The sequence below is a fragment of the Phyllostomus discolor genome, chromosome 13 (assembly GCF_004126475.2).
Source record: "Phyllostomus discolor isolate MPI-MPIP mPhyDis1 chromosome 13, mPhyDis1.pri.v3, whole genome shotgun sequence".
Lineage (NCBI taxonomy): Eukaryota > Metazoa > Chordata > Mammalia > Chiroptera > Phyllostomidae > Phyllostomus > Phyllostomus discolor.
Window position 1 is genome coordinate 19891330 of NC_040915.2, and position 71746 is coordinate 19963075.

Here is a 71746-nt window from a genome sequence, read left to right on the forward strand (position 1 = left end):
TTAAAAGTTCTGGAAAAAGATAAGCCCCAAGAAGAAAATAAAGCAGGGTCAGAGACTGAATAACAGGTGCAGGATGGTGGCCACGAGTATGCAGGGCCGGGGTGGGGGGATCTTCGAGGAAAGGGAGTGGTGGGAAGGGAGGCGTGAGAAATGAGTGAACACTGGCTACGTGAAGTTGGAACTGAAGGCGTTAATGCCTCAAGAGGGCCTGCAGCTAGGAAGTGACGATTGAAAATTCCTCAAATGTAAATGAGCTGCACATGGGAACTTGTTTAAGCCGCTCCTCCCTTGTGTCAGTAAATCTTTCATCATGAATCCAAGTTTATGAGGTAATTTTGGTATAATTTAGTAGCCTCAAAAGTATATAACATGCTCAGGTTCAATTGGGATTACTAATTGTTCTAAGCTTAACTCAGTGACTCTTGGCCAGACTTGGTTATGGGGAATGGCCAGCAATAGATAAGCATGCATTATTGCTGGTGTGTCAGCTAATTAAGATTTTTAAATGTCTTTATTGAAAGAGCTCAGGTGACCTAGGGTCACTGAGATTGTATTTGGCCCAAGTTTACGTGGTAAACACTTTAAGAAGAAGTGGTTTCTAAGGCCCACGGATTCTACCTCTCCACAGCGCTGGCATCCATCGTGTCTCTCTATGTCCACCGCTGTGCTACGGTCAAGGCCACCACCGTCTTTTATCTCTGTCTCCACTCTTACCCACTTCCAGTTCATTCTGCATACTGAGGAGCCAGGGTGACATTTCTAAAATGAAACATGTGACATGACAGTATCAGGTCCCTCTTCTCCTGAAACTATCCGATGGTGGTGGCTACACAACAATTTGCGTCCATCGAAGTCCGTAGACCTGCACAGGTAAAGACAATAAATTTTGCTGCATGCAAACTATACCTCAATGAAACTGACTTTAAAAATCTCCAGTGACAGCCATGGCTCACCACGTAACATGCTAACCCTTCACGGCGCAGTGATATCATGCAGTGCTTGGGAATCCATCCATCAACCACCTGCATTCAAAGCCCAGTCTCGTAACTTCACTTATTAACTGGGTAACCTTGACCAAGTCACCTAAACTCTCTGTACTCGTTATCCTCTTTTCTCAAATGAGATGATCATTGTACCTACCACTTGGAGTTGTCATGATGCTTAAATGAGTCAATTCCTGCGAAGCACTGAGAACAGAGCCTGTTGTATACGTGCTCATTGACAGGACAGTATTACTAACAAGACTTATAATACCCTTCATGATGAGAAGCTGGATTAGTTTTCCAGGGTTGCCATAACAAAGGACGACAAAATGGTGGTTTAAACAACAGAACTGTATTGTCTCACAGTTCTGGAGGCGAGGAGTCCAAGATCAAGGTGTTGGCAGGGTCGGTTGCTTTTGAGGGCTGTTCCAGGCCTCTCGGCTGGCCTCTGGCAGTTTGCTGGCAATCGAACATCCCTTGGCTTACAGATGCACCGCCTCAGTTTCTGTCTTCATGTTCACGTGGCATTTTCCCTGTGTGTGTGTGTCCGTCTCCACATTTCCCCCTTTTTATAAGGACACCGGTCGTATTGTGGGGGCCCATCTTCCTCCAGCATCGCTTCATCTTCACCAATTACATCTGCAACGACCCTATTTCCAAATAAGGTCACATTGTGAGACATCGGGGGTTAGAACTTGAACATGTAAGTGTTGGAGAGACATAACTCAACCTGTAACAGGCCCTGGCATGTTGTGTTATCACCTCTGCCAATAATCTCTCTTCCAGCAACCTCCCACACACACTAATTTGTTTGGCAAACTCCTACTCATCCCTCAGATTTCACTTAGATGTTGCTTTCTTGGAAAAGTCCTCCCTAACATTTTACCAACCCACAAATAATGTTGGGGACCTTTCACATGTTCCCCCAGTGTCCCTGTATGTACACCTCCCACAACCCTTAGCCCATTGCGCTATACTTGCTGTTTACTGACTGGTCACCCACAAGACCTCAAATACGTGACAGACAAGGACTGGTTAATATTGCGTCTCAGAGTCCAGATGGGTTCTAAGTAAATATTTGTTGAGTCAGTTGATGCTCCTCTCTATATTCTGGATATCACCTATTTTATATTCTTTTGTGTGGTTACAAGAAGAAAGCTATAACATTAGAAAGCAAAAGCTTTTAAGCAACATACCAGTTGGTGTTCAGTATGAAGTTCAGAACTCTGCTAGGCATTTCAGATAAAAGCTATTTAACACAGGGAATGGGTTGCCCTGGCACTGGATGGATGTAAACTCAAAGAAGGGAATGCTGAGAAAATCCAGGTGTGAGTAACTGCAGGAAACTGCCACCACCCCTCAGACTGGGGGAATGGAAAGAAGATGGAAAAGTGACCAGAAACGAAGGCCTAGAGGATGGTGCCACGCACGCTGAGGCTGAGATCTCAAAGAGGGAGAAAGCCCTTGGCTGCCGCGTGGACCTCTGAATTGGAAAATACCCCCGGCTGATACAGAGTGCGCTAAAAAGTTGCTGGAGGTAGAGTCATGACTGTCCTCTGCTAACAGAGGGAAACACGAGGTGCCCGGCAAGGAACCCCAAGCAATGTGGTTTGCAGACTTCTAGTCCCGGCAGCACAGAGCAGAGGCAGGAAGGTGGGATAGGAGCTAAGAGTCGGCTGACCCATAGCCAGCACAAGCAAAGGCCTGATACAAAGGCAGACAGATTTCATGTAATTAGGGAAGATTCTGCCCAGGGCTTTCTAACCCCGGCCACGCCACAAGCTGACTATATCTCGGGACGAGCAGCTTCCCTCCTCTGGGCGTCATGCTCCCCCTCTGTGGCAGGGGAAAGAACTAGATCATCTCTAAGGACTTTTCTAAACATGAGCAGAGACTTGACAGGGAGTTGCTGGGGATTTCTGAACGATGTCACTCTAGAGGATCCTAGCACAGGCTTTAGCCATCAAACAAATGTGGCATTTCCTTTTTTCCTTTCTGTGGCTACTGTTTACATATGCCAAAGAAGGCAGAGGAAGGAAGTCGGGGCTGCACTGCTCCAATATGGTGCCTGCCTTCGACAAACGGATTCCAAAATAGCCACTAAGGAGAATGCTTCACATCCAGTTAAATGGACGAACAACTGAAATGCAGGGAGTGGAGGAGCGGGGAGGAGCCGGTGGAGAGGAAGCCGGTGGAAAGAGCATGTGTGTGCACACACAGGCCCTAACTCTCCTGTGCGTCTGATTCACAGCAACAATGTTTTCCCAGGTCCTATCCACCTGGCCTTGCTCTGCCCTGGTGGGAGTTCGGTTCTGGTGCAGGGACTCTCCGCTCAGGTCCTGGTAAAGCCACATCCCAGCCAGGAGCCCTAAAGCAAGGCCTTGATTTTTTTTTTGCTCCTAGGAGCCTTGCTTTCCTGCCGTGAACTCCTGCCCACCTCTCAAGATCCTAAGGGTCAAATGAGCTCACATGTGTGCAAGTGCTATCTCAACCTGGGTCCTATTTACAGAAGTGTGGTCATTTGATGAAAATGCATGAAGTATGAAATTGCATGTATGAAAATCTGTTGAGTATACTTAAGAGTTTTTGCACATGTATGTATGTGTTTGACCTCAGTAAAATAATTTTAAAAAGCCCCTCTAAGAAGAAGTAAAAGCTGATTTAAATGTAGTTTAATTTATGAACTCATGGCAGTATTGGGTGATAAGAAGTGACCTACTTAGATAGCAGAGCCAACAGTGCGAGTAAATATGCAAAGGACAGCTAAGCACTCCAGACTCCACAGACATAGCTAACATTCTGTAGGCATATCCCTTACTTAGTTCTGGCTTTGCAAGAGGAACACATGTTTAGTGTAGAAAATCTGGAAACTATAGGAAAGCATGGGGAAGGAAATAGAAATAAAGCATAAGTTCACTTTCATACACACACACACACACACACACACACACAATGAAAGCTTCTCTGTGAATTACACATGCTAATGGGTTATGAAGGACTCACTGGTAAGAATGTTCTTTATTCTTTTCCTTCTTTTCTACTTGACAGACTTAGATATCAAGAATTACCAGGCAGGGGTAACATTGCAAGGGTCTGCAGAAACCAGGAAGGTGGTATAACAAGTGAAACAGCTGGGATAAGTAAGTGCCATGATAAATGGCAGCTGACCACTGGCCTGAAACACAGAAACATTAGGGAGTGGTGGAGACTGTGGCAAACTCGAAACCATGTACCCAAGGGTTACTTAGCTCCAACCCATGATTCTGTATTTCCAGTGTGGCTGGATCATTGATATTTTAAAGAGAAGTTGGGCATCTGGAATTTTATGTAAAGTCCCCAATTTTTTAAAATGTTAGTGTCTCATTAATTTTTTAATTCCTTGGGCCAAACCAAAGACATCTGTAGGGCAGACGTGGCCTGTGGCTTCCAATTTGCAATCTCTGCTAAAGGCAAAGAGGGTAGGGGAGCATTCATGGAAGATCTTAGGTAGCAAAGTAGCACTAGGAGCCAATAGGTAGTTCAGAAAATTCCTGAGGCAGTGCACACGAAGGAGGGACTGGAGAGGGGAGAGCCTGGAGGTAGAGAAGAGAGAATATTCCAGGTGAGTGATGACTGGGACAGTGAAGGGGAAAGCGGGAAGGGAGAGAAGGGGGTATGGTGTTGGGAGAATTGATTCAGGGAGAGGCCGGGAGCCCAAGAGGGGCGTCATTGTAGCAGTCATGCCTGGGGCCCTGAGCACCCACTGTCCAAGTAGGAGGGAGGAAGTGACTTCTTTGGTAACAGACAACTACAGAGGAGGAACTGCTTAGTATGAGAGATGCCTCCTCCCGAAATAGCAAAAAGACTAAATAAGCCATTGATTCTGGGGCAGCTTGTGGGCTGAGCAGTCTGGACCAGAAGTAGGGGGAAGGGAAGAGGAACAAAGCTGGAACCAAGTTTTATTTATACCTTGAAGGGACTGGGATGCCTAGTCTGAAGAAGAGAAGGTATGAGGGAAGCACTGGAGCTGGCGGGTCTGCTTGCAAAAACTGAACACGTGCATGTGGCAAGGGTTCCAGCTGGTGCTCGGTTTGGGGACTATAGTGATCAGCAAAAGCAAATAAAGTCCACCTCGTCCCTGCCCTGAGGGAGTCTTCTGGAAGGAGATTGAGTGAATAATTTCATAAATAAATGCAAAGGTGCAGAGCTGAGATAAGTGTGGAGGAGAGGAACATGGCGGCGAATCAAGGGCGTGTCCCAGAAGGTGGGGGCGTTGACTTCCAGAGGAAATGAGGATTCAGCGGAGAGCTAAGAGATAAGTAAACACTCATGAGGTCAACAGGGGAAGGAAGGGCTTGTAGGCATGGGGAACAGCATGTGCAAACATCTGACTCACAGGAAGGACTGAGCAGGCTGGTGTGGCGAGCGCGCCAGGAGGGGCTGTGGGCTGGAGGCGGGCTGAGGTTTGTGCTGTGCAGACTGGATCAGCGAGTGCCTCCCTCCAGGGGCTGCGGACACACTTTTTATAAGAGACTGATACAGGTGTTTGGAACTTGTTTGCTTTTACTTCCTGAAGGTAAAAAGGCACCATGTATTTAATCCCGCACATCCCAGGCCCTGTCCTAAATTTTTGTCTCAGGAATCCACACAAAACCCTCAGATTTGTGTCCCTTTACTGTTGCTGGGTAACAAACACCCCCCAAACTGAGTGGCTTAAACAGCAATCATTTTATTATTCTGTGTGTTGATTGTGGAAGGGGTTCAACTGGGTGGGTTTTTCTTGGAGCTTCTGCTGCCTTTACAGTCAGATGGTGGCTGGGGCTGGAGTCCCCTAAGGCTGGGCCTGTGCTGGAGTGACTAGGGGTGTCACTTTCCTTGGGGGTCCTCTAGGTTTGGGCTTCCTCTCTGCATGCATGTCTCTGGGTAGTGTACATGGGGGGGGGGTCTTCCCCCAGAGCAAGTAATTTGGGAGAGGTAGGCAGAAATGGGCAGTCCTCATAAAGGACCGGCCCCAGAACTGCCACAATGCCACTTCTGTTGCATGCAGTGATCACAGCAGACACAAGTCAGACCTGACTCCAGGGGGTGAAATAATAAACTCCACCTTTTGATGGGACATGGCATGGGCATATAGGAAGAAAGGAATTAGTGATGGTCCCCTGAGAGAGAAGCCATCACAGTAATTACAATTACCAGCCCCATTTTACAGAGGAAGGGATCAAGGTTGAGAGAGAAACTTCCCCAAGATCACAAAGCCAGCAGCAAGTGGCAGAAAGAGGATACAGGCCCATGTCAACCCAACTTCAAAACTTTCTTGCATTGAACTACTGTGATATTCCTTGATCGGGGCAGGACGGAGCAGGGGGAAGGCCCTGGGTTCTGCTCCCAGTGCTGCCTCCCATTCACTGGGTGACATTGGGTAAGCCCCTTCTCACCTGTGAGCCCAGGCTCCCCACCTATGCCTGGAGGGTTGGGCAGCTTTAGGATTCTGGGTTCTGAGGGTCTGGGCTGCACACCGAGTATTCCCCCCTGAGGCCTCAGCATGTCAGCTCCAGAGCAGGACAGGAGCCTCTGCTCTCCTCCTTCCTTTTCCTCTTAGCAACGCTCACCTTGCTCCCCTGGCTGCTCTGTTTACCCAGCCTCCCCTCCCTCTACTCTCCCCTTAACTGTAACCATAACTGGAAAGCTGTACCCTTACTCTGCCCTCTGCAGCTCCTCAGCCTTCTTGAGCAGCTAATTTCATTCTCGACCAGGAGATTTGCAGAAGCTGAGGCCAGTATCTTTTTTCATGTCAGACAAGGCTCATCAGGCTTTGCTGCACTTTGCACATAATGGGTCCTTCACAGTAGTGTGGTGAATGAGAGCTTGTGAATGTGAATCCACACTCTTGTTCTATGCAAATTCCCGGCTGTACACTCGAGGGCAAACCCAGTGAGGACAGGAATTGCACCGGACTCACTCATCACTGCATCAACAGCGTCTGAAGAAATGCCTGCCCACTGTCAGTCATCAGAACATACGAGGTCTGTCTGGAAGGTACCCAGCCTTCACATACTATGAAAAATAGAGGCACTTATTGAAGAAGATGCAAGAAACATTGCACACGGGACAATGATGCCTCACTCACCTTCGAAGTAGGCACCTTGGGACCTCACACAGTTCTCCCAATCGCCATCAGCTGCCCCATCATATTTTCCCAAATCTCATCTATGGTCTGAAATCTCCCCACTTTCAAAAGTGATTTTTAGTTTTGGGAAAAGCCAGAAGTTGCAGGATGTCAAATCTGGGCTGCAGGGGGACTGAGTCACCTAGGCAATTGGATGTTTTGCCAAAAAATTCTACACTAGAGGTGATGCATGAGCAGGTGTGTTGTTGTGATGAAGCTGCCAATCACCAGTTGCCCATAGCTGCGGCTTTCTGAATCATCTGAATAGTTTCCGTGGAAGAATGTTCAAGCTTAATGCAAAGTTTGATGCTCTATTTGCTCAGTCATTTTGAATGCAAAGGCCACACAGTACACATGCTCACTCAATGGCATCTACTGCCCCCACTGACTAGTGTAGTGAAGTTGTCATGAATCACGCATGAGCATTCCAGTCCACTCGCCTTGGCTGCCGGGTTACATCAATGTCGCGCAAACCGTTCTTGTTACATTAACAATGGCTGGACTTTTTCAGGTCAGACCTTGTATTTGCTGGCAGCACCAGCTCATATTTTTAAAAATGACTGGCATTTAATTCTTTAAGTGTCCATTTTACGGCTCAATTCATCCTCAAAAATATTTGAGCTAAAGTTTCCTCTTTTGACTATTCTCATTCATGGCATTTCTTTTCTCCTTATTGGTTTTTGTGAGTCTAACTTCTTTTCCCAGCAACACTCCCTCTCAGCTTAAGCCATTGAAATGTCAACTTGCCTCCAGCCTTTTGTTCTTTCCAGTCTCCACTAAAATGTAAAAATAAAAAACTTCAGAGAAGCTGAGAGTCAGAAGTCCCAGGTTCTAGAGCCATTCCTCCTACAATCTCTGTGATAGTTCTCGCATGTCTTCCTCCCTGGGGATCCCGGTTTCCCCATCTAGACTGTGAAAGTGTTAGAGTATCTCTGGGTGTCTTTTCAGCAAGGGAAGGTTTGCACAAAGCTAATTTTATACAGCGGCAGGATATAGAAAGCAGCTGCACGGGGAGCAGCTCTGGTTGGGGTGAGGAGGGGCTGGATCCAAAGCCACCCACCACTGCCTTTTCTGTTCTGGCTCCGTCTGAGGCCCCTCTGCCGAAGCCAGGGCCCTACCAAGCTAGGCAATCCTTAAGGGCACTCCCCCGTTAATGCACTGGACCGTCAAAAAAAAAAAGGCCCGCATCAGCAGACAGAGGCAGGGACTCAGGGACACGCCAAACAGAAAACGGGCCCCAGAACCCGCTTTGGCAAGTTGAGTCTTTTCTCTCACAGCTTCCTCATTTGTTCAAATTTTTTGTTTTCTCTATTTTCATTTCCTGGTTTGTTCTCACATCCTTCCTCTTCCCCCACCAAAGAAGTTACCAAAAATTCTGATAATTTTTACTTTTACTTCTTAGCTGTGATTTGTTGCACACCCCCTCCTCCCCCTCCCCACCCTGGTTTCCATAGCCACCGATTTATTATTGGGTTCAACAGCTTTTTGACGAAACTGCAGGTCAATGTCCTCACCGAAAAAAAGAGGTAATCAAAGGAAAGGACTTTTATGGCCTTGATAGTATATTCCAGAATTCTGTGGGGGGACTATTTTTTTAATTAAATTTCACTTTTTCTAGCACTTGGAACAAAAATGCAAACAGAACAGATGAGTAAAAAAAATGAAAGTAAAAGTATACTTTCCTGCCCTCCCACCTGACCCACCTCCCAGGCCCCGGTCCCCTGTACTAAACACTGCTGACTCTTTCTCAGTGTCTTTCTGAAATAGACATGTTTGTGGAAATAGAAACATATGTAATTTACACAAAAAAGGTAAAACACATACTGTTTTATTTCATCCCTTTTCACTTACTATCTTTGAGGTCTTTATGAATCAGCACGTATGTCTACCTCATTCCTTTAAACTGCAGCATAAGCCCTGGCTGGTGTGGTGCAGGTGGTTGGAACATCATCTTGTAACCTAAGTGTTGTGGGTTTGATTCCCAGTCAGGGCACATACCTAGGTTGCAGGTTCGATCTCCGGTCCAGGCAACCAACTGATGTCTCTCTCTCACATCGATGTTTCTCTCTCTCTTCCTCTCTCTCTAAAAGCAATGGAAAAATGTCCTTGGGTGAGGAAAAAATAAATAACTAAAAATAAACCGTAGCATAAAATTCCACTGCAGAGTTACACGAACTTGTAGAATCTCTATACATCTCCCTGTTAACGCACGTCCGTTTGGTTAGGTAGGAGCTACATACGGTGGTTTGTTTACATAAAGGGCTGCACTTTACACTATTGGGCAGATAGCCTCTTCAGTTTACAGTGTGAGTACTCTTTCGTACCAGCTGGTACAGAGCTCCTTCTTTTAAAAATATATATACTAGATTTCATTCTTGAGAACAGTTTTAGGTTCATAGAAAAATTGAGAGGAAGGTACAGAGATTTCCCACATGCCCCTGTCCCGCACATGCGCAGCCTCCCCCACCAGAGTGGTGTGTTACCACTGATGAACCTACGTTAATGCATCATTATCACCCAAAGTCCATAGTTTAGGGTTCACTCTTGGTGTTGTTCATTCTCAGGATTTTGGCAAATGTTTAATGAGCTGTAGCCACCATTGCAGTCTCAGCCAGAGGAGTTTCACGGTCCGTGCTCTGCCTGTTCATCCTTCCTTCCCCCAACCTCTGGCCACCACTGGTCTTTTCACTGTTTCTGTGGTTTTGCTTTTCCCACAATGTCATGTAGTTGAAGCCTATAGTAGGTTGCCTTTTCAGACAGGCTTCCTTCACTTAGCAATATGTATGAATGTTTCCTCAGTGTCTTTCATGGCTTAATGGCTCATTCCTTTTTAGGTCCGGATAATATTCCATTGTCTGGGTGGGCCACAGTTTCTTTATCCATTCACCTGCTGAGGGATATCTTGGTTGTTTCCAGGTTTTGGCAATTATCAATAAAGCTGCTACAAACACCTGTGTTTGCATAAAAATCCATAGCATAGCAATATATTAATTAATTTAGCCATCTTCCTTTTACAAACATTTAGGTTATTTACTATGGTAAATAATACTGCAGTGTCTATCTTTTCCATATGTGTGTGCGTATATCTCTAAAAGAAATTCCCAGCATTTAAAATTTTCACGGGACAGTAAATGTCCACCCCACCTCTGTTCCAACCCTGAGTTTTTATAAGACATTTCGTTGTCTAGTTTTGTTCATGGATTTTGCATGGGAAGCCACTCACCCCCTTGCATCCCTCACTGCCCAGGTGACCACCCCATCTGTGCCACAGCTTGCCACATCCTCCTCCCTGTGTCCGCCTGAACTCTCCACTGGCTGAGGACTGTCCTGTGCTCTGTCGCAGTAATAACCACAACCTCCCGTAGGAATGAAACTTCGCTGTCAGCCAGCCCCACAGGCCATGCACATGCGTGCATCTGCAGCAGGCAGGTGAGGAGTAAGAGCTCTGCTTTACCAAGGAGGAAGCGAAGACCTGGCAGCCAGCAGAGAGCCACAGGAGCAGCCCTGCAACACCCTCACCCCTTGCCAGATTGCTTCCTCATCTGCTCTGTTGGCACAGGGCCGCTGGGCACATTTCTGTGAAATTGCCTCATTTACCCCACCGATGACTTTTCTGGATTGTAGTTCTTCATGATCTATCCCGCCACCTTCCATGATTTTTCTTAAGCCTCAGCTCTGTATGCCAGCACTCGGAGGCATTCAAATATATACCCCAGCTCACACCGGACTGTTCCCTCCCTCCCCATATCCCAGGCATTGGAGCTCTCCTGGAACAGTTCAAAGTGTCTCACCTCCACGTCTGTTCACACTGTTTCTTTCGGGTGGTGGTCCCTCCTTCCATCCCTGACTGCCACCATCACATCCATCCTTCAAGGCCACCAACTGAATGAAACTTTCTGTGTTTCCTTTTCATCTCCCTTCGCATAACTAACAAGGCCAGCCCACAGTGGAATGCCAATAACTTTTGTTATACCTCATTCATAGCCTTTATTGCACACCCTGTCATATCATAATTATCCTTCTTATCTTCACTATGTTACGTGGTGAACTGCTAATGATATCCCCTTAGGGCTTTAAGCTGATCTAGAAGTAGTAACGAGATGCCTAAAAATTCTCACGTGTACGTTTCTTTAACATAACAAACATGGAGTCATTTCACACAATCTGGCATACAATATGCTTTTACGCCTTCATGACAAAGTCTGAACAACTTCCTGAGTCTGCCCATTTGGATGTACTTCATCCTCTCAATGACTAAACATCCCACTATATGGGTTTCCTCTAACTTATTTAACCATTTCCCCTTTCTGAGCAATCAGTGCTTTTAAAAATTGTTATCCTTACCGGAGAATATGCTTATTGATTCTAGATAGAGGGAAGGGAGGGCCAAACCCACAACCCAGGTATATGCCCCAACTGGAAATTGAACCTGCCACCTTTTGGTTAACGTGAGGATGATCCGGCCCACTGAGCCACATGGGCCAGAGCTGAGCAATTAATTTCTCGAAACTGTATCTTTGTGCACACAGCTGACATTTAATCAACAAATTTCTGGCAATGGAATTGCTAGGTGCGTGGCTGTCGATTTTATCTTTTAATAAATTCTGCCAAATAACTCTCCAAACAGTTGTTCCAGCTTATTTGGAAAAAAATCCCATTATTCCGTTGGCTAAAGCCTCCTTGTTATCCGATGCTCACCTGCTCTTTTGGAAGTCTTCTCTCTGCTTTCTTCCCAATGTGGGGAGATGGGGTTCTGGATTAGTCCTTTTTTGCCCGCAGTATCCAGTTCCTAGTTCTAATAAGGCATTACTCCATTACCTGGAAGTCAAGTTTATGTACCACTACGGGCCTGTGAGTCTCTTCAAGGCAAGGACCCTGCCTTGTTCAAGTCTTTATACCCCTCAGCCCCATATTTTCAGAATATCTAGGGGCCTGTGCATGCACACACATGCATGTGCAGTACTTGCCTTCTGTATTCCGGACCCTGTGTTGGGGTCTTGGGAATACAAAGATGAATAAAGTAGCATTAGCAAGTGAAATGGGGAAGGAAAATAGGTCAGTGCTACTCGAGGGGGTGACAGCATAGAGAAGGGGCACCTATTCCTCTCCATGGTCAGTGAGACACAGTGTGGACGTGTGTGGGTTGGGGCGGGGCAGGGCCAGCGCAGGAAGCAAAGTGGGTCGAGTGGGGGAGTGCTGTGATTGGAGGAAGAGGCATGGGCAAAGCCTAGAAGCTCATGACCAATGACTTACAACCTCTAACATCTCCCCTCTCCTTTTGGAAATCATGACCGGGGAAGCCTGGTCCAAAATCTCGGTCATTTAGCCTTTTTCCCATAAGTGATAGGAAACTGCTACCTTTTGGCCTAAGCAGTCTGGTAAAACTCAGCTGCGAGACCCCAACCGCCAGGGCGCCTCCACGTTGGCAGCCTGAGCTCGCAGCCCTCCCTTTGCGTCTGCTCTTCGGCACCCGACTCCTCAGTGAGCGGCTCAGAGGCAGCCTTCTGATCAGGCGGAGCTGGGCTGGAGGCCCTCGTGCTCCTTTTACTTGCTACGTAACCTAGGACAGTCTGCTCAATTTCTTTAGGCCTTTAGTTTTCTCATCTGTAAAACGGGAATATCTGTGCCTGCCTGGAAATGTACAGAAAGGAGAATAAGGGAGCATGTATGCAGTTGCTAAGCCCAGCTCCTGGTGTCTAATACACATAATAAATAAAAACAGTGCCTATTGTCTTTCAGACCCCTTAGCAGCCACAGAGTGGCTACAATGCAATCACTTCATTCAAACTTCTCGCTTGACAGAGGAGGAAATCAAGGACCGGGGCGTGGGGGGCAGTCACACAGGAATTGTCAGGGCTGGGACAGCACTCTCCTTCGTCAGAGCCCGGGGAGTGTTTCACTGCCCACTTAGCTGGGTCCTCTGCATGTCCTGTGAGACCCAGCGAGACCTGTCCCTTGGTGCCACCCAGGAGAAGGCGCTGCTTGGAAGAGAGGCCAGCCCTATTTCCTTTTCTGAGAAGACCAAAGGCACTTCTCTTCCTTTGCCCTTCTTCGCAGCCACAGTCGCTTGAACTCCTCCCCTGTTTCCCCTTTTAGTCCTCCTCCTGGCCCTCCTCGCCAGCAGATGCTGCCGGTCCTCTCACTTCTCCTTTCAGGCAAGTCCTTTCTTGCACTTCAGCACTGGGAAGCTTGCAGTTAGGAGACCTTCAGCCCTCTTCCCTGGGGGAGGTTTCCTGAGGGCCGTAGCTACCAGACCTGTTCTTGCCTTCTCTTGGTTTAATATCAATAATTAATTTAGCATTTACTATGTGCCAGGCCAGGTCAAGCCACTTTGCAGGTATTAACTCATGTGGTCCTCATACCAACGCCATGAGGTTGTGATACACTATCGTCAGTGACCCCAATTGACAGGGGAAGGAATCAAGATGCAGGGAGAATAAGTAACTTGCTTAGGTTTTACAGCTGAGAATTGGAGGAAGCAGGGTGTCACACCAAGCGATTGGCTCCAGAGTTGCACCCAAGCTCCTCACAGGGCCAGGCGGGCCTGGGTCTTCGTCTGAAACCACACGCTGGCTTCTCCCGCTGCCCGACTGGTTCCTCTTGGGAGCCCTTCCCTCCATCAATCGCTTGCACTCAAACCCTCGTCTCAGCAGCGGCTATCAGGAAACCCCACCCAGACACCTCCCAAACCCCACCCCCACGGTTACTACCACCAGTTGTTTGATGCTCACAAAAGACTCCTCTGCATTGGACCCATTTATTTAGTCATTTAAGCACTGCCCTTTGAGAAACAAATGTAATGTCCTGAAACTGAAGCCGTGCTAGGAATCCAGAATGATGGTAATGATGACAATAGGGGTGATGCTGGTGACGACAATATTAAACACTTTTCTTTTTGAAACACTGCTGCGTTCCTGAAATGCATGACTTCACTGAGCCATCAGAAGCACCCTCTGAGAGCACACTGTTCAGGGAACACTTCCTCTGTAATGATCCGTCACTTTAAACCTGCGGCCTAATCACTAAGATATTTTAACTTCCACTTTGATGTCCAACCAAAACCTCAAATTCGATATGGCCATACCGGAACTCACCACCCCTTCCTGTCCTCCCGCAGACTCTCAGACCATTGCTCACTCACCCCTGCGTGGCAATGACCTCCACTCCTCGCCTCCTCCCCCCACTCCCAGCCATTTCCAGTAATGCTAATCTGTTCTCTGTCACATCTCTTGGTTCCCTCTTCTCTGCAAACCCCGTTTTGCACATGTTCTTTCCACTCCCCCAGCAACCATCCAAGGAGGTCTGGCTTCATTTTACACAGGAGCACTTGGGGGCCCGCAGGGTTAAAGCCTATTGTCTGAGGCACTGGGCTGGTTTAGGGCAGACCAAGGACTGGAACCCGGAGCCATCTGGCTCCAGAGCCCTCTCTCCGTCACAGCAGCGCGTCTCATCAGCCCAAGTCTAGGGCTGCGGTACCTTTAGCTATAATGCAATTCGTTTACATCCTTCAGCGACACTGCATTAAATCACAGCGCACTAGTTAGGAGTTGTTTCCTTTTTAATTTTTTTTTCAATCTCGTAAAGCAGGTGGAGGAAGTCCCATTTAGTGCTAGAATACCATTAGCGTCTCCCCAGGACTTGCTAATCTTCCTTTCCAGTAGAAGGAGAGCAGGCCTCGGGTTCGGAACTTTGGCAGGCAAGGAAATCTGGCTAGAAATAATTGACATTGTTTCGTGCTCATGGCTACCTCTATTTATGGCAGATGACACCAGTTTTTCCACGTGCAGTAATGGAAGTACAACTCAACATTCTCTTTAAAAATAAATGTATTTGAGTTTTAGAAGAAATACATCTGCAGGGATCACAGTGGTGGACTGTGGGGAAAGGGGCACCGCAGCCGAGTTGTCGGGCAGGGCACGGACGGTTTCTGCTGGCCGAGTCCCCAGTGGCTCTTGGGAATCGGGAACTTACCTACTCAGTGGCCCCCAGGTGCTTCCGGCCCACCGCAGGCTTGTTCGGGTTGGAACAGGGAGGCCCGTGGATGCTGCCTAGCCCACGCTCAGGCTCCTGTGGCATGGATGAAGAGCGAGGCTCAAAAACAGAAGGCGGCTTCTTTAAGGTTTTATAAAACATTATAGTTGTTCTGGGACCAGCATCTAGTTCTACAGACTGCCACCCCTGCTCTCTCCTCTGCCCCAAACTGCTTCGGCTACAAAAAAGCATTCAAGACGCACTGGTGATTCTCCTGTCTGAAGGAGATCCCATCCAATCGACGTGCTCAGATTCAGTAAGAGAGTTCAGCCCTGTGCCCTAAGGCATCCATTACATTGTATGGAATGACATCACCTCTCTATAGGTCCCTAGAAGGGTGATAGCTATGTACCAGCTTAGGGAAGAACAGTCACTGAAATAATTTTCCGTAGGGTTTAATTCTCTTGCAAAAACCCAACTGAGAAAAGCCACTAGGGTTTAGCCCCCTTGAATGATTGCACCTCCACAGGCCCATGAGCCTTTCCTGTGACCACCTGAAGTCTCTCCCGCTTTAATTTAATACCATCCCCCTTTGTTCAGTCTCCCTGAGATGTGGAGAACTTATTAGCACGTCTCTCATAAAACGCTAGCATAGCAGGAAATTAAATCCATCTGGTATAATCAGCTGTTCTGAAAGATTTCCTGGTTGCTCTGCTGACTTTGTGGTTGCCAAGGTGATTGTAAATTGATCATGGCATGACTTGTTCTCGGATCATTCCAGGTATTGACGGTAAGATTAGACATTGACAAACCCAAGAATGAATGTTAGAGACCTGCCATGATGGTAAAGGAGACTCTAGACCCAAGGGAACAATCTGGAGAAGAGAGAGCTCAGGAGAACTCGAGAGAATTACCCCAAAAGTTTAAAGGACAGTCTTGGCCAAGAGGGTAGAGATTTATTTTGCGTGGCCTCAAGGGGGCAGACTTAAGATTGTGGGTAGATGCTCTAAGATGGCTTTCAGTTCTGCATCTGAAAGGGTGGAGAAACACACTCTGCCAAGACCTGGTGAGCTTGCCGGCCCTGGAGACGGCTGTCTAAGAGCTCAGTGGCTGCACTGTGTAAGGGCGGACTAGGCTGTGAGATACTTCATTCAAACACCGCTAACATTCCACCCAGCTCTGTAACTTCGTGATAATGGTGATTTTCATTATAATTCTCCTTTCTAAGGAACCAAATTCTGTTTCCCTTTCATTCTTTTTCACAGCAATTCAGATTTAAAATAAATTACTCATTATCCACATTCAAAGCGTCCTTTCACAATATGATATAAAAAGACAAATAGGCATTCTATGTATGCATTTTGATTCAAAAAGAAGATAATAACAGTAATAGCGATCTCTTTTCCAAGGCAGTATGCTAAGCGTTTTACATGCATTTAATCTTATGTCATGCAAATTTCATGAGATGAAACTGTCCAGAGATAATAGTAAAGATAGACATTAAAGACTGTCATTTAGAGAGAAATCTAAGGATGCTTCTCTGCTCAGAGGGTCATAAAGATGGAAGGAATCTTGTCTGAACCAAGACCGGGATAAGGTTTGGCTATCCAGCCACTGGTGTGAGGACATTCTCTGGCACCACACAGCCTTACGCCTATTCAAACATTCACTCGGTAAATCAAAATGCGGTTTGTTTGTGGTTTTTTTTCCTGTTTGGCAGTCAGGAAATGACAAATCAATGTCTTAAGGGATTGACAAAATATGTAATTAGGCACTATCAATCACCATAAAAAGAGCCTGATTTTTCTTACATCAGATAAAAGTGTATTTAGTTTGCTAAGAACTTTCCAGTTCAACAGAGCAGTAACTCTCTAAGGCTGCAAGCCCGGTGCGCAGTTCCAGCCAAACTCCTCTGCTGAGAAATGACGGGACAGCGCCGGGCAGTCAGAACCCGTGACGCTAGGAGCAGACCTGAACCGCTAACCCGCCCTTCCACCTTCAACGGGACACTTCTTATTTCTGCACTTTGGTTTCCTCATTTGCAAACTGGACTGCGGGGAATAAGCTACATGATCTATTAAAACTGTTTCCCACTCCTCTTCTCTCTAATCCTGTAATTCAAAAACAAGTCAGGAGAAGACTCTTGGCCTTGGTGTGAAGACACCTTGAAATTTCTACCAACATGGTGATGGTGGGGAGGGAGGGAGAGGGGGAGGGAAGGAGGGAGAGGGAGAGAGGACAGAGAGATTGCACGTTTGGCAAGGCTGGTAGGCAGAGGCCTGGAGCTTCCTCGTTGACATAGCAGCCTTCCCCGAGTGTTTCAGTGTCTGTGGGTTTTTTAAAAGGTGTTTCCCAAAATATCCAAAGTCAAATTTTTAAGTGACTTATGTATATATCTAGATGATCAATTAAGGCTTGTCCTAAAAGGACTTTCTTTGTTCGTTTTTGTTGTGGGAAGGTGGAACACCACGCTTATTTATTCCATAGCTTCACAAACAGGAAGGATGTTTTAAATGACTCAGTTCCACAATTTGGGGTAGATGTATATTTAAAGAAACATTGTTGCATAACTGACACCGCCCCTTCCTAAAATGTATCATACCAGAACCAATTTTGGAAAACACAAATATGAGGTGGGTATATTTTCAAAACTATGTGAACATAATAAATCCTTAATTAATATTTGTGGCTTTTATGGGAACTATTTGTTTTTTAAGGCATGGGTCTTGCAAAACTCATTTCTGTTGGTGGGGGCAACTAGAGGGGACATGGAGGGTAAATCATGTGTCTGGGCTTTGCTTCCAGAGTGAAGTATTTTATTGTTCTACTGGAGAACACTAACAACATCTTCTGAACTGCTAAGTAATTTATGTCTTATTTATAGCCCATATTTGTGCAGCATTTATAACTCACATGTGTGCAGCATTTATACGTGCGAAGCGTTTTCACCTTTATTGTATCATTAGAGTCTCACTCAGCCCAGCGGAAGTGACTATTCCGCATTCAGAGATGCAGGAGACCAGGCGGCATCTCTTCGATTTGCCTCAAGGAAGTGAGCTAGGAAGTTCTAAGACACGGGGATCTCAAACCTGGGCATTCCAATTCCAGTTGTAGTGCTTCTTCCCAGCTCCATCCCTTTCTGCATACGATGACACAGAACACTGCCAAAATTAACAGATGGGTTTTAGACTCAGGCAAGGCAGATCTGGGTTCAGCTTCTGCCTCTGGCACTTGCTGGCCCTGTGCCCCTGGGCAAGCCATATTTCTCTTGGAGCCCCATTTGTGAATCAAGCTAAAAATAGTCTCAGCCCCCTCACACACACACACACACACACACATACACACACACACACCGTGGGACTGTAGGAAGAATTGAGTGGAATAATGCATGAAAAGCACATACCAGAATGTTCCATACGTGTTAGCCATTGTTATATTATTATGTAATCAACAAAGTATGTTGGTTACACTGCATGAAATACTTTCAGTTTTTCAAAGACACTGAAATGCATGTGAAATCAAACCTTGACAATGAATTTCTTTTTAACAGTAAAGTCATGTGCCAGATGCAAAGGACAGTATTTTATAGACAAAGACCCTAGCTGGAAGGCTTGGTCTGATTTTTTTTTTTTAAGGGGAAATTATCTTTTGCTTTCTGTGGCTTCAAAGTGTTCTTAATGCTAACATTCGTAATAATCTGAACCATATAAAATTTTCCATTTTTTAAAAGTCAGAAGCTACAGAATAGTGGCGATTTCAAATGCCTCAACCCAACAGGTCAGCCAATTTACAGCAGATGAAAGAGAGCATTTTTCTAATTGCAATGGGATTACCGAAGAAAATGAGGTTGAAAAGAAAATGATTCCATTTTCAACGCATTTTCATTCCAACAGAAAAATGAGGGAGGGATGCCACACTCCCCAAAATTAAAAATTAAAGCATACAACTTTCTCTTTCCGTTCCAAAACACACCCATGCATCTACTATACCTTGGCTCCAAATGAAACCCAAAGGGTGAAATTGTATGTCTCAATGCCTGCAGATTTCCAAGGAGGGCACCCAAAGTACTTGGTAGCCACCGTGCTGAGGGAATCGGCAGCCGTTGAAGTCACCTCCTGTGGTCTTGCCAAATGTTCGAAAGGGAATATGTCTGCGTCCCTGTGCGTGTGTGAGGGTGGAGGTCGGGGGGCATGGGTGAGGGTTTTGGAGAACCTGAATGGGGCGCTCCGCTTGCCTCCAAGGGAGGACTGTATGTTTACTTCTTTCCGTGTGCGCCCATGCCTTTCCGCTTCTGGGTGCCGCTGTGTTTATCTCTCTGTTGGGCAGGGGTGACTTTGCGCCTGTCAGCCTGGGTGCGCGAGAGCCAGGGTGTTTGTCGGAGTGCTGGACGGGTGTGTCTCGGTGTCGATGGCTGTGGTTCCGTATAAGCCTGAGCTTGTCCGTCGGGGAGCATGTGTGCCTGTCCGTGCGTGTCTCCGTGAGCACTCGTCTCCGTTTCCGAATGCAAGGGAGTGCCTGCGTGCCGCCCTCTGCCCTGAGACCTCAGGCCGCACAGGCGCCCAGGGCAGACAGGTAGCAGCTACAGAGGAGCCCAAAGCTCCCGGGTTGGCTGGTAAGCTCGCCAGTCCCAGCTCCAGCCCTCGGGAGCCAGCTAGGGCCCCGCCCGGGCCAGCCCCAGGACTAGGCGGGAGAGGGAGGGGTGGGGCGGGAAGGGGAGGGTGCCTCGTTTCTTTGGGGCTGCCTGTGCCCCATTGGCTGAAAGTTCCCACACGTCACCAAGGAGGCAGTTCCTCTAAAGTCCCTTGCACATAACGGGCAGCGCGCACTCCGAGGCGGCTGCTCCAGGTCGCAGGCTGGGACTGACGGATACGGTGAGCCCAGAGAACCCCACAAGCTGAGTGCAGGACGCGCCCCCACCACACCCACCCAACGGCCGCTGAATGAGGCTTCCAGGAATCCCCTCGCTGTCCGCAGCGCCCCACCGGAGGTCAGTCCTCTGAGGCTCGGCCAGTGCGCCGGCAGCCCGCGCGTTCACCTGCCAGCCTGCGCGTCATGGGGCAACCCGGGAACCGCACCGACTTTTTGCTGGCGCCCAACGGAAGCCATGCGCCGGACCAAGACATCGCACAGGAACGGAATGAAGCGTGGGTGGTGAGCATGGGCATTGTCATGTCACTCATCGTCCTGGCCATCGTGTTTGGAAACGTGCTGGTTATCACAGCCATTGCCAAGTTCGAGCGTCTGCAGACGGTCACCAACTACTTCATCACCTCCTTGGCCTGCGCTGACCTGGTCATGGGCCTGGCGGTGGTGCCCTTTGGGGCCAGCCACATTCTCATGAAAATGTGGACTTTTGGCAATTTCTGGTGCGAGTTTTGGACTTCCATTGACGTGCTGTGCGTCACGGCCAGCATTGAGACCCTGTGCGTGATCGCAGTGGATCGCTACTTTGCCATCACGTCACCCTTCAAGTACCAGAGTCTGCTGACCAAGAATAAGGCCCGGGTGGTCATTTTGATGGTGTGGATCGTGTCAGGTCTTACCTCTTTCTTGCCCATCCAGATGCACTGGTATCGGGCCACCCACCAAGAAGCCATCAAGTGCTATGCGCAGGAGACCTGCTGTGACTTCTTCACGAACCAAGCTTATGCCATTGCCTCCTCCATCGTTTCCTTCTACCTGCCCCTGGTGGTCATGATCTTCGTCTACTCCAGGGTCTTCCGGGTGGCCAAAAGACAACTCCAGAAGATCGACAAATCCGAGGGCCGATTCCACGCCCAAAACCTCAGCCAAGTGGAGCAGGATGGGAGGAGCTGGCATGGACATCGCAGGTCCTCCAAGTTCTACCTGAAGGAACACAAAGCCCTCAAGACTTTAGGCATCATCATGGGCACTTTCACCCTGTGCTGGCTGCCCTTTTTCATCGTCAACATTGTGCACGTGATCCAGGATAACCTCATCCCCAAGGAAGTTTACATCCTCCTGAACTGGGTGGGCTACGTCAACTCTGCCTTCAATCCCCTCATCTACTGCCGGAGCCCGGATTTCAGGATTGCCTTCCAGGAGCTCCTGTGCCTGCGCAGGTCTTCTCTGAAGGCCTATGGGAATGGCTACTCCAGCAACAGCCACGACAAATCTGACTACACAGGGGAGCAGAGTGGCTGTCACCTGGGCCAGGAGAAAGACCACAAACTGCTGTGCGATGATGCCTCAGGCAGAGAAGACTTTGTGAGCCGTCAAGGTACTGTGCCTAACGATAGTGTTGATTCACAAGGGAGGAATTCTAGTACGAATGACTCACTGCTCTGATGTGGTTTTTCTACTTTTTAAGGCCCCCCCCCCAGCCCTCAAAAGACACTAAACAGACTATTTAACTTGAGTGTAATAAATTTAGAATAAAACTGTATAGAGATGTGCAGGAGGAAGAACATCCTCCTGCCCCCTTTTTTTATTTTTTTAAGCTGTAAAAAAAAAGAGAAAATGTATTTGAGTGATTGTTGAGCGATTGTACAGTTCAGTTCCTCTTTGCATGGAACTTGTAAGTTTATGTCTGAAGGGCTTCAGTCCCAGAGGACCTGGGGTTGCTATGTTTTGATGACTTTCTGTGTATCTACCTCATTGGTCAAGTATTAAGAGTAATATATTGCTGCTGGTAACTTGTATCTGAAGGAGACCTTCCTTCTCACACCCTGGGAATGGAGGTTCGGGAGTATCTTGGACCATACAGCTGTGAACATGGTCTGTCCCGGTTCCTCTTATTTGCTGAAACAGGGTGTTGCAGGCAGGGATTTCAGGGGGAGCTTCCGTTGTTTTCCTGAGCAAAGTCTAAAGTTTACAGTAAATAAATTGTTTGACCATGACTTCATTGCACCTGTTTCTCCAAAACCCCTTGACTGGAGTGTGCTCGCCTCCCCCACTGGAAACCACAGGTAACTATTTGTAATAACTGCCCGGTGACTTAATGTGGAGGACTGGCGCAGAAAGGACATGCCCCGGTTGTTTAACCCTTCCGCCTGCCTCTGAGTCTGTCGCAGCAGGCAGCCCGGCGCGCACCTCTCCTGACTCGAGGGCCCCCGGTCAGTTCTGCCGGCTCCCAGCCTAGCTCGTCTCGCCGGTCCTACGGTGATTATTCTCTGTTGTTACATCAGAAACACTGACTCACAGAAATGGACTCACGAGCATCTCTTGTGTCCCTTCATGCGCCCCCGCCACCCACCTTCTAGCTCTGCTTGCTTAATAGCTGCTTACATTTGTGTCTCTGCTGTGTCTTATAGTGGGGATCTTTGTGCTGCACTGGGGCTTGGCATTTGAAGAATAAGACAGAAGTTCTTGTTAAAAAAAACTAGTAAACTTCACCCTGTAATTTCAAGGGAAACTGAAAGGACTTTGGAAGACACTTAACTGAGGCAGGCCCCATGACCCAGAAACAGGGTTTTAACCCCTCCTCTCTCCTTACTCCTGTCCCTCTGTCCCCCTCCCTTCGACTCTCCTTCCTTTAATCTCAACCAAGATTTCTCAGCCTCATATAGTCCTCTGCGGTGGGGTCTGTCCTGTACATTGTCAGATGTTCAGCACCATCCCTGGTCTCTAGTCATGAGATGGCAATAGCACCCCCTGAGTTGTGACAACCAAAAATGTCCCCAGACATTGCCAATACCCCTCGAAGGGTGCCCTCACCCCTGGCTGACGCTGCAGATGTAATTCAAACACCTGAACAGATTTTGAGATTCTGTCTGATGTCAGCCCTTTCTTTTGCACAGCCACAGAGAAGGATTTTTCATGGTTCTCCGATGAGCGACAGGCCCTGGGCCAGTGCTCTTTTCAGTCCCTTCTGCTGCCTTCCAAACTCACCTTCCAGCTGCCCAGGCGCTGTGTATGGCCATGAATTGTTTGGGAGGCTTTATCAATGGAAGCCAGGCCTGGGAGCAGTTGCTGCCAGTTTGTGGAGAGATAATGCTGTTAGAAGGCACAGGAGAGAAAATCACGAAAGTAAACACATTTCTTCTCTCACCCCTTTTCTATTTTTGCCTGTGTGTCTGAGCCAGGGCTTGGCCCAGGTCTGACTGAGTGGATCGTCCTCCTTGGCAACGCCAGCCTGGAGATCGGCCTGCAGGGTTCATTGCCATTTCACCCGCTCATGAAGCTGACTCCACTCTCCCCTTCTGTCCCAGCCACGGTCCCCAAACAGAAAAGCATTGGCCCCTTCTGCTTCCCGTCAGCTCAGTGGTGGGTGTCTGGGTGAGCACCGGAGAAAGAAAGTTAGGTGCCCATGATTTTGGAACATGGGGAGTTGGAGAGTGTCTGCCATTCAGCACTTTTAGTTTTTCTCTGAGGGCTTTTCCTACCTGTCACCACATTCTCCCTCAGCCCTGGGCCCCACACCCAGAGGTGCATGCAGCTTCTCCAGCTAATCCCCCCACTCCTCATAACCACACAAGATCTCGGACTGGGAAGAGCCCAAAGAGAGCATTTGGCGTCAGAAGAGACCAAAAGCATGCAAAGGGGAATGACCTGTCCAAGGTAAGAAGCCAAGGCTGTCAGGTGGTGTGGGAACTGGTGCATTCTCTCTGCCACGTGCTTGTCCAATTCTGCCCTTGCCCTCAGTTGTGGGGGCTTTGACCTGGGGGTGTCACATAAAGAAATTCATTTCAGTGGATGTGTGTATTGCTTTTTGGTTTTTAACTCGAAATTCAGGCAATAAACAAATAATCTGTAAGGACAAGGAAAAGAAGGTTCTTTTACTCAGCAAGAGTCCGCAGAAGATATCTTCAAGGATATCTTCAAGGATATCTTCAGCAATTCGGGCAGCTGGGAGATCCTTAACTTTTTGTGACCTGCCAGGGGTTTCAAGCCACTCTCGGTAGAAATTTCCCATAGTTTTATTTTAAAAAATAGTTGGAAACTTTTCTGTCCTCCTAAATATTGTTAGTAAACTATACATGTCTATGTGTATATACATGCATATACTCTTCTGGTTGCAGGAGCATCTGATGTAATTTCAGTGACAAGTTGGGCTGTGGATGCTCATTCAGATCCCCAGGTGAGGGGGAGTGCAGCCAGATTCACGCCCCTTCAGGAATTCTTTCAGAACTCTGATCAGCTGTAAAGCCCTTGACAAGCAGGAGCATTTTATGCATGTCTCAGTCCCTTGCTTTCTACCTCCTTTTATTTTGCTTCGTTTATTTTTGGGGACAGGAATCTGTCAGTGTCCCCTGTTCCTCTGTTTGCTGACAGCTTGGTTACATAAGGTTTGTGTTGGCTTCACCGTCATACAGGTTTCTTTGCCTGGACAGCAAGTTCTCAGAGTCTGTCAAATGGGAGCCTTATCCTGAGATGCAAGTTGACAGGTGTGCAAAGTGGCAGGACAGGGTGGGCACCCCCCACCCCAAGATCACTGTTGGGGGAAGGAATCTGAGAAAAAGGAGTTGGAAAGAGGAACTGTCATTGCAAGATGCTTAGAAGATTTCTTTTTTTTTTAAGATTTTATTTATTTATTTTTAGAGAGGGAAGGGAGGGAGGAGGGAAGGAGAGGGGGAGAGAGAGAGAGAGAGAGAAACATCAATGTGCGGTTGCTGGGGGTTATGGCCTGCAACCCAGGAATGTATCCTGGCTGGGAATCGAACCTGGGACACTTTGGTTCCCAGCCCGTGCTCAATCCACTGAGCTATGCCAGCCAGGGCGCAAGATGCTTAGAAGGTTTCTGATGAACCTACTGGCAAAAGAAGACTAGACCAGACTCAGTTGGGAGGTAGTTATGGAGCACGTGCTGTGTGCAGTATGAGAGAAATATAGGCTTCAGTCTCTGCCTTCTGTAGCATCTTATTACTAACATTAAACAGATCTCTTGTATGGAATCTTACTAAATGTTAGGGGCTGTCCTAGGCACCTGTTAGGTGTTATGTCTTCTTGAAAGCCTTTTGATGTAGGTAGCATAATTGCCTTCATCTAACAACTGAGAAAACTGAGGCTCAGAAAGCTTAGGTAACTTTCCAAAGCCACACAGCTGTCCAGCTGCAGAGTCAGGACGGGAACCCAGGTCCATGCGAGCCCAGCACCCATGGGGCCTACCTAGCACACATGCAAACCAGGAAGCAGCTGGAGGCAGCTTCCGATCGGTGCCAGAGCAAGTGTAAGAGCTGGACATGCAATGCCTTGTTGAGAGAAGAGGGAGAGTGCTGTGGTTTGGGCACGGAGGAATGTTCCCTCTGAAGCATGTGACTGCACGGCTGCCGAGGACTGGGGACAGGAAACCGGCCACTGAAATGCCTGGTTTGCTCTTCTGAGTCTTTGCTTTGTCTTTTCAGAAAATCAGTCCACACTGAAAAGAGGATGCGAAAGCTTTACACAAGCACAGGAGCAAGCAGAAACAAATGCTGGGCTGCAGAGTTAGGAAGGTCTCCTAAACTGAGCAGTGAGCTGAACCTTAAGGAGAACGTGGCAGGCCTACAAGACCCCCCTATAGGTGAGCTGTCCATTCGAACTATCACTGGAGACAAGGGAGACAGATGATCTCCGGACAGTCAGCAAAGAGCAAGGAGGGCGGAAGCACTTTGAATGAGACTTTTCACTGACAATATAACATTTACTAAATTCAGCTCTGTACCAGTCCCTACTTCACTGGCAGTGCAAATATAATGTGAAGGAGGGATTTTTGACATACCTAAGAGAACAAACTTCCCAAGCACTTTCAAGAACAGGAGAAGTATGGGTGCCTTATGAATAATAAGAGGCAGGATAAAGTAGAAGGAGGCCTGGATCTGTAAAATAATGGCAACAGTGCAAGTAGATGGTCTCTAAGCTCTCTGAAGATAGATAGATAGATACATAGATAGATAGAGGCTAAGTGGAAACAGCAGTTTATATTTCTAATTAGAGTTGATGGCATTTGTCATACAAATAAGGGTGGAATATCCTGGTGGTGGTTAGCTTGCAAAAAGGACTATTTGGTGCACGATAACTGCCTTTAGCTATTTTAAAACCATTGGAGGAAGAAGGCTTATCATTTCTATACAAAAACTAGAAGGCAAGCAGAACCTTGCAGGAAGGTACAGCTCAGCTCAGGTCAAGGAAAGACTTTTCTAAGAGTGGAAGAGGTTACCCAACAGAATAGTGAGCCTCCTGTCATCAGGAGCATTCAAGGGAGCCCAAATGAAGTTCTGTGCAGAATGAAGCACACGGAGTTCCTGCACAGAGCGGGAGTCGGACTAAGCTCCTTCCAAATCTGTGATTCTGTGTTTTTGAAAACAATAGACCTGAGTGTTTTTACAAAGTATTCAGACCATCCCCTGATCCCAGCTAGCCTTCTCCCCAATTCAGTTGCATTTCAGAGGTTTCACTGCATTCCTAAACAGGAAAACCTCTGAGGGAAATCAGGATCTCAACAGTCCTTGGCCCTGATGGAAATCCAGAAATAGAGCAGTAAGGTTAAGCAGTTTTCCAAACTATTAGACCTTTTCATCAGCTGCTCTTCCCATGCCTTTTGCAAATGACCTACTAACTCCCAGAGAGAGAATAATGAAGGCCGCCGAGTCCGCTCTGCAAAGGCTATTACATCCTACCCCACCCTCAAAATCATTGCACTTCCTGTGGTGTTTCCGTCACCCTCACAGGCCTGGAAGGAAGGGAGGCAGGTCCCTGGCCAGCACCGAGCACTGCAGAGCCCTCTGGTCTAACAGCCTGGAGATGCAGGGTCTGGCTTAGCCCAGCCACTAACCAGCAACCTGCCTGCCCTGATCTGCATCGTCTCTTATGAGAAATAATGTGGTTGACACGTGTCCTGTGTTTCCTTCTTTCTCCAACATTCGGTAAGATTTCAGGAAGTCTTCAGGGCTGTGCATCTGGCTGCATGGCTTTTATTTTAAAAGCACACTTTTTTTCTTGTTAAAAAAGTAATAGAACTCATTATAGGCCATTTTTTTAAAAAAATTATGATAGCACAAAATGAGCTAAATCACACATAATATTACCAGCCAGATACAACCACTGTCGCTGGGATGCACATGGGCCCAGTCATTGTCCTGAGTATGGCTACCCAGTGTGTGAAAAAATATTTTTAAATAAAAATGGAATTACTAGATTATTCATAGAATTTTAAACTCACTGCTAACACTTTTACATGCCTCCTTGTATATATTTTATGCATAATATGATCTGGATATCACACTTCCTTCTGATCTATTGGCCGAGCAGTATACAATGGTCAGCAGTTTTCAAGTTTTAGGGGCACAAAAGAGTCTGGACCCCCAGAGCCTGCAGCTTGGGAGATCTGAGCTGGGGCCCAAGAATCTGCATTTTAGCAATTTCACCAGGTTTTTCCAACAGAGGTGGCGCCTGGACCACATTTTGAGGAAGGAGGTTACAGAGATACGTTTTACAAATTAACCAGAGTGCTTCCTCCCCGCCCCTTGCTAATGGATGAAAAGAAGTTTCTATACTTGGCTCTTTGAAAGCATGCTCTCTGCACCTGGGCTCTGACTTTGAAAGCAGTTCATGGGGAACCCCCAGGGCAGGGCTCTGTCTGCCTGGTTACGTGCCTCTGCCCCAGCCTATGGACTGGTATTAAAATAAGCCTATTCAAATTACTTGGTGGCCAATACCTACCACTGGAAAAATGCAAGAGCAGGTTTCTATTTCATAGGGCACCTCTTGCGATAACAATGGCCAATGATTGTGTTTGCTCCTATCGTATAGAAAAGGAAACTGAAACTCGAAGGGGTTAAGTTGCTGAAGATTCCAGAGCCCAGTGGAGTAAACCCAGGTGTACTGGACCAGGGGCCCTATGCTTAGGGGTCAGACCAAGAGAAGGAGAGAGACCACGCCGAGAGGACTTTTCTAATGGGTACATTTTGTGGATTCACCAGGGATTTTTTTTTTCCTCCCAGAGAGGCCTGATTAATTTCTGAGCTTGGAAATAAGGTGAAAGCCTGTGCCAGTTAGGTAGGCTGTGGCTAAGCAGAAACTAGGAACCCACATGGCCCTGCGAGCTGGCGGCACGCCGACCCTCGTCACGATTGAGCTCGGTGGGGCTGAGCTGCCCCGGAGAGGTAGGAAGCAGAGGAAGGCTCCTGGTAACAGAACACTAGTTTGCGCTGAGTCAAATCACTACTTTTGAGTCAGAAAACCCTTGACATCTAGATGTGGGGCGCTTTTCCCATTTCCCTGCCCAGGCCTGTGCCAGCACCTGAGGTTTCACGTTAGATATTATCAGGACGAGAGGGGCATCGATCGAGCCCATCACCCCTCGGAGCGGCCCTGACCTAGAAACCCAGCCGCAGGAGGCAGGGTCAACCACAAGGTAGTTCAGGGACTAGCAGAGGGCTGTCTCTTCTGCTTGTTTCATTATTATTTTTCCAGTGCTGTGAGGGGAAGACTGGAGTTTCTAATGTGTTCATTTATCTAAGAAGCGAAAACAATTTTTTTTAAATCTCAGCAGTGACGCCCATGACAAAGCCCGAGCGGAGTCCCAGGGAGCCCTGTTTTCCTTTCAACCACACCGCACTGATGTTGCAGCCCGTGGCCTTGCGTCCAAAAGCCACAGCTGCCTTTTCTGGGGAGATTCCCTCATTATCCCAGTTCTGTCTCTATTCTACGGCCCCGTTGTTCTCTCCATAAAAGGCCTATTAGACGTTTCTAAATATTGCAGACAATCCTGTTTTTTTGTTTTGTTTTGTTTTGTTTCGTTTCATTTTGTTTTGTTTGAGAGGTACTCGCTGTTCTGGTGAGATGTATTGCACCAGTAAGCCTGTTCTTTCCACAAACATTCTGACTCCCGTTCTTGTGCAAGTTCCCACAGCGTCTCCTCTCAACCCGCATGCTCACCTGGCTTCCTCAGCATGAGAGAACCAAGGTTCAGCCTCCAGGGCCTGGGGGGCCAGCCTTCGAAACCTCTTTCTATGGGATTGTGGAAGGGTTAGTGGAATCAGTTTTGGTGTTAGTTTCCTGATATTATTTTATTTTATGACAGTGGGTCCCAACCCGCTGATTTGAGGGAACTTCTGAGAAAATGCATCCACCTGGGGCCCCTTCCCCCACCCCCCAGATTCTGATCTAGCAGGCTGTGGTTGAGGGCCGGTGACTGCGTTTTGCCACAACTTCCTCTAGGGGACCGTGAGGCAGGTGCTCTGAGGATGATCACATTCGGGGACCTAGAAGTCACACCATCTTCCTCCCCACCCTTCCCTGCTCAGGAGCACAAGTTATAGGATGTAGGCACGTGAAAAGAGGTCCCGCAGAGCCGTATGCATTCACGAAAATAACGATGCTGTCAAGTAAACAGAACCTTAATTTTCCTGTCTTATCAAACAGAACAGTGTAGATGAAAACAATTTATAAATGCAGCATTACTATAAAAAAGCAAGGTGAGAATTGTCTTGAGCAATTAGACTCTTGATTGAAAATCCACAGTTTTGCCCCGTACTCGCATTGAGGTCACCGGGCCCCGGAGCCTCTGCATGGAGACCAGGAGGCAGCAGCATAGGCAGGAAGGGGGATTTTGCCCCGGTGATGGGCTCCTTGTCCAGTGCCCTTTGCTCCTGGTCACTCGCCTTGGTTAAGGCACATCAGACTAAGGTCTACATGAACCAATTTGCCTAATGTACATAACCCTCCTACTTAGAAATCTGAAGGGGGACCCGCCCAGTTGCAGAGAAGAGCATTACTCATACATATTCACACACCTCCACAGATGCACACACCCAAATAAACACACACAGAGACCTTGACATTGATACCAACACCCATATTGACACAGATACACGCATGCATTTTCACGGAGATATATGCCCACTTAAAGGGTCTTCTGTGTCTACTCCCACGCGAATACGTACACACCTGTAGGACACTGACGCACGCAGATCTAGCCATTCTCTCTCAGATAAATCCATACGTGAGGATTCCTAAGCACACCATTGTGCTCCAAACCAGCAAACATGCCGTGTCAAATAGTCACGGTCCCACTGCTACCTCAGGTCAGGTTCGTATACTGACCCCTCTTCCTCGGCAAGCATATACACCCTTGCCTCAATACGTGTAGCTGTGCTTTTTGTGCCAGGACCTACTGGATGCTGAAGAGCGGTGGGCGAACAAAAATAGTTTACCTTTGCTTTTACTGAGTCGGTGTGTGAAATGCATGCAAAATTACAACTGTGGCCGGTGCTGTGGAGGAGATAGGGGGTATTTTGAGGACATCTGACTAATAGGGAGAGCTCAGTGAAGGTTCTCCTGAAGAAGGAAGGTTTCAGCTGAGAGCTAAAGGAAAGCTAGGGAGGAGAGAAGAACAGGCCGCTCGGGGAGAAAAGCAGGTGCAAACATCCTGTGCTGAAAGGGAGCCTGGTGCACAGGAAGGTCTGAGCGACGGACGGCCGGTGCAGCTGGCGGGTAGAGGGAGAGCACAGCAGGGCGGCACCGAAGGAAGCAGGGGCCACACTGAAGGGCCGTGTGGGCCCCGTTAAGGTCTTCATCCTGAGAGCGTGTAGAAGCCATTGACATGTTTACGGCAGAGGTCAGATTTGTATTTGAAGACTGTCTCCGAAGGTGTGCCTGCTCATGCAGAGCATCCTCGCGCAGATCAGTGCACACATGTGGCACACTTGTGTGTTTCTTAGAAATGCATATTTACATATCGTACTCACCTGCAAACGCTGCCTCTGTGAACACACCCACGTGTATTTATATGCGTGGTATATATAAACCCAGTGGGCGTGGGGAGGCCGGCAGACACCCTCCTCACAGGGCACCAGCAGGACTAGGCCTGTCTTCGGGGCGGGACTGGGGAAGTGGTGCTCAGGGCCAAGCCCTGTGACTTCGCAGCTCCGGGCTTTGCAGCTGGCCTCATGCATGTGCCTTCAGCCCTGCTCCTCTCCTCTTGGCTCAGGGCACCCAGTGACAAGGTGGGGTTTCTTCCAGAACACGATCATTGACTATTCCTGGCCCAGGCGCTGAGGGGCGGAGGGGCAGGTCGGGTTGCATAAAGATCGCCTTGTGCCCTCCCGGAGTGGTCAGCAGAACCTCTGCCCAGCTCCAGGCCTGCAGTGCTCTTTGCAGTGAGTTGGCAATGCTGAGAAGTAAACATAAGGACAGGGAATCCGAGGTCTGCAGGTCCTGGTGGGGACTGCGGTGGGACCTGAAGCAGCGTGCTCCCTAAGTGACTGCTGCAGGGAATGCGACACTGGAGGAAGAAACGGACAAAGCCCGGCAGGAAAGCCTTCTTCGGGCACAATGCCCGGCTCTGACCCTTGCTGTCTTGGCACCGTAAGCTCATGTACACACATATTGACACATGAACAAATTTTCCTCCGGTGGGTGTAGCATCTCACAGCAGGGGAAGTCACAAGGAATTTATCAGCCACAACACCGCGCATTATTTTTCTTCCAATGAATTAGAACTATACTTGTGTACATTTGGCTCCTGTTTCCCAGCCAAGCCAGCAAAGGCCTTGGCCAGGGCCAGCAACAGACTCCAAGGAAATCAATAGAAACATTCATGCCAAACTGAAGGCTCACCGACGGCCTCCCGTGTCAGGGCCATAATGACGTTCCCGAGGGATTTTTTCCGAGTCCAAAGGCTTCCACCCACTGAGAGCGTATGTTTTCAAATGTGTGCTTGGCGAATGTTTTCTTCCATAATTAAAAGAAATTATATAATGTAATTGGAAGCTCTTTTTATTTTGCTTCAGGCTGTGTAAGGAACATCCTTCTTTTCTCCCAGTTGGGTGCTATTTTGTGCTGTCTCGGCAGCGACCTGCCAGATCCTCCTAGCCGGAGCTCTGCGCTCAAGGGGACGCTGTGTCGTAACTACCTCTCCCATCAGTCCTGCACTCGGCAGGTCCCAGAGGGCTTTTAAATCTGCCGCCTCATCTCATCCTCCCAGCCCTGAGGTCGGCCCAGTTGCTCCCATTTTGCTGATAAAAAGACTTAGGTTGAAAGACTTGCTTAAGGGCATGGAGCTAACACATGACTGGGGTAGGACTTGAACGTGGCCTTCATACTTATCCTTGGGAAACAACACAAGTTTGGCTACACTCTGCTACCCTCCTAGGACCCGGTGCTGTTCTCACTGTACTTCTCTGCTCCCTGCTGCATTTTATCTTATAGATAAATTCATAGTTAACACCGCCCCCCATCACTGAAACCACAGTTGTCAAGCTGCAGATAAGTAATTGCCTGCTCAAGGAGAGTCCCCAGGATGCGAACGAGCTGCAAACACTGGTGAGCTCACATGAGGAGTGGGCAGTGTCCAGCTCTACCAACCATGACTTAGAGCAAAGGCCCAAGCCTTTCTGGCTCCATGCACGTGCCAGACACCAAATGCACATTCACCAAGTCAGAGCTGTGGAGCCCTGTGCCCTGCTTCCGGTACCTGCCCCGCCACTGAGGTTGTCTTTGTTCACCTTGCCCAGCTCCTCCCAGACCAGGATGTTTCTGTGGGAAAACCCAGTGTGATCTGCCCCAATCCCACCCCCACTGGGCACAGGCCAGCCTGCTTTGGAGGGCCAAGTTCCACACCTCGATAAAAATTGCAGGCTCCAAGAAGTATTTTAACTTCTGGAAAATGGCTCGTGTTTGGTTGAAATGTTTTATTTTAGTCATAGCAATTAGATGTTCTTGTTTTGCACACATATCTTCCAACAGAATTGGCTTCGGCGCAAGCGAACAGGATTCCGTGGGTCTGGGAAAGCTTGGGGAAGATGACAGACAGATCCTGACAGTGAGGAAGGCTCCCATTGACAATCTCGTCTTCTCGGAGGGTCAGCTTCCCTGGTTTCCTTAGCTTTCCCAAGTGTGAGTAGTTCATGTATTCATTTGTTCAAAAGATCTTTGAACATGTATACATGCCGGTGCTAACTGCCTGGGGTACAACGATGACCAAAGTAGACATGGTTGGCCCCTATTTTTTAAATCCTCATCCAAGGATATATTTATTGATTTTTAGAGAGAGAGAGAGAAACGTCTGTTGGTTGCCTCCCACTTGGGTACCAACCAGGGACCAAACCAGCAACCAAGGTATACGTTCTGACTAGGAATCGAACCCACAACCTTTAGGTGTATGGGACAATGCTCCAACCAACTGAGCCACCCAGCCAGGGCACGGTTGGCCCCTTTGTTTAGTTTCTTACAGTTTCATGGAGAGGACAGTTTCTTACAGTTTCATGGAGAAGACAGGCAATGAAAGGGAATTACAAATGGTATTCGGGTGCAGCTTGCTAATACTAACACATACTTATGAACAGCGGTTAAGGGCTGAAAGAATATTAAAAGGTATGTCTGGATTTTGCCAGTGGATCCAGAAAGCTATCTGCTATCTGTCAACCTCAGACTGGCCACTAACCATTCATAAAAATGTTACGAGTTTCCTTTTAAAAACATGGCTGGAAACTGTGTCCAGTTCTGAGGTCCACATTTTTTAAGGGAAGAAGGTTGGCCCTTCTAGGTTTGCCAGATTTAGCAAATAAAAATGTAGGCCATCCATTTACATTTGAATTTCGGATAAGCAACAACTTTTTTTTTCACATAAGTATCCTCCAAATATTACATGGAAGATACTTATACCAAAAGAAAGATCGTTTATCTGAAATTCAAACGTAACTGAGCATCCTGTATTTTATTACGACAGTCCTCCAAGAGCGAAGATTGAAAGAGAGCCTGACAGTTTATCTTGAAATAAAGAGTTGGGGGAGCCTGACTTTGAAGCTTAGAGACAATGATAATGAGAACCTCGATTTGTGTCAGGAAGCCCTTTCCAGTGTTTCCGACGGTGTATACGGAAAATGTGAAAAGGTACATCGGGAGAAAAGAAGGTGAGAGCACAAAAGCGTGAGAGGCCAAAGATTGGGAACCTCGCACGGCCGGTGTTTTCCAGGCCCAAGCTCACGCTCTGCAACAGCAGCACAGCAGCCCCTGAACAGCCCTGCAGGAAACGTACCTGGCTGACCTGCGTTAACCTAGCATGCCCACAGAGCGCTATTTATGGGCTTTTGTCTGTTTGTTTCCACGTGTTTGTTTTAGAGAGGACACCGATTAACTTCGTGCAAGGTTCCCTGCCCTGCTAAGCACACATGGAGGGACACGGGAATAAAAAGTGAAAGTTGTCTTCAAACTATCCAGAGTGCTGCTGGGAGGAAGCGGATTTAGTTTTTGCAAACATAAGGGCAGCTCTGGGCCCGATGCATGGATACGTCTGGGTGACAGATGAAGACTAGAACTTTCTAAAAATGACAATAGCCTGAAAGGTAATCTGCTTTCTGTTTCTGTAGACATTAAAGCAGAAACGAAACGCCAGCAGGGATTCTGGCTCTGTGTAGGAAATTCTCGGGGTCTGTTCTGACAGGTGTGTACCCACAAAACACAGAGGGGCTTCCACCAGCAAACTTTCTTTAAAACTGTGTCCCATGTTCTGTTTTATTTTCTGCAGTCTGAGTCCATCCCTCCTGGATTCACTGTTGCTGTGTTCCCTTCACATCTATAGGCCAAACCCCTCAAGGAGATCAGTCCTTACAAGTGAATGATCTTTGCTCCGCTCTGGGCCTCTGCACAGCCTCCCCCAGCAACCACGGGGCTTGGCTGCCAGGAACCCCACCCCAAGCCCCTGGGAGGGTAACAGGGAGCTCACAGTTGTGCTCAGCAGCCCAGAAGAGGCTGGGATCCTCTGGGACCGTGAGACTACGCCACGCAGTGTCTGCGGGGTGGTCCAGATCATCACACGTGTGGCATAACATAAGTCAACAGAAGGTCCGATCCCTGCTCTGCCCCATCCTAAGTCTATGACCTGGACAAATGTCTGTGCTTCCCTCTGTGGAAAACACAGAGGAGTGTTGACACTACATCATGGTATTAGGGAAATTAGAAGAGATTATAAGAATGTCCACCCATCAGAGTGGACATTCAGTAAAGGTTTATTTAATGCATAACTATGAGTGTGACGGTGAGGGTAGCAAAAACCATCAAAGAAGTTAAAGCTCCCCTTTAGAAATTTACTAATCAGGGTGCTGAGATGTCAGGTCCCAGCCAAAGTGACGAGGTGGAGATTGTCTAGCTCCCTTCTTCCTTCCTTTTGAGACTCTGTGCTTGAGAACAGAGAGTACGGCATATGCATTAAAGCACACCGCTTTCCTTCCTGCAGTCTACAAAGAGCACTGGGCCTGGGTCACCCGGTTTGGTTTCGGTGACAGCAGCCTCGTCATTCCTGGATTCCATCCTCATCTGTAAGATAAGGGGGGCAGGGAGGTGCGGCAGATGCTGCTAGGTTCCGGGAGCTGCGCCTCTGAATGGGGGTGGTGAATGCAGATATTTAAGTCATACTAATGGCCCCCACTACTGAATGAGAAAAGACCTCACCAAACTAAAGCCGTGTGTGTACATGGCAACACACGGTACACACCAGCTGCTCTGAGCTCACTGTAATGGCCCCCTGCCCTCGTGCCTGTCCGTAGGTTTGGCAAACAGAGTTAGACGCAGAACTGGTTGTGAAGGAGTCAGATGAGCCCTGACCTCGGCACGGGGAGAGCTGGGTCCGCGTCCCCGCCCGGGCTCTGCAGGCAAACCCACTGTCCATCTCCAGGGTGGGGCACTGCTCCTCCCTGTCGTTCACGTGAAGGGTTTGGTCCCAGGATCTCCAGGCTCTGTGTCTCTTGGGAAAGTATCTCAGATCTATTTTTGCTTGGATTTGCATGTACTCCACAAGGATTATTATCTGGCTGACTCAAATTGTGCTTATTTCTTTTGTTTGATCTGCTCTGGTTTCATAACACAAGCTCTGCAGCCAATTTTAGCTTGTCTTGGATTATGGGAGTGTCAAAATGAAGGTATTGGAGCATTTGTCACGGTTTCTGCTGGGGATACTTGTCTCCCCCTTTCCCACCCCACCCCACCCCAACGCTCCTTTCCATCTGGCACAGGCCAAGCCCCACCCCCTCCGTGGATGACACGCTAAGTGCAGTCTGCTTTTCACATTAGCCGAGAGGAGGCCCTGAAGTCAGAAATCCTTGGCACATGAGTCATTTTGTCTCTTTGTGCCTCATTTCCCCCAACTATAAATAGGTGGAGTCTCGCACTTTCTCCCCTCCCCGAGTTTGCAGCCCCCAGTAAAGGTGGTTTTGTGCTGACGTAGCCCATTCCCACAGGCAGGTCGCTCCTGTCCTTGGTGGGCTCCCTTGAAAAGTCACAGCCCGGGGGGATTCTCTAGGAAAACAGTGTCTCTGTCTCTCTGCTCCCACACCTGGCCCCCTGCAGACCTCTTCCTCACTGCCTGAGTGAACTTCCTACATGCACAAGTCCGCTTTGCTGGAAAGCCTTCAGTGGCTTCCTGTTGCCTTCAGGACAAAGGCCACAGCAGGTGAGTTCCCAAGGAAGCACAGAGGAAACTGTCCCTGAGGACCGATGACACTCCCCGCAGGTTCCAGCATGCGCTGTGTTCCTTCGCTGGGCCTTCGAGGTACCGGGCGGTGTGCTGGGAATACAGAGAGCAACGAGGCTTGAGCCCTGTGTTTAAGAAGCTTAGACACCTTTTTAAAAACGGTCACCAGCTACACAAAATCATGCCTTTTATTTTTAAGTGCTGGAAGTGCTCTTAGAAATCACTGACCTTGCCTGACGGTCTCTCGTTTCACAGTAGTGGAAACTGATGTCACAGATTTGGCAAATTGTAAAGAAAAACATGTCTTGTAAGAGGTCTCCCTGCTTCTCCTCGGCCTCCACTCTGCAGCCAGAGTCATCTTTCTGAGCAGCGTATGACCTTGTCATTCCCCGAGCAAACAGCTTTCTGTGGCTCCCCACTGCCCCTAAGTGGAAGCCAAACTTCTTCCAAGACCCAGGGCGCCCAGTGTGGTTAGGTCCAAGCAGCCTGGAATGCTCTTCTGCCAGATCTCCCGGCTTCTCTGTGTCACTCAGTCTCAGGGCTAAGGGCCCCTCCTCGGGGTTGCCCTCCCTGACCACCCATGTGAAGCAGGTGTACAGCCCGCCTCACTCCCTTCCCATCACCCTGATTGGATGTGTTCACAGCACATGACACCATCCACATCATCTTATTTGTGGACTGATTATTCTTCTTCATTACTTGGCTTAATTCATCAGAGGCTAAGCTGCAGGAGGGCTGAGATTAACCTCTGTCACTAGCATCTGCAACATAATTGGCTCATAGTTGACACAAGAAATATTTGCTGAATGACTAAACAAAGGAATGAACACATATTGATAGAAATTTGAAAATGCAGAATAGTATAAAGAAGCAAAATCACTCATACTTCCTCCTGGATGTTACTTCTGTTAACATTTCAGAGTATTTCTTTCTTTTTCAGGGTTTTTTTTAATGTATATGTATGATACATATTTTGTGTATTTAATAAAAATTGTGTTAAATTATGGTTTGTATCCTGCTTTTTTGTACTTACTATATTGTATCTCCAAATGTTGTGAAATAATCTTTTAAAATGCTATTTTAAGTGCTGCATAAAATTTCATACGAATGTAATAAAATTAACATAAGCATTTCTCTATTGTTGGATGTTGATAACTTAATCTTTTTTCTAATTAATCTTCTCTCTGTCCAAACTATGCTAACAAAATTTGTTTTTTTAAGATACTTCTGGTGCCTATTCCTCGCTGTGAGTAGTTGAATAAAAGTTGTTCCTTTCTTTGCAGGAAATGTCAACAGACCAGTTGTTAGTTTTGTATGTTTTCGGTGGATTTTTCCAGTGGGGATTGACTAGTTGATGGTCTAGTTATTAAGTCAAAGACATGTGGGAAGGAAAGGGTTGTGTCTCTCAGCCATCCTGTTTGAGAGACAAATCGGCGTGCTCCTACCTGAACGAAGTGAGTGAGGAACAGAGGCCGGTCCTCATGAATCCACCGCATCCTCTCCACTGAGGGATGTTTTCCTGTTGAAATTAATTCACACTTAGGTACCGAAGATTCAAGAGTTCCCAAACATTTGTAGACATAAAATCTTTGCAAACAGAAAGAACGTGAAAGATAAATTAACTCCCTCACTTTTTAAGGAAGAAGAAACTGACTTCCAGAGAGAGGCAACCTCTTGGCTAGGGTCTTGTAACAAAACCAGTGGAGGCTCACCACCCCTCTCCCCTCTCCCTGCCTCCGTCTGTCCCTTTCTGTCTCCTTGCGATATTCATCTTTCATGAACGAGACTTCAGAAAAGATGTCTCCGAGCTGGGAGAGATCTTCGAGATGAACTCCACCAACCTCTGCATTTTTGAAGAGGAGGAAATGGAGTCCAGACAAGGGAAGGGCGTTGTCAGGTCACCGCACCAGCGGCATGTGGCAAGGCCAAGATGAGAACCCACTTCCTCTCCTTCTCGTCCATCGGTCTTTCCACTGCCCCAGCTTTGTGAGCTCCATGAAGCCTGCACTTCATAGCATCTACCCTTGGGCTATTCTGCCTTGAGTGCTAAGAAATCTGTTATTCCACAGGGAGAACTGAGAGATCAGAGCTGCCACTAAAAGCCAGCCCACATTTACAGAGGACGGGTTGTGGGTACAGCACGGCAGTTGTGCCGAGGATAAAACAACACCTCCAAAGAAACATCCCTCTGTTATCGTCCCCACCCCCTCCCACGCAGCACGGGGCTCCCACAGAGCACACTGAGCTCTGCTTTCTCACTCTTTCCACACTACTCACGTGATCTTTTGAATGTCGATCTCTCCCACCAGACTAGAAGCTTCTGAGAAGCCCTTCTTCTGTCTTTGTTTTCTCAGCCCTCTGTGCCCTGTTTCACCAGTCAGTGCCTGGTGCATAACACATGTTCCGTGAATATTTGTTGAATGACTGAATGAATAAAACACAAGTCTTTGTATTAGATTGGTAGGGCTTCCATGAAAAAATAACACAGACTGGGTGCCTTAAACAATGGATATTTATTTTCTCCCCACTCTGGATGCTGGAAATCCAAGATCAAGGTGCCAGGTTGGTTCTCTCTGGGGCCCCCTCCTTCCACCACTTCACATGGTCCCTCCTCTGTGCACCCATGTCCCTGGTGTCTCTCTGTGTGTCCTACTTTCTTCTTCTCAGAGGGACACCAGTCAGACTGGATTAGGGTCCATCCTAAAGGCCTCATTTTAACTTACTGACCTCTTCAAGGGCCCTGGCTCCAAATACAGCCCCATTCTGAGGTTCTGGGGTTCCAGGCTTCAAAAAATTAATTTTGAAGGAATGCATTTCAGTTGACAACAGTCCCTACACTTCACTAGCTCACAGTTTAATAAAAGGATGGGCACATGACAATGGAATGATAAGGCAATATAATAGCTGCTGCAATACAGGAAAGTAATAGCCAGTGGAACCCAGATAATCGTTAACCACTGCGACAGCTGCATCACCAAGCATCTCAATGTGCCATGTGCTCTTCTAGGCACAGAATGCATTATTTGATTTAATCTTTGCCAGAATTAAATGCCAGCAAACATTTACTAGTGCCGGCCGTGTCAATCACCGTGTGAGGCTAGATATCCAAAAATAGGCAAGGTTAGATGACAGTGGAAAGACTCTGGCTGTTTCCTAAGAAAAGAGACACATCTGCGTATGGCTGCCATACAGCCTCAATCCATTTCTGGCCCGTTTACGGTTCTCACGCATCTATTATTCCCTCGCCAGGTAGTTTAGACTATGTCCAACCAGGAAAATGGGAATCACTGTAAGTCTTTTGAGATAAGAAACTTCATATAGATACTATCACAGTCAACATTTTGCAGATGAAGAAACTGAGGCACTGCCAGTGTATACTGTATTTTGCTATGCGTAATATGCACTGACATTTTTGGCCTCAACTTTCAAAAAAAAATCTTTTGTTTCAATTTTTTTAATTCAACCTTTAATTTATTTATATTTAGAAAGAAAACTGAGTATCATATTTCAGGGTATTATTTTGCATCCAGGTATTGTTATTGCTTTCTAGAGTTATGCTTTTAATGCATAAGCCTAAATAAATGATTTAAAAACACTTATATAGATACCAAATTAGTACTGCCCATGTATAATGTGCATCCTTACTTTCCCCTCAAAAATTTGGGCAGAAAAGTACGCATTATACATGGCAAAATACGGTAACTTTCCCCAAGTCACTCAACAGTAAATTGCAGGCCCAGAGTTTAAAAGCACTCATTCAGGATGTTCCAAAGTTCACTGTCTTAACCAGCGCCCCATTCTGCCTCTCCAAGACAAGGAATTTTTTTTTTATCCCAACAGGAAGGGGAACATGAGACCACTGCAGAAAAAGGAGGGAAATTTAAGCTGAGCCATGAAGCAGGGTAAAGAGAGCAGAGAAGAGAATTATAAATAGAGAAGACAGGGCTGCAAAGGTGAAGGCGTGGCTGAGCAGGTGGCACTGCCGGCTGGGGACGGAGGGCTGGAAAGGTAACCTGGGGTAAGATTAGGTGAGATCTTCTTTTATCTAATAAAATTGGGCTTGATCCTCTAAACATGAAGTGGCTATTGGATATTTTAGCAAAAGAGCATTTCACCTTACCTCTTCACGTTACCAACAGGGAAACCAAGCTCCAGTAAGAAATGACTTGCCCAAGGGCACATGGTGGGTGGCAGAGCTGGCCCCAGCACCTAGCTTTCCCACCCCAGTCCATTGGCACTCTCCGTGAAACACTGCCTGCATCTGCATGTAAAGATGGACAATTTAAATGAATGGCTTTCCCTGTCTGCCAACCAGTTTTTGCTTACTTCCTGATTTTGGTTAGTGTTCATTTTCCCAAGTTTCAACTAGTATCTTCTCATCTAAAATGACTATTGTGGTTCAGTCAGAAAGATCCTCCAGAAATCGCTGAGAACGCTGTTCCCTGTGTGGCTTTGTAGAGTGCAGTCAGATGGCTCATTTCTACATTTTAAATCCTAGAAGGACCTGTAGTTCTCATATCTAATAAACACTTGGCAATAAACTCAGAGAGTAAACAGCCACTCTGGCCTGGTTTGTTTTAAGAAACAAATATATTAGGTCAGCAAACATTTACTGGAGCTTCCTGCAAGCCAGGCACCATGCTGGAGTCTCCGGATCCAAAGACAGAGCTGCTGCATTCCCAGGTGCAAAGGCTCTCGCCGTGGGAGAGTGAGGTGCGCATGTGCACATGCATGCATGCATCCACAGGTCTGTCTCAGCCCCTGATCGTAGCTCCTCGTGGGGAGAATTCCCCAGCCAGGGGATGCAGTCCGGCCCAACCAGGAAAACAGAAACCGCCCCCAGTCTTTTAGCATGTTAGTGTGGTGTAAGGCATTGGATGCGCAGCTGATAGAAGGACTGAGAAGCTCAACAGGATGGTGAGGAACCGGAGATTAGCAACAGCAGGAAGAAACCACTGGAGGGACACAGGAGAAGGTGGTGTTACGAGATCCCAGAGACCAAGGCATTTATTTGGCAGGAGTCGGAGGCACAGAGCACAGGAAGCCACTGATGGAGGTGACACTGGAAACAGAAGACTGAGCCGGCTTCCCTCCTCCTCTCCCTCAGTTTTCTATTGTTACCCGAGGGACAGGGGCGTGGCCCTGAGTGGGCCTGCCTGGGGCCAGCAGATGGTGTGTGGGTCCTTGACTTCGTGTAGGAAAGATTTCCTGACACGAGTCCAGGTAACTATGAGAGTCTGTTTATTAAAGCTGGGGGACCTTCGTGAAACACGGAAGGGCTTAGCACAGAAGAAGCTACAGGAGAGCCTAGGCTGGGCTGCCTTAGCTCACTGGGAAGTCAGAGAAAAGGGGGCTTTGGGGACAGGGTCAGGGGATTAGCCTGGGATGAGCTGCTGCTGCTGCCCATTGCTCCCCTGACTGCAAGTCTCGGGGTCCCTTAGGGTACCTGCAGGGGAAGAAGTGAGGGGATAAAGGAGGAAAGGGAATGACACTGGCTACTCCCAAGAGGGAGAGCCAGCACTTTTTGTCTTGAGGCCTTTACCTCTCGCTGGCAGGTGGGAATCTTAGGAGCGGTCTCAGGGGAGGATTTCTATAGGTATTCATTAGCTTTCCAGGTGTGTCCTGGGAGGCGGGGAGTGTATCATGGTCTCTGATGATTGGTTGGCTCCAGGGCACAGGGTCCTTTAGTCATTATAGCTGGTCCTGGAGTCACCTGGTTCTGCTGCTTTTCCAGGCCTACAGCTGAAATACAAGTGGGGCCTAGATGTTATCTCAAGGGAGGGGACCTTCTATATCTGGTGGTAAATGCCTTGGCCATTCTGTTCAGCTGTCTGCCTCAGTTTCCCTGTTCCCTTCATCCTGTCTTACTGGCCTATGTCACTATCACAGACTCCTACCAGCCAAACTTGTCTTGGAGCAGCAGGGCGGGGAGCCCTGCGCATGCCAGTCCCTGTGATGCTGAGAACAGGTGGAAAATGAGGAAAGGCTCCGAGGACAAACAGGGGCTGACTGGCACCCTGGGTGACCTTGGGCAAATCACTTGTCCCCAGTGTCTTCGTTTCCTTGTTGGTAATTTGAGAAGAATAATACCTCTCACATTTATTGTGAGACTTACATGAAATAAAATATGTGAAAGCACTTTATAAGTTTCAAAAGGCACGAATACAAAGGTAAGGGGTTTTATTATTGGGGTGGTGTTCAGGTGTCATCAGGAATTTGGCAATGCCTCGCCGACGGCCTAGGGGAAGGAGCGCTGCATTTCTGCCCCTCGTCTCATTCCGTCCCTCGGCCCATCAGCCTTCAAAAACCACTGGCTGGTTTTGAATACATTGTCACCTACCTGAAAGGATTGTATTTGAGGATCTGTCTGTGGTTTTGAATCAAAAGGTGACAAATTAAAACAACTCTAGAAATTACTTCTAGACCATTTACTCCACCCACTGTTTTTGTTTTACAAGGGACCAGAGACAGGACGGGCCTCACCTGTTGTCCCGGGTGAGACTCTGGGCGGAGGGAGACGCAAAGCTGGGGGAACCCCCTCCTTCCTGGACCAGACCTCTCCTCCTTGGGCCTTGGGATTTCAAATTAGTCTCATATAACAATTTTTACTTTCAACTTTTCCTTCCTCCTTTTCCAATTATTCTTATGCCTCCATTCTTGCCTTTTAGCCTCTTATTTCTTCTCCCTCATAATCTTTGACAACTCAGGTTCACATGCTTTTCCCTCTACACACCGTTGACGGAGAACAAAGGCTTAGCACTGATCCACGTCTATTCTCCGTTAAGAGGGTGAAGACTTTTCTAGGTAACTCAATTTTTTTTTTGATCTTAGGGGTAAGGAAGTACCATCACAAACTCTTTGAGACCAGTTTTTCTGCCAGCCTCAGGGCTTGCTGTGAAAACCGCTTCCTTTCTATCGGCAGAAAGTACAGGCTGCGACCGCAACTTCTGACTAAGCACCGGGCCGTGCCCATCAGGCCCTGGCAACCAGGCCATGCCAACCAGGCCCATGAGACTGGCGGCATTCTTAACATAGGCACAAGGTGGTTTGATGCTCTCTGCAAGATCGATCCCGTAACTTTTCTAAACTTTTATTTTATTACTATTACTTTTAATATTCTATTGTATTCCATTTCTATTGCATTTATTGGGGTGACATTGGTTAATAAAATTATATGGGTTTCAGGGGTACAATTCTATAGTACAGCATCTGTATATTATATTGTGTGTTTACCATACTGTAATTTTTAATGTATCTCAGCAGCAAGTGACATTGGTCAGTGGATGACAAAGGGTGTCAAGTGAAGAGATTGTGCTTTGATTGTCTGTAAACTCCTTCCTAGTACTGACATCTAAGAAATCAGTATCCTCCGGAAAAGAAGGTCTATTATGGTAACAGAGGCACAAGGACAGTAACAGACCCCCGCGTGACTCAGAATTCCCAGTGGCCCACTCTGCATAGATGTTTTGCTGTTACAGAGCCTGGGCATCTGAAAATGCCAGTGCTGGGAGATTGTCCCTCATTTTCCATGAGTGCATTTAGCAGTCTGGGGCCTGAAGCTTATGGGTGTTCATTCACTGATTCCTTTGGTAGAAATTCATTGTGTCTGCACCATGTGCCGACATGTACCGGGTCCTGGGGCACAGCAATGAATAGCACAGAGGAGGTATCTGCCCTCAAATATGCTAGTGGGGCAAGGTGAGTGATGACGAGGGAAATTAAAACTAAGTGAGATAATGAGTTTGTCATAAGTGCTTGAAAGGTAATAAAGTGTAATGACCTGGTTTATTTTATTTTATAGATTTTGAATAACTTGGGGTGAAGGGGTGTGACTTGCAAAAGCATCACTTGAGAGCCTAAGCTTAACAAGAAACCAGCTGTGGAAACCAGGGTGTAAAAAGGTTATAAGCTGCAGGGACAGCATGTGCAACGACCCGGAGGCAGGAAGGCACTTGTTATATTTAAGGAGTGGAAAGTCTGGCTGGAAAGGAGTAAGAGAAAAGTCCTATGAGAAGTGGCTGAAGAAGTTCGCTGGGACCACACTGATCTCATGGGCCTTAGTAAGGAGTTTGAGTTTTATTTTAAGAATGGGAGGCCATTGAAGGTTCTTAAGCAGGTAAAGGACATGATCTGATTTGGCTCTTGAAATAGTTCAGACAAAAAAATAATAGACAAAATTGGTAACGATGGAGATGGGAAGATGGAGGGATTTGGGATATGTTTAAATATAGAGGCTGTAAGACTTGCTGATCGCTTGGATACAGAAAATAAGAGTCAGATTCATTCAAAAGAAAGAAGCTGAGGGTCCTCAGGGAAGAAAGGTCCGGAGCAGGAACACCCCGTCCCCCATGAATCTGGGCTTTTGGGGACTGGTTTCCCAAACTCAAGACGCTCTGGAGTTCCCTGGTTCTCGACATGGCCTGCACAGTGAAATCACCTGGGGACATTGTGGAAGTACTCCTACCTCAGTCCCACCCCGGAGACAGTTGTTAAATTATTCTGGCTTAGGGCCCTAGTTTGGGAATTTTAAAAGTTCCCCCATGTATTCTGGATTTAGAACCACTGATGTGACCCAGACATTGAACAACACAAGCCTCTGGGGCCCGACGAGTGAAGACAGGAGAGGCAAGGCAGGCCCCTCAGCAGGCAGCCTGCTCTCAGCTACATGACCCGCCATTGGCTCGTCAGACTCTGGCCTCTGTGTGGCCAAAGCTTCCTGCTTTCCTGTTTTTTGTTTTTATTTTTATTTTGAGACGCCTAAAATCCAGATCTAAAAGCAAAATCTTAAAATTCCATGCCAAACAAAACATGTATACAGAGCGCATTAGACCCTTGGGCTGTCGTGCAGCAACCTCTGGTCCAGTCCAGTAGCTTTCACACTTTTTTTTTTTTTGGCCAGAGGAGGTTTTCTCCAAATAAGTTATTCTGTGGAACCGAAGCAGAATCTGGTGGGAACAGGGTAGAGACATATTCCGCCCCTCCTCCCAGCCCAGGTAATTCTCATGGCTGCCCCTAAAATGAAGCCCCCTGGGTTTTGGGGAACCTGTCCGGTCCATTTACCAGCAAAGGAAACTGAGGTCCTTCAGAACATGGTCCCGGAGCAGAACAGCCCCACAGAGACATTTGGAAATGTGTGGGGACGTTTGGAATGCTTATGGTGACAAAGCAAACTCTACTGGCATTTGGTGGCCGGTGGCCAGGAATGTTAAACTTCCTGCAATGCCCAGGACAATAAAGAACCATCCCACACAAAATGCCAACAGCTCCCCAAAGGGAAACACCAGATGAGGAAGCAGAGCCCCAGAGAGGGCACGTCAGCCGGCAAGTTCACTGCAGTTGCACACTAGAACTTTGACCCCTGCCCCCCAGGCTCGGGGACTTCATCTGTTATTCAGAAGGAGAGGTCACTGGCCAGGGCTGGTTGGCCTTACTCTAAAACAGAGAGGAGAAAGGGGTATTTAAAAATTAAACCCAAGTAGCCTCCTGAGGTGGGGCAGTTACTATATAAAAGACTAAGTGACACATTTTCAGATGTGACTCTGGAAAAGGAGATGGGGGCTGCTGGGTGTCTGCAGCCTGGGCTGGAGGCTAGTGGTCAACACTGGGAGTGGGCAGATTGGCTGAAATGCTAGGGGCAGGGCTGTCACACAGGTTTTTTGGCCCCTTTGGTCATTTAATCGCTCGGCCAAAATACGCCAGGTTCAAAAATAGGACTCGGGAGCAGAAGGGGAAAGGAGGGTGTTCCCCAGCCCTCCCAGGAAAGCAGAGCCAAAGGCAAGTTCATCCTCCTATTTTTGTCATCACCACGCCACACATTGTACAGTTCCCCCGCTGATAACATCGTTACTTCAGCATCATCAGCTCAGTAGCCATGGGGTGAGGGCAGAATCATCCATGGTTTATAACCATGGAGATGGGGCCTCAGCAGGGTGCTTAGACGGCACCAATTTTTTTAAGATCAGGTTTTGTTGGTTCAGGCCTGCATTACTCATCACTGTGAGGAAGATTGGGGGAGATTCCTATTCCCAATCTGATGTTCAGACCAGCAGCTCTCAAACTGTGGTGGGTATCAGAATCACAGGGGACTGTGCTGTCCTGCTTTCAGAGGCCTGGCTCTTCATCTTCTTTGCTAGCATTTGGGGTGGTTCTGATGCTTACCAACACCCAAGCACTCTAACCCAGCTCAACGAGACAAGTCCATCTTTCATGCCCTTGGATGTCATGACAAGGTCAAATGACTCAGTGAGTTTCTAAATGCTTGTTCTCCCAGCTGGCAATGGAGAAACGGCAACACCCAGTGGTGAACTAGGAGGCTGGCCCCCAGTGAGAGGGAGCCCCTGGTTTGTAGTGTGCCTATTTCCACTTACTCCGACCATGGCCAATGTCAAGGTCCCAACATGACATCACTGAGCGTGGAGGTGAAAAAGATTCACATGACTGACTCCTTCGAGACAGTGCACACCAGCTCCACCACACAGCTGTGTCCCATCCAGAGCTGGGACGTGGGACAGCTCCTGAGGGAAACAAGGCAGACACGGTCTATGACAACACCATTTTCAGGGGGCAAGAAAGGCAATTACCACAATTTTATATGGTCTTTGAAGAGCGACAGACATGCCTCTGAATCCCAACTTTGTGACTATTGGCTGTGTGACCTTGGCTGAGTCTAAAACTTTCCAGGCCTGAGATTCCTTGTATTAAAAGTGGAAATAAGCCCTGGCTGGCGTAGCTCAGTGGATTGAGCGCGGGCTGGGAACCAAAGTGTCCCAGGTTCGATTCCCAGCCAGGGTACATTCCTGGGTTGCAGGCCATAACCCCCAGCAACCGCACATTGGCGCTTCTCTCCCTCTCTCTCTCTCTCCCTCTCTCTCCCTTCCCTCCCTAGAAATAAATAAATATAATCTTTAAAAAAAAATTTAAAAAAAAAGTGGAAATAACACAGCTCTCAAAAGGAAAGCTCAGAGGCTGAAAGGCATATATGTAAAATATGAAAGCGATCACTGAGCAGCGAGTGATAGTACGTGTTCCCACCTAGACGGCTTGCTGGGGAATCAGAGACTTCTAGGGGAGCCGTTACTTTGTCCAGCAAACCATAGTCTGTTTGCATGGAAGCTGCCCTGCATCTTTGCCTCTTGACTCAACAGGTCAAGGAATTTGTCTCATTCCCAAAGTGCAAGCAAGCTGATTTCCACAAACCATCCTGGAAACTGAGCTGTGGAAATTCCGCACCCCTCAGCAGTGCAGCGACATTGTCACGGTCACTATCTAAGCAAACATAGTGACAGAGAAGTCCGCAGGCATTTTGCTTAAGCCGCCCGGACTCGGACTCAGGCTGGCCCTGCAGAAGGTCGCTTTCACCTCTCTGCCACAGATGACGGAAACATCGAAGCTACGGATTGTGCCTCCGCATCCTCTTCCCTTCACACCCGCTGAAGTGTTTTTCATTTCTCTTGGCGGGCTCGATTTCCCCCATGTTCTCCCAAGCTCTTCCTCCCGGCTCCCCAGGGCTTCCCACAACAAATCTGCGTGCTTGGGCGGCAGGGCAGGCTGGGCCGCTGAAATGCGTCCCGGATGTGTCTTCGGCAGTGTTTTTCAGCCCAGCCCAGGCGCCGGCGGCTGGAGCGGCGTCCCGGCTGGGCCCTTCAGGTGGCTCTGGTGTGCCTGCAGCCTGCCCACTCCTTCACTGCACTGGGCCGAGGCAAAAACCTTTCCCTCCATGCCTCGGTCTCTTTATCTTTAGAAATAACAACAATAATAGTATCTTTGTTTCGCATGGAGCACTGTGCATTTTGCAATAGTCCCTTCACCTGAGGCTTCCTGTTTAATCCCATCACGACCTGTGAAGTAGGTAGTACCACAGCAGATCAGCCAGGACGGCAGTCCGGGGCTGCCCACCCCAAGCCTAGAACATTTTGTCCTTCGCCCGAACTGGCCCTCTCATTACACGGAGGAGCCTGGGCTGCAACATCACGTCTGTGGTTCTGTTCCTCGGTGTAGGGCCTGCTTCATTGCCTGGGCTTCTGCACCCCACTGTTTGCTGCCCCTCTCTTCCTCTGAAAATTGCTCTGCTCCCTGAGAGCCCGGGCAGTGGTGGGAAGTGTGCAGAGGTGCGAGCCTCCCAGAGTAACCAAAGGGTTAAGCAGAAGACACTCACCCTTTAAATTCTCTCTGCATTCCTGCCTAGAAGAGGCACCACCAAAGAAAACAAAAACGTCACTAATCATCAGAGAAATGAATATCCTACCTCACACCTGTCTGATGGCTATCAATAAATCAACAAACAACAAGTGTCAGCAAGGATTTTTGGAGAAAGGGGAACCCTCCTGCACTGCTGGTGGGAAGGCAGGCTGGTGCAGCTACTAGGAAAAACAGTGTGAAGTTTCCTCAAAAAAGTTAAACATGAATTTGCCTTATGATCCAGCAATTCCACACTTCTGGGAATATATCCAAAAAAACCCCCAAAACACTAATTCAAAAGAATATATGCATTGTTATATTCATTGCAGTGTTATCTACAATAACCAAAATATGGAAGCAACCCAAGTGCCCATTGGTAGATGAGTGGGTATAAAAGCTGTGTGTTACATTTACACAACAAAAACTACTCAACTGTAAAAGAGAATGAAATCCTGCCTTTGCAACAGCATGGATGGACCTAGAAGGTATTATGCTAAGTGAAATAAGTGCAACACAGAGAGACAAATACCATATAATTTCAATTATATGTGGAATCCAATAAACAAAATAGAAACAGAATCATAGACACAAAGAACAGACAGGGGTGTTGGGGTACTGAGCATAGAAAGTGAGGGAATTAAGCAGTACAAATTTGCAGTTACAGCCCTGGCTAGTGTGGCTCAGTGAACTGAGTGCCAGCCTGTGAACCACAGGTCGCCAGTTTGATTGCCAGTGAGGGTTGTGAGCTGTGTTCCCAGAAGGGGGTGCACAAGAGGCAACCACACATTGATGTTTCTCTCCCTCTTCCTCCTTCCCTTCCCCTCTATCTAAAAATAAATAAATAAAATCTTTTTAAAAATGTGTAGTTACAGAACAGCCACAGAGATGCAGATTCCAGCGTGGGAAAGGTTGTGATAAATGTGCATGGTGCCAGGTGGATACCCAAAGCATCGGGGGGCCCGCTCTGTAAAGCACATGATTTTCTAACTACTTTGCTGTACACCTGAAACTAATAAAGAATAATATTGAATATTCTGTAATGGAAAAAATTAAAATTTTTTAAGATTTTTTTTAAAAAGCCCTGGCTGACATAGCTCAGTGGATTGAGCATGGACTGGGAACCAAAGTGTCCCAGGTTCAATTCCCAGCCAGGGTACATTTCTGGGTTGCAGGCCATAACCCCCAGCAACCGCACATTGATGTCTGTATCTGTCTGTCTGTCTGTCTGTCTCTCTCCCTCCCTTCCCTCTCTAAAAATAAATAAATAAAATCTTTAAAAAAAAGATTTTTTAAAAAAGACATGTATACCACTGTGTTCATTGCAGCACCATTCACAATAGCCACAATACCAAAGCAACCTAGGCTTTCATTACAGACAAATGGATGAAGAAGATGTGGCACATATACGATGGACTGTTAGTCATAAAAAGGAACAAAATCTTGCCATTTGCGGTAACACTGATAGACCTAGAGAATATTACGTTAAATGAAGTAAGTCAGACAAAGAAAGACAAAAACTATATGATTCTATTTATATGTGGAATATTTTTTAAAAACAGAACAAACAAATAAACAAAACAAAACAGAAACAGATTGATACATACGGAGAACAAGCTGATGGCTGCCGGAGAGGACGGGGTAGGAGGGCATGTGGAAAAGGTGAGGGGTAATAGGAGACACAAACTCCCAGTTATAAAACAAGGATGTCACAGGGGTTTAATGTGCACCAAGGAAATACAGGATGGGAAACAGTAGATTCGCAGTTGTTTGTATGGGAAATAATCCAATAATTAGTAAATAATAATACTAGAATAAACTGTGTTTTGTGTACTCACGACTGTAAACCTATTTTTGCCCCACCCTGTATAGTTAATAATATCATAGTAACTTTGTGTATTGGCAGGTCAGTACTAGACATATCGTGGTGACCACACCATAAGGTATGTAAACGTGGGATCACTGTGTTGTACACCCGAACCTAAAATAACATTGCGTGTCAGTTCTACTGTAATAAAAGACAGAAGGAAAAGGCAGCCTGAATCTTTCTGCTCTTTCCTGTTCTTCTTTTCTTATGTGCACTCCTGTCCTGCCACCAAATCCACTTTTCAGACACAGAATATTTTTTTCCTTTTTTTCCAGTTCCTTCTCCTGAGAAAGGTCAGGCCTGACAAAGTACTGGTGGAATCCACCACTACCTCAGGCTGACTGTGGACGGCAGAGGGAACTTGCTCGTCCCATTGAATCGCTACTTAGGAAGGTGAAGGTTTAGAACAGAGAAAACATTTTAGGTGAGGGCATTTCCCAGCAGTTCTGGGAATGCTTCCACCCCTCACGCTGCCCCATCCACCAAGCACAGCCTTCTCTGATCTCCAGTGGGGATTCATTTCCCCTTCCTAAATGCAAAGTGGCCATACCTCCGTTTTACATTTCACCTTCCTCTGTGTCACTTATCTGCTTCTCTGGGTAGATTTTAAATTCTTCCAGTAAAGAAAGACATTTCTTAATCATATCCCTAGTACCAACACCCAATACCTGCAATAACGGTAATGATAATAACGGTAATAGAAGTTTTTATTTATCAAGTGCTTACTTTGTTTCAGACTATTCACACAAAATCTTATTCAATCGTGCCCATTTCCAGTCAGGTAACTTTCTAAGGGTTATGTAGAAGTAAGAGAAGCTAGGATTTCCAATCCAGTTTTGCCTGATCTTTCTAATTCCCAAGCTGTTGTCCCCAATTTCTCTAGTTTCCTGCCTCGTACAGTGGCTGGGAAAATAGGCCCCCCACAAGGGATTTCTGACCTTGCGTTAACTGAGCGTCATCACTGTACCAACAGGAAAAAAGTAAAAACACTTGCAAGGCCATTCCACCCCACACTTATTTCACTGATGAGGGAATTCATGCCAAAGAGGGGAAGGTGAGCCAATGCAAAGAGTTTCCGAGGGACAGGAATCGCTTGGTACTGGAAAGCTTGGGCAGGAAGAAGGTGTGGGCACACATTTATGTCACGCTTCAGGATCACGCTATACAGGACACCAGGGACACCCCAGCTTCCCTGAAGCTTTACTTTCCTGAAAAGTTGTGCGTAGATCAAACGCTCACTTTCCCATTCCAGTAAGTCTGCCTCCGGTGGGTGAGTCAGTCTGGCTCGTGGCTGGGCGTCTGTGCCATAGCTTTGTCTCTGTGCCGGCTGTCAGCTGACTGTACGCACATGGACTTCAGGACACGCACGATTATACACATACAGTGTACAGTATACGGAGTGCAGTCTGTGTAGGCACCACACACACACACACACACGCACACACACACACACATAGTGTAAAACTATTTTCTTTCATTGTAGTCTGTGTCCCCGGGTCACAGTGTAGCCCACTAGTAACACTTTATACCAGATAATTCTTTGCTGTGGGGGCTGCCCCACACATTGCAGGTTGTTTACAGCATCCTGGCCTCTACCCACTGGATGCCAGCACCACCTCTCTGCCCCTCACTGTGACACGCAGACGTGTTTCCAGACGTTGCAAAACATCCCCTGGAGGAAAAATGCCCCCCGGTTGAGGACACTGACTTTGGCTCCCATCTCCCTTAGTCCTTCGGTGGAGAGAGAGTGCCGACCAGTGAAGAGAGCAAACACCCTAACCTCCAGCTGGGATTCGTAGCATAAGGACGTTCTGACCCGTGATTCAGTTTCCATGTATTGCATGACTGTTTTGTAGTGATTTGGCTGTTGTTTCCAGGTTACAGTCGAGAAAACGGAGGTTTGGTGGGGCTTATCTAAAAAGCCACGCAACCAACAGGCTGCAGGGGAAAAAGTCAAGATCAGGTTTGTGCCCTCCTCTGTGTGATTTGGAATCCAGTAGGCCCAGTTTGTGCTGGGCATGTGTTGTAATCTCTTGGGTGCTTTGGGGCAGAAATAAAACTGGAGAACCACTGCTCTCTGTGCTGTGACATTATTGGCTGGTTACCCCAGAATCACTGAATATCAGCAGGGTTGGAAGGCACCATCAGGACAATGTGACCCAGTGAGATACTCATCTGATAATCACCCAGATAAATGAGAAGCACAAGTATAGTACTCTGAGAAAAGCCAACAGGACCAGGGAACAGACCTGGCATGGGGTCAGGAGAAGCCTGCCCAGGGAGTGGATGAGGAGGAGTCGGTGGGGAAAGAAAACTGGAAGACATGACAAGCGAGAGATGCCTAAGGTGACAGGAACGGGGCAACCTGACCCAGGCAAGGTCTGCAGAAGGATTTCTTAGGGGTGGTGGGAACCCACTGCAGAAAGAGACACGGGCTTAGGGACTGAAAGTCCTGTAGGGGGTGAGGTTGAAGGCAGGGAGGAGTGATTGTCATAAGATCACAGAACCCCATCCAAGCCCATCTCTCATTGTAGAGAGGAAGAAACAGACCCAGAGAAGCTACCTGTTCGAGCACATGCAAGTAGGAAACTGCAGGAGGTGATGTGACCACTCGGATGTTCTGCCTCTGCATCAATGGTGGTTCCAGAAATAGTGTCACCTCTGCCAGGTTCCCTGGCATTGCCTGGCCCTCCTTTTCCCCCTAGAAGGAGTCCTCCAACTCTTGGAACATGTCCCTTTGCCCTAAAGAGGGGTGAAGATGCTGTTCTAATGCACCCTGAACGTGGGACCTTGCCACAGAAACCAGAAAAAGGGGAGCCCTGGCTTGGACTCCAGACTAGTTCGGCAACCAGGAACCCCAAAATAACTCATGACTGTAGAGACAGAAGTTACAAAATGTAGTCAACAGATCAGATCTGACTCACAGGTGTGTTTTGTTTGGCCACATGATGTCTTCAAATATTTTAAAAATGTATTGCCATCATTCAGAAATCAGATGCCATATAAAAATTCAGATGCCGGCCTGCATTCCTGCGTGCCAACAGTTACCTGGAGCTGCTGCCTCCCTGTCCTCGCTTTCCCCAGGTGCCCGCCCACCCACTCCGCTCCACACGCCACGCACTCTGCTGCCAGGAGCATAGCAGGCCTGCAGCATGGCGTGCCTGCCCTGCCCTGCCCTGCCCTGTTCCCCAACAGTCCTCAGTGATCTGCAGATGGTGACCTTGGAGTGCCCCTGGAGTCATCTGCAAGCCACTGGCCAGTGCCAGTTCCTTCAGCTGTCGCTGCCCCTCTGATCCCAGCTGTGATTTCCTCTGTCCTGTCACCCTCTTTCTGGCCCAGCTCCCCAAGGTCCGTTTCCCTCTTAAAGCTAAGTGGATTCACGACCAGAACAATACTCCTGGTAGGGCTAACCCAGGCAGAGAACTTCAGGTCTTCAGATTATACACCATTAGTTTTCAACCCGCCAGCCAGACCAGCAAGCTCCATGTCAACTGAATTAAAAGCAGCTTCATAACATGCAAAGCTGACTCCGTCTTTCAGGCGGGCCAAGTAGAATGTCCTCAGGGGAGAACATCAAATCATTTCCTGAGACTCTGTACAGGCAAACTGGGAACAATGTGGGAGGAATGACAAGCATCTTGAAACTTTTTTTATTTATAAATATAAGCAGGGAGAAGAGAGTAAGGAAAAAACTAGTAAAAACCTTTATAAAATGACAACGTTCTACCTGGCTTCTCTTTCCTTCCAGAATGAACCCAGGTGAACCACTTCTCTGAGATCTGAGATCTGAGTTCTCTGAGATTAAAACTGCACAGGTACAAAGCAAGCAAACAAATGATACTTTAAAAAAAAAAAAGAAAGAAAGAAAGAAAGAAAAAGCCCTGGCTAAGGAATCTGCTCTGCTGGGACTACCGGGAATGCTTAGGTAGGTCACTTAACTCTCTGGGCCTCAGTTTCCTCATTTGTGCAATGAGATTTTTTTAAGACTTTATTTATTTATTTACTTTTAGAGAGAGGGAAAGGGAGAGAGAAAGAGAAACATCAATGTGTGGTTGCCTCTCACATGCCCCTTACTGGGGACTTGACCCACAACCCAGGCAGGTGCCCTGACTGGGAATCAAACAGGCGACCCTTTGGTTCACAGGCCAGCACTCAGTCCACTGAGTCACACCAGCCAGGGCTGTGCAATGAGGTTTTTGAATCAATTTGGAGATGCCACAAGTGAGGACAGGGCAGCTAAGCCACTAGCTAGCCCTTCCCTGCCTTTCTCTAGCCACAGTCCCCCGAACCATTCACTGATGGCTCACTTAATGCTCCCTTTAAAACTGACTTCAATTGTAGCCATTGTTTTTTAGTTTAGCCGCATCCCCAAACATCGACATGATAACAAATCTGATGTGTTACGATTTTAGTGCATATTAAAATAAATACTCAGGAATTAAAATGTACACCAACACTTGTCCATGTGCCACCTGAAATCATCGTGTTTGCATACAACACTTTGGGGACATCAGACTTTGGGTCCGTGCATGAACTTCAGAAAGCCCTTAAGTACCCTTATATTGTAGCCCAAGCGGTGGGTGGAGGAGCGGGGGTTTTTGTGGGGAGAGAGTTTGTAAATTTGCAGTGATTCTCAAAGGTCTGTTTGCTCCATAAAAAAACCCTGAGAACCATTGCCTCCAGCTGGATTCCCAAGAACCAATCATATCTTTTTGGGGAAGGGACCGGGCGAAGGGAATGAAGTTTCTAAGTAGCCTGCCTGGGACTCTTTTCAGCAAATTTCCTCCCATTCTCTTTTTTTTTAATTTTTATTTTTCAATTGTAATTCACATTCAGTATTATTTTGTATTAGCTTCAGGTGTACCACATAGTGGTTGGACAATCATATACTTTACAGATGTCCCTCTGGCATTTCCAGTGCCCACCTGGCACCGTACATAGTTACTACAATATTATTGACTAGATTTTCTATACCGTGACTTCGTATCCCTGTGACTCCATTCTACTTTTTGAAATGTCTTCTGATTGTCTATGGAAATACCATGCAGTTACTGCCAAGTGGGGTGGGAAAGGGGAGGGCTTGTCTTGGACCTGGGCTGGGAATTCCATCCACAGGGCACAGCCCAATCCTGGCTTCCTCTAAAATCTCCTGAGCAGGTTGGTCTTGGGGGTGCTGGAATGGCACCACCCCAGAGGAAGGAGCAGGGCTTTGCCTACAGTGACTCCATGAACACTTGGCGGAAGCCCCCGGCAGCAGTCACAGGGAGCGCAGGGTCAGCTGATCGCTCCTCTCTCCTCAGAGGGCTTGGAAGGCATTTAGCCCTGCAGGATCGCCTCGGGAGAGGGGCAGGAATCGTAAACACTGCCCCTCCAGCTCTGCCTTGCCTGACGGAACTCCCTGCTATTTCTTCATCTGCTTGCTTTGCAGCTTGCCGAATTTCCATATGTCTGGCTTCAATGGTTAAGCAGCTTTGATGGTCTGACTATAGGAAAGACTGACTCTCTCTCTCTCCTTGGAAGCAATGGAGGCTACTGTTTCAAGCAGACAGAAATATGAACATATCAGACAGCTCACATAGCAGTTTTGATCCTACCGTATAGTAACTGGACAGGGAGCTTCCCAAGAGGAGGTGCAGAGTTCTTCATCAAAGAGCAGCTTGCATACAATAAGTGTTGAATGAATGAGCGAGTGAGTGAATGGAAGAATGAAAATTACTGCTCAGGGCAGTAACGTGTGCCATACACAGGGATGGAAAGTGCAGTCAAGGAACGCTTCATGTTAGAGGCAATATTTAAATGAGGCCTTGGGGTCAGGTGTAATTTTAACAGCACAGTAGGCTATGCCATGATTTGGTTAAACACTCAGTCTCTGGAGTCTGGTGTCTGATTGGGTTTGAATTCTGACACCCCCGTGTGCCATGTACCCTCCTGCAAATTTATTAAACCCTCTAAGCCAGAATGCCCTCACTTACAAAGTAGAGGTCAAAATCGTGTGTTGGCATTCAATGAGAAAAACCACAAGCCACTCAGCAGAGAGCCTCAGCGAGTCTTCCTGGTGGCCTGCATCAGTACCGACATGATCTTCAGAGAGGAGAATGGGGAGGGCACTCTACAGGGAGGAGGCAGCCAGGTTGCCTAGAGTTCCGCAGCATGATCTTCTCACCTGAGCTAATCTGGGCCAACGCTGGCAATCCTGCCAACAGACTTCTGAGAGGGCATTATAGGCGGAGAGCCGGTGCCCTGGCCCTTCTTCTCAGCAGGCTCTGTTCTGGGTGGCTGCACTGCTCCATGTTGCCCAGTGGTCCAGCTCTGCATTTCCTCTGCTGACTGTGGGACACTTGGCACCAGGTCAGAGCCTCCGGGGCCCATCCATGAGGAGCTCCTGCACCTGCAGGCGTGGAAGCAGAGCCACCTCCCCTGGAGAGGGCTAAGCAAGGAGGCCCAGCAGCTACCGTGTCAGTCAGCACCCAAGAAGTCAGGGTGCAGGAGGAGCCACAAAATGACCAGAGGCTGCCCATGAACTTTTGCTTCTGAGTGGGTCCAGCTGGGCCTGAGCATCTCTGGAGCAGGCGTCCCGCAGGCTGTGCATCCGAGGGGGCCCTGTTCATTCCTCATGCACCTGTTATCTCTCCCTGTGACTTGGACTCAGCTGCTTTATATTTGCTTCCTTGCACTGATATTATATCATGGCAGTGAGTGTTGTATCTCTTGTATGGGGACAGTGCCAGCCACACAGTAAGCACTTCGGGAGCAGTTGCCAAATGGTGGAAGGATGCATGAATGAGTATCCACAGTGCCTGTGCATAACAGATGTTCCATAAATAGTGGTCAGATGGTGAGGGTTTGCCTACCTGGCTGGGGAGCAGGACTGAGGGTGATGTGAGAGGGGGAGGATTTTGTTCAGGGAAGCCTTCCTAGAGGTGGCTTTTGAGCTGGGTCTTAAAAGATAGGGGGAGATTCCACAAGGAGGGCTGAACAGTGGAGCATTCTGAACAGAAGGGCCAAGTACTTAGACATGGAAGGCACTGGGAACATTTGGGATATTGGGAACAGCTCTGCTTACCTGGAGAAGTGTCCTGCGATGGTGGAGCATCTCCAAGGCCAGGTCCGAGAGGGTAGCCTGGCTCTAGCAGGCAGTGGAGAGGGAGTGATGGCCTTGAAGGAGCAGAGGAAGGGGGTCTGACCAACGCTTTAATAAAATTGACACCAGGATGTCTTGCAGAGTGGATTTGAGGTGGGAGGGAGACAGAAAACAACAATCTGAAACATAAACAGGGTTGAGTGGACCATCAGATGCTGATTTAAAACCATGAGCCAGGAAAGGGAGTCAGAGATGAAGTTTAAGTGCCTACCTGGTTGATTGCCAGGCAGGTACTGGGAATATAATATATGATTGCTTAATCACAGTGCTGTATACCTGAAACTAATACAGAATACTATTGAATGTAAACTGTAATTTATTTATTTTATTTATTTTTAAGACTTTATTTATTTATTTTCAGAGAGGGAAGGGAGGAAGAAAGAGAGAGAGAGAGAGAAACATCAATGTGTGGTTGCTGGGGATCATGGCCTGCAACCCAGGCATGTACCCTGACTGGGAATCGAACCTGCGACACTTTGGTTCGCAGCCGCGCTCAATCCACTGAGCTACACCAGCCAGGAATTGTAATTTATTTTTTAAAAGATTTTATTTATTTACTTTTAGAGAGAGGGAAAGGGAGGGAGAAAGGGAAATATCCATGTGTGCTTGCCTCTTGCACGCCCCCTACTGGGGACCTGGCCTGCAACCCAGGCACGTGCCTTAACTGGGAATTCAACTGACAACCTTTTGGTTTGCAGGCTGGCACTCCATCCCCTGACCCACACCAGCCAGGGGGTAAACTGTAATTTAAAAAATAAAAATAAAAAGAGCAAGTGTGCCATTGCAGCATGAACAGAGAAGTCAGGAGGAGGAGCTTCTAGAAGGGGTGGGGCCCAGAAAAGAAAATAAGGCAAAGTCTGAATATTTGCGGCACACAAGTGGCAGAGTCTCACTGGCCTGAAAGTCCAGTGTAAATGAGGACTGGAGCAAGTCTGAGAGTGACCTCCTTGCAAACAATCTCCACTCCGAGTCTCCTGGGCCTTGGAATCAGCATACTTCGTAGAGCTGGGCAGATGTAATCCCAGCTCTGCTTCTCTTACGTGTGTGACCTTGGGCAACTCTCCTACCCCATCCAAGCCTCTACTTTTTCAGCTGAGAATTAAATAACATGCACATGTGAAGTCCTCAACACGGTGCCTACTGGCGGTAGAATCCGCTGTGTACACGAACAATTATCAATAGTATTTATTGTTTATATGTAAGTCAGAGGCTGCAGATACAAATGCCTACAGGGGCCCAACTGAGAAGAGGAGCGCACGGAGCCGGTTCTCGGCTCAAAGAAGCAGCAGGGGCTCCTCTTCACCTCCAGCGGAATGCTGCCGCGTGGGGCGGGGTCCGGGTGATCAGACTTGGCAGCTTTTCAACAAAAGTCGGAAGTACAGATTTTGGAGGCTAAAATTTTCCATTTTAAAGTGTTGACTGAATTTAAATTACAAAAAAAAGTGCTCATCAATAGGTGAGTAGATTTTTTAAAAAAGCTGTCCATATGTACAATGGAATATTACTCAGCCATAAAAAGAATGAAGTCTCACCATGTGTGACAGCATGGGTGGACCTTGAGAGTGTTATGCTACTGAAATAAATCGGCCTGAGGAAGACAAGTACGATGTGATTTTACTTTTATGTGGAATCCAGTGAACAAGCTGAACTAACAAACATCATCGAGACAGACTCATAAGTACAGAGAACAGAGTGATGGTTGCCAGATGGGAGAGGCATTGAGGAATCCAGTGAAAAAGGTGAAGGGATTAAGAAGCACAAATTGGTAGTCACAAAAAGTCGTGGAGATGTGAAGTAGCATCGGAAATATAGTCAACAATGTTGTAATAACTATGTACAGTGCCAGTTGGGTACTGGAAATATGGGGGGCGGTATTTTGTAAAGTATGTGATTGTCTAATCACTATGCTGCTGTACACTTGAAACTAATACAAAATAATATTGACTATTGAATGTAAACTGTAATTGAAAAGAAAAAATTTAAATTACAAAATAGTTTTGCAGCATCCCACAGTTTACAAATCAAACAAAACGTGGGGTGACGAGTGGAGGTGGGAGGCAGGGGCAGGGTGGCGGTGGGTTGCTGTTTGTGAAACCTGATTTAGGACCAGTTTCCAGCTGGATGCAGAGGTCCTGGGTGCTCCTTTGGAAGACAGAAGTGCCACTTCCTCCTCCTGAGATACTGGGCCCAACCTCTGCCACTTGTGCAAAGACAGGCTTGCAGGGGTGGCCTGCCCCCCCCCCCCCCCCCCCGCAAGCCCTGCACTTCTGAGAACTCAGGGATCTGATGGAGTCTGGCCTTATGGTGTTGAGATGAGTATGGGGAGGGGCCAGGGCTGGTGAGCTGCCAGGGAGGGCAGGGGAGGAGCCGGTGGATACTCACCTGCTGTAGAAAAAAGACAAAGACAATCCGGAGAGGTGGAGAAGCAGAGAACCCAGGTCTCTGACCAGACCAGTCAAAAGACTTCACGGAACTACAGCTAAACCCAGGTCTGAGTCCAAGCCCCTGTGTGAGCATGCGCACACTCATTTGCCCGAGCCGGAGAGATGCAGAGAGAACAGACTTGAGTGTAACTGCTTCATCTGTTTGCTTCGCTCAAGTTTGATCCTGTGTGAACAGACCTTTCTCATCCCCCAAACTCACAGAGAAGGAACTCTCAGCCACAGCTCCACTTCCAGAAACCGTCACAACATCCCCACCTCCCGGGCAATCCTTGCGCCAGGTCCCCAGGGCCAGGACCCGCGACCAGGTCTCTGTGTTCTCCCGCACAGTGTGGAGATGCAGAGAATCCCACAGGCCAGTCTGGTCTGACCATCGAGAGCTGCCAGCAAGCTCAGACCCTCCTGCAAGGGTGAGCTGGGCATCCCAAGGCCGGCCTGGCAGAAACAGGGCAGGCCAGAGCACACCCACAGGGACAGAGCGAACACCATTGTTCCAGCAGGTGAGGGTGGGGATGCCCTGAAGGCAAGGTCACCTTCAGCAAGGTGCTTGCTTAACCCAAAACGAAGGTTGGGTTTCCTCCACTCTGCCGGGATACCTGACTTCGATCCATGATCACTTTCCGCCTCCGCGCAGCGCCTCCTGCAGCGCCTTCATTTATGACATTGTAGAAGAAGAGATTTGAGATCTTTTTTTAACAGCAGGATGCTTGTTTTAAAATGACATCTTGCTCTAAACACCAATATATACAAATATTTTTAAATGAGTGATCAAGATGTTCTGGAGGCAGTTTAAGTCTGTGTTCTGGGGTGACAAAGAGGGCATTATTTTTAAAGTCTCCTAAGTGCCTCCAGGAAACCTTAGGGTTCCTGGGAGCGTGGTGTGGGAACTCCTGAGGGAATGCTGCCCCTCTGCCAAGTTTTAGGGTTCTGTGTGATCAGAGGTCACAGCCACATCGTCCACAAAGTGAGATAAGGACATACAGTCACTGCGGCCGTTTCACAAAGTTAGATAAAGACAACAGAAGGGCGCGGCATCATCTCACCGCATTCTACTGATGAAATCAGAATAGGAAGGGACTACGGTAGCGCCGAGTGTCGGAAAGGTGAAGCTAGTGCAGGAGAAAACCCAGGCCCCAGTGTGGGCTCTGGAGAGCTTTGGCTCTGGTCTTTTGAGAATGAACACTCACTCACCATGAGACCCTGGAGAAGTCCCTTCTTGTCTGTGGACTGGGATTCCCTGTTGGTGGGGTGGGGGAGGGGTCACTGTGCCTGAGGGTGTAGGCTGCGGTGCACCCGCCGTGTTTGGCACAGGATGTGGCAGGATCACAAACCACAGAGGTACGTGCAGTGTGCCGCAGAATGGGCCTAGCCCCCATCACACACCCAAATTTATGCGTGCTACTAAGTCCTAGAGGGCGATGACAGACCCAGCAAGGCACGTGAACTTCTGGAAGGTCTCAGATGTGTCCACGTGGGGCGGAAGAGCAGCAAAGAGACCGAGATTTATAAGCCCAGCCCTGGAGCCAAACCTAGATTTCAGTCCTGACCTTATCAATGACTGGCTCTGTGATCCTGGACAAGTCACTTACCCTCGTGCTGTCCCCATCTGTAAAATGGGGACAGCTGTACCCGCCTGGCAGGGTAGCTGGGCTAGCCACTATGAGACAGAGTGGCAGGGAAGGCTTGGACAGTGCCCAGACCTGGAATGAAATCCCTTCTCTTCTACTGCAAAATGACTTTGTAAACCTTAGCTTTCTCATTGTAAAACAGGGATGACACTAAAATTAAATGCTTGTGAAACAATTAGCACTGTACTTGGACCACATAGTTAACACCCAGGGGAGAAAAGGACACGGCCAAGTGTGAACAAAAACGGGAGGAAACAGCTCCAGGTGTAGCTAAGCAGCACGGGAAGGCTGGACGCCCCAGAGCGAGGGCTGGGCTGACACCCTGGCCATGTCCCATGGCCTGGGTGGCCCCCAGAAGGACTACCACCTCTTCGTCTACACAAGGGGGATATTGCACTCCGCCGTCAGGGTCTAGTATTGTCTGGTTTCACAGTGGATGCTCAGCTTCCAGGTGTAGCCCCACAGAGGGATCTGGGGGTCCATGTCCAAGGTCCCAACTCAAAGGCCCTCAGGGCCAGGCACAAGTACAGAGAGCCATCTTGAGTTGCATCATTTCCAAGACAGTCACAGTGTTGACCTATCAAACATGAAGGACTATTCTTCACATCCGCCACCAAACGTGCTCACTCCCATTTTCCTTGAACCACTGACATAGCCTCAAGTTTGCAGCAACTCAAGGGTGAAGGGGGCTCTGAAGTCAACGGAGGCACTCGAGCTCGACATACAGGTGGCAACAGTCAATCACCACCACACAGAAGGAAGGTTCAGCACTGTTAGATGGTCTACATTTTCAAGAAACATTAGAAGACAGATTTGTGTGTGTGAGATCTCCTGATCACTAAGGTTGGCACATAATTCAAAAGCTTAACACAAAAAACAAACAAACAAAAAAACTTCCACATCCTGCAGATTCAACTCATGGTGGGCATTTTGCAATTTCAGGTGTAATCAGCTCCTGAAACAAACCAATATGTGCTGGCTGCTGTGGTTCAGCTCTTCCCACCTCCAGCTCCCCAGCAGAATGGGGCTCATCACTGTCCACACAGTGCATGCTCCCCACATTTGGTAGAACCCAGGGAGAACCTAGTCAGCTCTCCCTGGTCATTTAGGATCCACAAAAATCACCTGGAAGTAAAACTGATAAAAAGTACCCAATCTGTTTGGATAAGATGCTTTTTACTAGGAGTTCATTTTAAGAATTCATGGAGAAGTTGGGACGACAGGACACCATCAGCCTCAGAGCCAAACCCCATGAAAGCCAGAGTACTGTGCAGTCACTGGATTGCTTTCCACTCTTGGAGACCGGACTGGCTCACACGTCCATAAGCAGTGGGCATCTGTCACTGCCTCCTCTGATGACGAACATCTCACTGCTCTCCAAGAGATAAGGTCTGATTGGTGTAGCCAGTCCCCTGCCAAGTCACAGGGCTGCTGTTGGACAGAGCGCTCATCCCCTAGAGCTGCCAGCCAGCTCAGACCTTGTAGGCTTTGGGCCAAGCCAACCATTCTGTATTGTGTTACCTGCAGCTCAGGTGTCAAAATCAGGTAATGCTCGGCATGTCACCCTATGTGTCGGCAGCCTTTTAGAAAGGCTGGGGGACATGGGCTCCTTGCCCTAGCCCACCTGCTATGACGGTGAAGGTGAGGAAAGTAACAAAAACAGCCAGGGACAAATGTTCTCCCAGGAGCACTGTGGTGGACAGGTGCCGCAGGTAAAGAGCAGACCAGCCTAGTGAAGGGCACAGATTCTGGGGTCCCCCTGCCTGGGGTCCCACAGCTCCACCATTCTCTGGCTGGGTGACCTTGGGCAAGTTCACCTCTCTGAACTTGAGCTTCCTGGTCTTTTCCTAAGAACGATTCTAACAATGTCTCACAAAGGGATTAAGAGGGTTAAATGAAACCCTGGGTGTAAAGCCTTTAGCACAGAGCCAAAAGATAATATTTAGTTTAAAGTAAGAAAAAAAAAGAAAGAAATCTACAGAGAGTTTTCCTTCTCAGAAAATGTCCTCAGAGAAGAACAGAACAACACTGCAAGAGGAAACCCAAGTCCTGGGGAAACATGAGCTATTATTGTTATTCTGCAAGTATAGAAAATAGATGTGGGTTAGAGGTGGTGCGTGGCATGCTGGGCTTGAAGCGCTGTATCAGTGGGACACGCGGGTGTGGGTCCCCACTCCACCACGATTAATGAGCCCGGTGACCAGCCACGCACAAGGCCCCTCCCATGCCTAGGCCTGACTTTCTCCATTTCTAAAATGAGCGGGTTGGGTCACCTGACCTCAGAGGGCACGGCCAGCTCTCTAGCTCTTGAACCTTGGGAGGTTGGAGAGGGGCAGAGGAAGAAACAAAGACTTAGTTAACTAACCCCAGATTGTAGGATGGCCATTTGGAGGATTTTTTGTTTATTTGTTTAAAATAAATTTAAACTTTAAAATAAATTTAAAGGTAACTTTAGGCTGAAATAACAGCCAGCTGTACTGGCATAAGCAGGTTTAATTGGGACCTAAGAAGGGTCTTCAAGAGTGTGGAGGACTTCACCTGGGAACAGGATTAAGCTGGGCTCCCATGTGGTCTGTGGGTGGAAGGCAGACCCTGCCCGTGTCACCGGTGACCCTTCTGTCTTCCCCCAGATGGCTCTGGGGCACATCCTCTGGGTTCTGTCAGGCCTCTCCTCCAAACCCTGGCCCTGACACTAAACCTGCTTTCAACTACCCAGTCCAAACGGGGGTCACTTCTGCCTCTCTCTAGGCGCCTCCCCTACACTTTGCTTCACACACAGCCTGGCGTCATGACGTATTATCCGAGCTCCCCAAAGGATCCTCAGCTTCACCAGGGCAGGGAGTTTGCTTCTTTCATTGTTGGATCCTCAGCTCTTAAAACAGGGCCTGGAATGGAGCCTATTCTCAGTCAACATCTGTGGACAGAAAGAGAAGAAGAAAGACAAGGAGAAGGAAGAGGAGGGGAAGAAGGAGGAGAGGAAGAAGTAGTCCTGCAATATAATGCTGTCATGTGTCCTGGTGGACAAAACCTGAAGTTAAAGAATTCATTTCTAATTGTTAAAACTCGGAGCTCAGCCTGCTAAGAAGAAACAGCACTGGGGGACCAGGCGCTCTTCCCCTCGGTCCTAAACTGCCTTCGCTGCATGGAGCCTTGCAAAGAAGGTAGGGGGCGCTGCCCTGGGCAGCGGAGACCAGGAAGGATGCTGCGAACGCCCAGGCCTCCCAGCTGGAGCCAGCTTGACTCGGGAAGGATCTCCCCCTTATTCTGGAGGCTGTTTGCTGGCCTTGCATGAGGCTTTGAAGGCTGGGACGTTCAGGAACTGTCCTGAAATTTCCCCTCTTCCGCATCCAGGAGGCCTGGAACTCTCAGGAACTGTCGATTGTCTAGGGAGTATAAACAAAAGAACAAAGGCGAAAACCGAGGCGCTGGGAGGGAAAGAGTCTCAGAGTGAACGGACATAAAACCTGCTTGGCATGGAAACGTCCAGAGGGGTGTGCAAAAGGGACACTCTCGCACACGCTGCAGAGGGGTCCCCAGAAACCAAGGAATTCCACCCCGGGTCTCTGCGCTCATGCGTAAGAATTTCACAGAACAGGCACATGTCCCCGGAGCTGGAACTTCTTGCAAAGCAAACTCGGTTGCCAGGAAAGCTTGCTTTTATTTACCTAAACATGGTCTCTTTTCTGAAAGGGCTGCGGATCAAGCATCCGGGGGCCAACATTTTTACTTTTCAATCTGTGTGACGTGTGGCAAGTTCCTTCCCTGCTGCACCACTCCGTTTCTCTTTTTGTAGAGACAGATCTGAGCTGCACTGGGGGACGTTTGCTGTGGAACTTGTCAGCGGCCTCGAAGGCTTCAGTTTTCTTCTGACCTGTTCTCTCCCCCCGACCCCTCCGCGCCTCCTTTTCTGTTGGCAGATAAACTGCTTCCAGCGGGGTTGGAATGGCATCCCCAGAATGGGGAATCACGCACTGTGAGCCTCAGTCACCGTGAGCCTCAGTCACCGTGAGCCTCAGTCACCGGCCCTGCGGTGAGGGGGCTGTCACCACTGGCCAGCCCAGCGTGTGGACCCCGGGGCCACTTTCTCCCTGCAGCACCAGGGTTAATAGGTCTCCTCTCTCCCTCTCCCTCTCTCTCCCTCTCTCTCCCTCTCTCTCTCTCTCTCTCTCTCTCTCTCTCTCTCTCATATCGACAATGCCATTGCCTGTTTTGCCGAGTGCCCCCTACAACACGGGATAGTGGAACATCCCAAGGAGGAAAAGCTTCCTGGAGGGTCCTGAGTCCTGGTCCTTGGGTGAGACGGTGGAGCTCCCTGGGGTTACAAGGGCCTCCTCCTCTGCTAAGTAGTGTCAAGTGCCTTACCTGTGAAAGGGAACTAAGAACTCAGACTAGCCAACTCAGAGGGCTTTCGTGAGAGTTAGATGGGAGATTCAGAGGAAAGCCTCGAATCACTGATTAGACCCTTGGGTCCAAGACTTTCAGCCACTGCTCTGACCTCCTGTCTCTCTGACATGCAGTTTCTTCCTGGTGCCCATCCTGTTAACCTTCCCAGCCATAGCAAAGCAGTGCTGAGCATGAGCTCTGGGCTCTCCCACTTACCAGCTGTGTGATCTTTGGCCAGTTAACTCCCCTCTCTGGTTTCCTGTTTCCTCATCTGAAAGTAAGGATGACCTAGAACCTACCCCAAGTGTTGCTAGGAGATAATGTGTGAAAAGCATCTGACCAGCACCTAAGATGTGTTAGTTCCTGTTGTTATTAGTGTTATTTCTTTGAAGACCCCGAACCTGTTGATGATAGCCCAGCCACTGCTGGCAAGATCAGCATGAGACTCAGCGTTACTAATGAGTGCGGAAAACACGGTTGCTTCTCCAGGGGTGCTCCACAGACCTTTGGGAGGCCTGGAGATCCTTCCACGGGATCCGGGAAACCAAATCCATGGTGAAGATAACACTGCTCTGCCTTCGTCACCAGGTTGACACTCACACCAGCGGTGCAGAAGTGATGGCGGTAAAACTGCTGGTGCCTCAGCACCAATCCAGGCAGTGGCCCTCAACTCACAACCACCACTGTGTTCTTTAGCAGGAAGAAAAATGCCTGTTTCACTTAACCCTGCTGCGTGAAGCAGTGCAGATTGTCCATTTTATTACATCTTGACCCTTGAGTATTCTTTTTAATATTCTGGGTGACAGTATAGAAGCACCTTAAGGCGTAAGGGACTTCGGTAGGCTCCGCAGTGTGAAAGCTGTCTGGAGGAGACGTGTCCCTGTGGATTTGCAGGATGTAAGAGCTGCCTTTGTCTGTCTGTCTGTCCGTCTGTCTGACTGACAGTGTTTTCCAGAGGTGGGCGTTCTGTAGACATTTTCTCAAAAATGAACGAAGTGAGCTTCTCACCTCAAGAGAAATCACTGCCAATGCTGCCTACGATACAACACGAGCTTCCCGGCAATTTTGGAAGACTTTTATCTGCTTTCATGAGCTTGTCAGCTTCCCGATACTTAGATATTTTTCTAATAGGATTGATTGTACTATTAATGAATGTGGTTTTTTTATATTGTAGAAGGGAGTGTGTTAACATTTGGAAGAGTAGCATGAGTCAGTGAATGAGCATTTCTCCAACGACCAATGCATGATGCTACAAAATCATGAATAGTAAAAGATCCATTTAAATTAGGCCAATGGATAATATGTAATAAAATATGAAAAACTCATTGATACCCACATTGTAACTAACTATTCAGAAACTACCACTTGTCAAGTTTTATGATAACACCAAACAAGAATCCCCACAATGATCTGCAAAGACCAATAAAATATTCCTCCATCTCCCAGCTATGCCTCTGAGTGAGGACAGACTTCTTATTTACATGCTCCAACAAAGCAGCATATTGCAGCAGATTAAATGCAAAATCAGACATGAGAAGCAAGTTGTCTTCTAAGCCAGTTGTTAAAAAGACATGCAAAGATATAAAGCAATGTCATTTTTCTTGATACTATTTTTGTTTTTGAAAAATTTTCATAAATATATGTTGTGTTAACATGTGATGGGGTTATTTTGTTACTTTTCAGTGAATTAATAAATCAATATTTTTAAACTGATATGTTTTAATTTCTTATATGGTAAATACCAGCAGGTGTAACCTATATAAACAAAACCTATTTGTAGTCCTCAATCATATTTTTAAGAAAGTATAGCGATCTAAGGCCAAGAAGTTTTAGAATCACGACTAAAAGTGTCTGAGAGAGAGACAGGCAGGGAGCAAAAGCGAGGGAATGGGAGCTCCCCGTGACAAGCACAGAAAGGCACAGTCCCACTGCACTGTCTGTCCGTCAGCCCCCTCACAGGAACGCTCCGGACTAGCCTGGCCAGCGCTCAGCACCGCACTCTCACAGGGATGCTGACGAACTGAACACAGCCCCCAAGGAGTAACCGGACTATTAAAGACTACGACAACTATGTCCCACAGAGCAATAAAAATAACTAGGTAAATTTGCCCTGGAGAAAAACAAAAATAAAAACTAATCTTACGGAATCACAATAGCTTCTTCAAATTTCTTGAAAGTTTGTCAGATAAAATCAAACCACAAGGATGTATTAAAATGATCCCAAATGTGTATTTTGCTTTACCAGGGTTTTTTGTTTGTTTGTTTAGTCTCTTCACATTTCCTTCCTTTTTTTCTTTCCTTTTATAGTTTTACTTCATTTTCTTACTCTCTCTCCTTTCCTTTATTCATTATTTTTCTCCTTTAATTATCCACAATATATAACAAATATCTTATTATTTTTCAAAAAGTTTTATCTTTTCCTACTTAAAAATGTAAATGATAGGAAGAGGAGGAGGAGGAGAAGGAGAAGGAGGAGGGGGAAGAGGAGGGGGAGGAGAAAGGGAGGAGGCAGAAGAGGAGGAAAAAGGGAGGAGGAGGAAGAGGCAAAAGAGGAGGAGGGTAGCTGATCGGCCAGTGAGTAGAAGGTGAAGAAGTGGAGACAGCCCATGGAGACACATAAATGGCTTCAAAGGCAAGGAGAAAGGTGGAGTGGTAGCTGGTGGAGAACCCAGGCTAAATACTTGTTTCTTCCACTCAATGATTATCATGACTTGGATGGTGAACTAGACCAATTTCTCCTTACATGCACTACATACAATTGATGATAAATGCTCCTACTAGTCAGGAACCATTGAACATCTGAGTCACTTGATTTTTCTAAGAATAAAATCCCAGAAATAAAGATTATGGAGAATATCACAGTATTTGACTTGGACACTAACAAGACTATATTGACCTTTTGACTTATGGTTTATGGCTTGTGATTAGTAATAGTAATAATAAAATTCTTACTTTATCATCATAATATCAACTAACATTTACCGATCACTCATTATAAGCTGTGCATTGTTTTAAAGACTTGACACATGAAGCTCATTTAATCCTCATAACAAGCCTGTAAGTCATTGTCCCCATTTTGCAGCTTCAGAAACTGAGACATAGAGAGTTAAAGTAACTTGTTCACATTCACACAGCGAGTTAAGTGTTGGAGTCAAGATTCTTCAGGAGTGTTACTCCCTGGCCTGTCCCAGGAAAAGAGGAGAACAGCTACATTGAAAGGGTCAAGAACAGGAAAGGTGAAGTAATTCTGAGGTTGCCAGGATACTTTCATTTCAGAAAAGTTCTGGCAGGAAAGGGGAACAAACTGGTCCTTAGGTACTCTCAGTTCCTTTTTCCTACTGGCTCAGGAGCAGACAATGGTTTTCCCTGAGCCAAACACTCTAGGCCCCACTGGCACTAACTGCATAATTATGTTCTTTGAAATTCTAGCTGTCTGACGGCTGGAGCATGGAGGTTCAACTGAAGAATCCAGAAGACAGCTGAAGAGCAGAATGCAAAGTCTTTCTTATAGATGGTCCTTCCAAATTGATTCCATATCTGCACATCTTTATACCATTTACAGAATGCCTTCATACCCATTATCTCCTTTACTATTCACAACAACCCCAAGGTGGACACGAAGGCATTGTGACCTCCGGACCTTTTGCACATCTTGTTCCCTTCTTCTCGGAACATTCTTCCTCCCCTCCCCACCCCCTGTCTTATGTTATTGCCTAGTCATCTGGTTTATGATTTCTTATGTTTTGGTCTACAGAGTTAAGGGAGAGGAAAACAGAGTCTCAAACAAATATCTTTGTTTGATTCTGGACTAGATGAGACAATAATCTATATCTGTTTTTCAAGGGAATAAACACCCATACCAGTCCATCCTTGGCTGGGCTTTGTATCAATCAAGGTTCAGTTGGGGGTAGATTCATTATAAAGACTATGGAATAAGAAAATTATAAAAATCAAACCTAGCACAATGCTGGGAGAAGTTGGGGAAGTAAAAGTCTAGGAGCCAGTCATGGTACATCTGAAATGTGAAGCACCTGCAGCCACCAAAGGGCGCTCATGGAGGGATGGTGCATGCAGAGGTCTGTGGGATACCACTACCTGTCCGAGGCTGCTGCCTTTGGGGGTCCAAGGACGAGGTGGCAGGCCCAGAGCTGCTGGGTGTGATGAGGAAGAGCTGAATGAGCTGAAACCTACCAGGTAGCTCTGTGCTTGTCTCCTCACCTGACCACAATGAACTTTGGAGAGTCATCATGGCTGCTGCTTCACTTCTGCCTTCCAAACCTTGTACAAGTTCCTATTTTGTTCAACTCTGGCATGGAACCGTAAAGGGAAGCATATGAAGTTCCCAACTAAACCAAGTCGACACAGCAAAACCCAGTACAGGCTCTTGAGAAGTAAAAGGCAAACTCAAGTAAGGGTCACTCACAGGGGAAAAGATGTCACATTAAAGTCACCTTGACTCCTCTTAAGTCTCCCACATGCCCAGTTTGTCATCAAATTCTCTAGCTTTGATTTCCACAATGACACACTCATTAATGACTTCTCTATCACTATGGTCATTACCCATGTTCTGATTCTCATCTTTTTCTTAAAGGTTCGGCGTTTTTCAAATCCTCCATTCATACTGTGCTCCCCAGCCTATGCATCCATTGCACTTGATAGTTCTCCCTAGAATACTCTTCTCCTTTACACTTTAGGTTCCCATTTACCTGTATTTTGCTATGTATAGCTCACACCCATGTTTTTGGCCCAAACTTTCAGGGAAAAAAACCCTTTTGTTTTAATTCTTTAATTCAATTATTTTATTTATTTCTATTTAGAAACAAAATTGATTATCATATTTCAATGTGTTATTTTGCATACAGATATCATTGCTTTCTAGAGTTATACTTTTAATGCATAAGTATAAATAAAAGAATCAAAAACATTTATACAGATACAGAATTAGTACTACCCATGTATAATGTACATCCTTATTGTTCCCTCAGAAATTTGGGCAAAAAAGTGTGCATTACGCACGGCAAAATGCAGTAAATACTACTTCCTTCTGGAAGAATGTTTGGGTCCCTCTAAAAATCTGAGTTAGCGGCTTCTCTACTCTAGCACTTATTATACTTTAAGTATTATTAATTATCTGTCTTTCTCTGCATCCTCACCAACTAGTGCCTTGCATATAAGAGCTCAATAATTGTTAACTGATTGACAGACTGAATGAATAAATGGGTGATCGAATAAGTGAATAATAAGTGTCTCCATTCCTAGTATATCTTCTCAATGATGTCGTCTATGTTCTACATTGAAATTAGTCTTTTTGAAAGCCTGCACTTCTTCAGTGGGCTTGTCATTACCAGTGGAATAAAATTTAAAGACCTCTTCTGGCTATTCGAAAACCACCACACATCACCCAGCCTCTCTTCGCTACACATCTCCCATCATCCTCTGCATGCTTTCCTGCGCGCAGCCAAATTGAACTGTAGCTTCTCCCTTGACAGAGAGTAATTATTTGCAATAATAATTTCAAACAGACAGCTTTTATTTATTAAGCATATATGATATACTAGGCACATGATGAACATTTTATATACAATATCTTATCTTATACAGTAACAATCATGATAAGAGATGAGAACTCATTCCTCATTCTAGACATGAGAACACTTAAGTTCA

The 71746-nt window shown here is 47.4% G+C and overlaps 1 protein-coding gene and 1 long non-coding RNA gene across 2 annotated transcripts; one reads left to right on the forward strand and one right to left on the reverse strand.

The window, feature by feature from the left end:
* The first annotated feature begins 19914 nt into the window (after window positions 1–19914).
* Window positions 19915–31745, forward strand: ADRB2 (adrenoceptor beta 2). The gene is made up of 2 exons (XM_028528831.2): window positions 19915–23619; window positions 27790–31745. The coding sequence occupies exon 1, from the start codon at window positions 20152–20154 to the stop codon at window positions 21406–21408; it is 1257 nt and encodes a 418-aa protein (XP_028384632.1). The 5' UTR covers window positions 19915–20151; the 3' UTR covers window positions 21409–23619; window positions 27790–31745.
* Window positions 31746–64728: 32983 nt separating this feature from the next.
* LOC118497965 lies at window positions 64729–70622 on the reverse strand. The gene is made up of 2 exons (XR_004900485.1): window positions 70178–70622; window positions 64729–65082 (listed from the first exon to the last, which is right to left on the reverse strand). It is a non-coding gene; the product is annotated as an uncharacterized LOC118497965 (long non-coding RNA).
* Window positions 70623–71746: the final 1124 nt, after the last annotated feature.

Excerpts from the sequence above, each read along its gene's own strand:
- ADRB2 (XM_028528831.2), top strand. The coding sequence starts at position 20,152 with ATGGGGCAACCCGGGAACCGCACCGACTTTTTGCTGGCGCCCAACGGA.